Consider the following 66,407-nt stretch of genomic DNA (forward strand, 5'->3'; position numbering starts at 1 on the left):
GCTGCCTTATGTGTTCAGTTGTTATTTAAGGAATGTTCATCATCACTGTTTGTATACACAGGTTAGCGAATTTCTATTTCTTCAACCGGGCTGCAGCTACCCTTCCTCCCAGACAGAAAACTAGATACGCTGATAGGCTGCACACTGCACGTAATGTAATTAAAAATACCCAACCGCTGCTTACAAAAAATGGGTACGAATTTTGATATAAAGTATTTCAATGCAAAAAATCCTTCCACTTAAAAACAAAAACACCCACGGTTTAGGGGACTTCAACGAGGGCTAATACGATAGTAACCGAAGACACCAGCTCGAAGCCAGAAAGTTCGAACGGCGGGTCTCTTTTAGCAGTTGGGAGAAGGATGTAGCTAGTACTGAAAGGAACCAATAGGTGGCGCTAAGCGATTTCACTTCTCTATCGTATACGAAACGGAATAGCGGTACCGAAGGGCGACCAGTGGTTGGAACTAGATTCTTTCACTTCTGTACTGTACACAAAACGGAATACCAGCACACGTACCATACTCAAGTCAAAGGTCCACGGCAGGGAGCACTTTGCCTTACTTTTGCAAAATGAGCACGCCATGTTGAGCTCGATTTTCAGCAAGCCGGGGAAAGACTACGAACATTTTACAATTATAAGGGAAGGAAAACAAAAAAAACCAAGTAAATACCCAAATGAGGTATTCAGCGGACACTACTGACATGTTTCTCTACTAGAGAAAGCGTTTTTTGGATGTTTATTCACTATTCTTGGAGGATCATGTACAAACATGAAATTTAAAATGTATATATGCAAATATATCCCAAACATCATCTCGTGGGAACTGCATACAAGAGAAATCATAGTTCTGTAAAAATAACTGTTTGGTTGACATGTTACAAAGATTTTCTCCACAAGTCACACTCGGTGTTTCCAGAGTAGTCAATGAGGCTGTAGTTATTCGGCTGTATCCATAAGAAGTTCTGTTGCTTGGGAGAAAACTTCGGCCAGTCAAGCCCGTCAGGTGAAAGTGGCTTCCTGTTGAAGCAAGAATAACACAGCTATATACATAATCTGCCCCCTTAGAAAGGCAGAAATATAGCACCGCTACGAACGCACACGTTGTGTGAAAGCTTCCTACGTGAGATCTTGCTTCTTCTCGGGTGGTTTCTTTCGAATTTCTCTTTCTCTGCGTTATTTTTGTTCGTCTGCTGGTTTTGCCGTATGCGTGCAGAGGAGGCCGTGTCAAGTAATTTCTCGGTCTTGAATATAGTTTTGTGTAAAGTAACAATCTTTTTACGAACTATTTGATGGTTTGGCTGTAATATATTTTTTGCTTTCATTCCAGTTTGCAGTTTAGTGCCAAGCCAGTGGTTTTGGGTGCGTCATGGGTGAACTTTGGTGGGTGGTTGCGGAACACAGTGTGGATGAGTAAGCTTTGTACAACGTGATTTTTTTTGGTTACTACCTAAGAACTGATCAATTCATTTTCACTGCATATGCTGCAAATATGTTGGGAGCGTTTCGTTTTATTTGGTTTTCACCACCACTGCAAGAACTACAATGAGCGGAGGCAGAAATGAAGCGTTTGTTAAAATTAAACAAGAAATGTATTACTTTGGCTTTGTAAAGAATAAATTTTTGACTGTGTAAGGCACGATTAACACATCTACTTGGCACCCATGGAGATTGGTGTTCTATTAAGTTACCTTCTCTAAGTTGCTAACGTTGTAACTCTTTTGATCGCTTCATCCACTCAACCAGATTGTCGCTACTGTAACAATTAAAATAAAAAGTGAAGCCGTGGAGCCACCGCCGAAAGAAGCTGAGTGATTGCGCTTTCGGGTTTAAACGAGCTAGTGCTTGAAAACCAATACTTTTAAGCAAGAGTTTAGCTGTATATGGGCTTAAAATAAGCTATTATTCGTTGTCACGACGATATCCGGATCGAACAAAAACATGCCCAGGAAGTTACGAGGGCACGGAATCGTCGGGCATTCAAAACAAAAAATGCATTAGTATGCAACGTGACCGCCAAGCGTTTGCGCCCTTCTCTTTGCTGAACACTTAAAAACGCTGAGTCCTATTTCAATAAAGAAACGGCAGCTGCAACTTGTAGCACTGGTGTCATTTGCAGGGTTATGTGCGATAAAGTTCAGATTCCGGATTATATTGGGCACGCACAACCCTACCCGTCGACGAGATTGATTTTTTCTTTTAAGAAACCTGGTTTTTTGGTCCATTATCACTCAAAAATATGATTTGGCGATGTTCCGTATATTATGTGCAGGGGGTTTACCTACCACGAATAAGCTTTGTGGTTATATGTCAACAAGAAAACACTGAGTTTCACAAAGTGGCAATTCATTTGCGTTTAGTGTTGTACCATTTGCTGCTTGTTCAAGGGCCTGGCAAGCTGACACTTTTCACCATGCGAAAGAACAGGAAGGGGAAGCCTGATTTTGCGACACCCATACATGCCTGCTTACCCATTTCGAGCGAAGGACACCAGAACATTCATCGTGTAGGCACTCAGGTTTCTGTCCTCATCGGTATAGTTCCCAAAGTCGAGGAATGGGACGCCAAAAAAGTAAGGTATCTCTTCCATATGAGTAACCTTCACCCACTCCGGATACATTGACTTCTCAGACCGATGGCCAAAAATCATGCCATAAACGGCAGCACCTTTCTTCGAGTGGTTCTCGGCAAAGAATCTTGCGGGACAGACAAAATTTGTCAGTCCAAAGAAGTCAGCAGCTCTCTGCCGATACGCATACTTGTCGCTTGATGTCGCATTATTGAGGTAGCTGAGGGCCAAGGGAACATGTTTTTCTTTAACCAAATTTCGCAGGTGTTTTTCCACAGCGACTGTGAACTCATCCGCCGGGTAACTTGTTAGGTCATCGTCTAGAAGCGCTCTGTCAGGTTGCATGATAAAAGAAAACGCGCCCTCGTTTGCAACGACGGACAACATTGTGTCAACTCGGCGAACACGCTCCTTTTTGGTCGCAATAGAGGGAAGATACGGCACGTATTTGGTGTTGAACGTTGGCAGAAATGCCAGGACCTTCGGCATCGTCACATTTTCTGTCGCACTCGTTATATCTTCGGCGATCTGCTCACGGAGACAGCTGAGCACTTTATCCGGGTGCGTTGTAAGGTCTTGGAATGCGTCAGCACAGCCTAAATGCCAGGCAACCTTATTGCTGGTTCCGATGCTCTCGAACACGGAGTCGACGTTCACGTCACTGCTTTCAGTCCCACTCATGAGAAAGGCACGTCGGAACAGGCCAACGCTGTGCGGCGACATCATGTGAAGGTGAATTCCCATAGCTCCTGAACTCTCGCCGAACACGGTGACAAGCTTCGGATCCCCGCCGAATGCTGCAACATTGGCCTGCACCCAGTGCATGACCAACAGCTGGTCCCAAAGAGCCACATTCCCCGGAGCTCCTTTATTGTCGGCATCTAAAAAGCCGAACATGCCCGAACGGAAGTTTGGGGAGACGACAACGACATCATTAAGTGCGACCAACGCGGAAGGATTGTATCTCGTTTCATAGGCGGATCCTATCTTAAACGTTCCGCCATAGAACCAAAGAAGAACTGGTAATCGCGCCTTCTTTGATGCATTCGGCGTCCACACGTTCAGGTAAAGGCAGTCTTCTGAGAGATTTGTAGGGATGACGAAAACCAATGGAAGGCGCGGTTGCATGCAGGATGGCTTCTCGCTTGTGGCGTTGTAGGTGCCTTGCCATAGTCGGTGGGGTTTTGGTTTCAGGAATCGCAGGCTGCCCACAGGTGGGATGGCGTACGGGATTCCTAAAAATGTAGTGATTTCCCGATCCATAATGGTCTGCGATTCGCCCCGCACGAGTCCGGCTTTGGTTTGGACGACGGACGAGTGAACATTCAGTACTGGGGCGAAAGATAGCACCATGAAGATGATGCTCTTCCACTTGCTTCCAGTGGGCCGTCCACTGCACATGGTTATAAAGAAAATTTTGCAAAAATAAATTTAGGCGAAGTGCTTCCAAGAAGCCTCAAAAGCTACTGTCCCAAACTCGTCCTGTTGATTGTGTTCATTTTTTTTGGTAGCATTTGCATCACAAGGTAGCACTTTTGTCGCCGTAATCCTCAAAAAGGCACTGCAAACAAAACGCAATAATTACTGCGAAATAAAATACATATCGCCAGCACAGAAGTAAAGTATATGATTTTCTGTCTGCAGCAGGGACTCTATCCACCGTGTCGGCGACGTTCTTTATCACCTGCATGAGGGTTAAAGAGAAAAATGCAGCAATGCCTACAAGAGCAAGAGAATTTATTTCCACGTGAATTGTATAAGCCATTTTATCGAGAGAAGAAAATTAAAAAAATACAGGTTTGACAAAAGCATGTTTACCAGAGCATCAATTGTGTTATCAAAAATATTTCTTGGTAGCTCATCTCATTCACCAAAGGGACTGGAGAAAAAGAGCCGCTCTTAACATCAGTATAGCAGGATATTCTACAACCTTTCAATTCATGATCGCGTCGCTTAGGTACAGAGTGCGGGTTAGCAAGAAGGCGTTAGGATAAATGGCAGTGCTTTTTAAATAGATGCAGTAAAGTAATTAAAAATTCTGATGCAGCCCACATTAACTAGGTGGTTCTCAGCAGAAATGCTTTGTGTGGAGTCATGGTAGTGTTAAAACACTAATTTGTAATTACAAATCGGGTGGCGTGGCTCGGTCCGCGTTCAAACCGTGCCCATAAATTATCAAGGCTCTGGTTCCCTAAGACGCAGGCGTACTTTAAATACATGTTCCTTTGGTGAAGTATAAAGTGCTCTTATATTTATGGGCGCGCGACTCCAGTTGCGCTTGAAAAATTCATCTTGCAGCACGCCGAAAAGATATGTTTTACCTGTCGATTCCAGGTGTGGCTGTATTAAACATAGACGCTGACACTATACCAAAATGCGTGCTTCCCAGAGCGTATGTTGATAAGACAAAGCTGTGGCTACGTGTGAAGGAGACGTGCTGACATTTCGCAACATTTGAAGTCTTTTTCCATTTTCCGCACCACGCTTGAATATTGTTCTGATCACGTTGCATATGGCGCACGCCATCTAGTATCTTGATACCATGTTAAATGACACAGTCATCTATTCAAAGGAGCACAATGCAGGTCAGATCGCTATCAAAGTCGGATCGTTAAGAATAATAAATTTGAAAAGCACTACATTTTTACTCTGTATTTAGGAAATTTAGAAGCGTGTTGATGGTTTCGAAGCAATTTTGGGAAGTATGGGGAATTAGGCGATAAATTGTCACGTGGGCACAAAAAGTGCGGGCAGGCTGCCGAAAAGTGTCAGCAAGCAACAGCAAAGCATATGACCCCAAGGATATAGAAGCTTCACACTGACTTTAGATGTCTAGTATGAGCTGTGGTTAGCGTTATCCTTCCGCAGTGTTGTTCTCCCGCCAGAAGGCGGCGGCGTTATGTTTACTCAAAACGTTTACCGCATTCATTTACAGTTAATACACTTACAGTCGCTCACTGGAGGTCACATTATTTATTTCTTCTTGTACTACATCGTGGTTGCTACGTCGGGCTTTGCGCACTCCCAGAAGGCCCAATCCGTTCCTTCGCAATGCAAGTGTACCTGACATCTCCAGGCTATTATAATGGTACCCCCTGCTCAAGAAGAGGTGTACGGGAGTGCGAAATTAAAAGAAAAACGAGCACTTTTCATGTGTCCACTCGTTTAATGAGATGTGCAGAGCTCGAACACTGTACACCTTGCATCTCCGAAAAAATTCGCAATTTCGAAATCAGCCATTTTAATTGGTATATTGTGTAAATGTAGAATATAGCTTATAGGAAAAAGAAAACTCTACTAATAAAATCGATGAAATCCATCTTATTTAGCGCTCTCACTCTATTTAACAAAAAAAGGAAGAAAAGCGCGAACCAAGCAAAAATACTTACAAAAATGGTAAAGAGCACGAGCTGTGTATTGAACTACAAAAGCTAAAAAATGAAATGCCGAGAGCAACTGACTCTACTTCATTCAGCACCTTCACGGAAATACAAAAAAATAAATAAACCCCGAAAAACATCACCACAACGAGAAAACTAGTAAAGAGGTGTTTGCACGAAAAATACGTACTTACGTACTTGGAAAAGTAAAGAGACTTTACTTTGAACCAGCGTAAATGTAGGTTTTTCGTACGGAGAAAATTGAAAAATGACACATGAATTACCAAAATAAAAAACCTGTTCGTGCACCGTCCTCACGTGAATATTAGAAGTCCGACAACAACCAGAAACACCAGAAAAAAATACAAGAAAGCAATAAGCTTGCAATGCCCTGCAATGCACAAGAAAAATTTTTACCGCCGGAGCTGAGACTTTTGTGTGCTGTAATAATGAGAACGTGGGGTCTAACCGTGGATCATGGATAAATAAATAACAAGGACACAAAAATACATCAGGAAACCAAAAGTCGCGCATTTGATATAGGCATGATGAAGAAATAGCCTAATGCAGCACAGACATAGCCCCGTTTAGCTACTCATAGATGAATGTGGCACAAAAACAACCGGAGCAGTTCAGTCTTCGCCCTTGCTGCGTCTGAATACGAAAGCATTATCAAACGTGGAAAAGGTGGATCGGCTGTGAGCCCCTGACGACAGCTGTAATCTTCACTCGCCGATTTCCCCCCTTGAGTCGGCGTGTGACCAGTGGGGATTGTTACTACAAATTTTAGATGACGACGGCAATCAAAAACCCTTAACACACTAAATGGAATAACGGAATAAAGATATTGTATCTTATTAACCCCCGTAGTACAGCTATGAATGCGTCAATTGCGACAAATATGCGTTTTATGCAGGTACAAGGCGTTACACAGTCGGTGGTTTTTGCTACACGCTATAGAATGCTTAGACACTAAAATTTTACAGGAATTGCGAGCATTTTGTGATAGTGCTTACGCATTTCTGCGACTTTCCTTTGGTCTTTCATTATTGTTTAGCCAAAATCGTGCACATTTTGGCTATACGAGGCTACGTGGGAACTATATTCGTCGGTATTGGATGACTTTTTTGTTCGGTATTTTTATTCGGCATTTTTGGCAAACAAGTTTACATAGACTAAAGGGAAAATTTGCCATCACCTAACTTCAGGGGTGCTCGAATCTTTCACGCATAAAAAAAGAAAAAGAGAAAAGGAGAAACAGTAGTGTCACTGCTAAAGAAAAACGAGTCACAAAATAGGATGAAAGTGAATTTGTAGCACACGTTTTTAAGCAAATGGGGAAACAAAAAAACGGAGGTGTGTTGTAGCAGATACAGTCGGGGTCAATTTGAAGGTGACCACGGGAGCATCGATTGTCAGGCCTTCAAACCTACACAGCGGCGGTTCTTAGAACTGTGTATATACGGGTAGCAGTTCGTTTTTCCCCTCGCTGTCTCTTGCATGATAGATCCCTGATGATAACGATTGTAGGGTTTAACGCGCCGCCGCAACGCCGGCGATGAGGCGCGCCGTAGTGGAGGGCTCCGGATTAACTTTGACCACCTGAGGATCTTTAATGTGCGCCGAAATGTCGTACACGTGGGCGTTTTTGCTTTTCGCCTCCATCAGAAAAGCGGCCGCCGCGGCCGGGACTAGAACCCGCGACCTCGTGCTCAGCAGCGCAACGCCTTAGCCACTGAGCCACCACGGAGGGTGCATCCCTGATTCAACCCGTAACATTATGCTGCTGCTTGTTTATTTGCCCCCGAGCGATCACCTACCCATTTATCCCGACTGCACATAACCAAGGGTAATGCGTGGGTATGTATTTTATACAAAATGAACAGCATAAAAGCGGTAAAATGACATAGCCGGGAATGATTTGCGTCAAATGATTGCAGAAATAGGGCGAGTTTGTAAATATGTTGCAGAATTTTTCTCTGGCCAGTTTGTTTATTTTACAACAGCTGGGATTTTCAGTGTTTAGAAGCCATAATTCAGCCCCTCAAAGAAATAAAATAAAACCAAAGACCACAGCAAAACTTTTGCGCACGTTATTTTAAGCTCATTGCGCGATGCTAGACAGATAGGTTGAGAGCACAATAGCATGCGTCACGCCGCGAACATTTACGCGAACGTCCCTATAGGCCTGGTGCAGGGTTCGGGCTGAAGGTTAAGTGGGGCGGTCGGCCCTCGCAGTGTATATTGTTGGCGAGCCTGGGCCCGGGCCTCACGCGGCGTTTAAAATAGGCACGTGTAGTACCACAAGTAGGAGACGTCTGGTAATGGGTGGTCCTAAACTGTGTGTTTATACAAAGGGGTTACGTTACCATCACTATATTAAAAAACTCCTTCTGACTGGAGAAATGCCGTTCGATAATGTTTTAATAAATGCGTTGTACAAAATGTGCCGTTGTTTAAGCACTACTCAAATTATTGTTTGAGAGTGGCATGTTGTTTGGAGCTATTTGCCATAAGGACAATGCGAAATTTAGAACGGTGAGCATAGCTTCGGTTTAGAACAGAAATAACTCCGTGACAAAAGATTGGCCCTATAGAGATAAACTACAATCAAGTGGTTGCCAAATGCGTTAAAGGGTCTGCATTAAACACGCTTCGCTATCTACGTAGTCTATACATTTACAGGGGCCTTTCGTAATAAATGCCCATCTATACATTTACAGGGGCCTTTCGTGATAAATGCCCATTTCGCTCAGATTGCACTTAGGCGCTGATTAACAGCAATGCGAAGAAAAAAACTAAAAGGTCGAATCACAAGCCATAAAACAAATAAAAACAAAGGGAAAAACCCAACTTAAACTAAAACAGCACCTCCAGGCGCAGAAAAAGTGCTCATTGCTAAGTACTTACGGTTTGAGGAGAACCATGATTTTGAGATGGTTTAACAACTACCTCCTGTATATGCGCGCGCTGATTCTTGTCCCGAAAGCAGAGCAAATCTGGCGAGCCCACAGTTACAGTACTGACCTCGGGTAATGGGAGTGCGCAGGTGGTATAAAATTGTGCCCTCATTGTAGGAACAGCTGTTTTAAAACCTAAGTGTAAAATAAAATATATCAAGTGGCCATGACTTGTTTTTTGCAAAACTCCAAGCCGCGTTTCCGGTCTCAACGAACTGCAGACGTGTTTAAAAGAAACCAATAACGGGCGATGAGTCCCTTCAACGTCGTGGACGACATTTCAGGAAACTGGTGTACACGACTGTTGCAAATGACTGGTTGCACATGAAAACGCGAGAAACGTTGCAGAACACTTTGCAACAATTATCATTGCGATACTGGTCGGAAAACTCTACCAAATTCCTGTGGTGTTCAGTGGTCACGAATTGCGCGCGATGACTTCAGAAGTAACAAATCAAAAGGTGATTTTCTGTTAATCATATCATGTGCGCGCTTAACATGATATCTATACCGGATAATGCCTGCTTGCCCATATTTGTGCTCTTAGTTTTCACATTATCGTGGCTCTCATTGCTATGTCCCAAAAATTGTATGTTCTTTATGAAGTGCCGGTTTTATTTTATGTTTACGACTTTTATCCTCGCGTTTGGGAGCGCAACTTTTTTCTAGTTTATTATCCTCTTCAATACTGTCCCTGTTACTAGGGCTGCTGCCGACAAGAATGGCTCGTCAATCACTACCAATTGTCAGTGACTAGTGTGTGCCACTTTTACGCGTGGCCGCCGACCAGAAAAGCCCACTCACTCAACCGATCATCAGTGATGAGGTGGCGGCCGTCTGATGCACGCGTTTCGCCGGCAGCCGGGGAGACAGCGACGCAAAAGCTTCAACCTGAAAGCACTGAGCGAAATTTTAAAAGACTGAGTATTGTTCGAGCACAAAAACAAAAATATACGTTAGAGGCAGCGCAAAATAATCCAAATATGAACAGAAAAAGATGTCACGGAATAGTGCAAACAAGGAGAGGGAACAAAGGGTACTAAAAACTACACAAGGTCGCTAAAACAGCAACAATGTCGTACATACGGACGACGCTGAAGTCGTATAATAGTCTCTGATCGGGCCGATGACGCGCCGACTTGGGAGGCGAAAGTGGCCGCCTTCGAAGAGTTGCTTTTGCTGTATTTTGGCCGTCTGATGAAGAACACGGCGATTTAGGAACCCTCTAACACGTTGGAGTCTTCACGCTCGCGAGCTGCTGATGGCCACATCACGTACAGACAGAAAGCACCGAGGTAAAATAACAACATTTCAACGCGACTGCTCGGGCGCGGAATGGGTGAGCTTTTGCAGCCGCGCAAACCAAGAATAACCAAAACAACAACAACAAAAGTATCCGCCGCAGCCGTACTATCTCCTCATTTTCCCCTATCTGTAATCATTTTTAGCCTAACCACTGCTTTTGCTTTGTATTTGCAATGTGATGCCTTATTTATGACAGTGTAAGTCAACACTTTGTTGTTTCAACCATACAGCCTTTTACCCGCAACCATTTTTTGTTGTATTGACGGTACTGTATTCCTTTGCTTGTTTCACCCCCTACAATAATGCCCGTGAGGGCGATGTAGGTACCTGTATGAATAAATAAATAAATAAAAAATAGACACTGTAAAAGCTCTGCGGCCTCCGCGAATGCCGTAGACATAGTAGTCGTCCGGGTATCGCAAAACGGTGGGGTATCAAGACGGCGCTTCGCACATAAGTGTGCGGCGCTTCTTTTTCTATTTTGTTTCGTGAGGCAGGCCACCGAAACGCGAGTCAGAGGTGCTCCCAGTACGGCGGAAACCAGAATGTTCTAGGGGAGAAAGCCTGTAATAAATCAAGAGAATGTAAAATATTCATACGTGGTACGCGTGAGTCCGCGACTATCAGCTGCTAACCACTCTAGCTGTTCGCAAAGAATCCATATTCTATAAATTTTTGTCGCGTAAATAAAAATTATGTGCACCAAAAACAATTAAAGACACTTAAATATGCATCAAACCAGACTCGACCAACATCCCGTATGGCTAAAGGTTTGAGATGCAACACAGAGACCAAGTCAGCAATTTTTTGAAATGGTATCCATAAAATGTTTGATAACAATCTCTCGTTGCTTCGTTGCTTTGATTTCGGGGCGCTATGTCATTAGATATTTATAGAACTAAAACGGTGGCCAGCCGTAAACCTGTACAAGGCCATCAAATAAATTTTGAAGGAGGATGACAGCCAAATTGTTCTGTCCGGCCCGCAGTCATGATGGCGGACTGTACAAACAGCAAGACCGCTAAACTAATTCTTGCTTTATTCCCCTTAACCAAACCGGCGCACGAATTCTTTAGCAACTGAAGATTATTTTTGTACTGATGGTTATTGTGGTTGTTTTTATACGCAGCGGCCTAGTTTAATACTGCCGTTTGTGCTGCTATTTTTGTTACGGCAAGTTCTTTAATACAAGAGATTAAAAGGACTCCTTTGAGAATTTTCCCGAAAGGCCCAAGTTATTTCTCTGCTAGATGGCACACTATTTTATATTACGCAAGAATTAGTAGAGGATGAGTTTCGGGAGCATTTCAATCGAACTCATCCAGGAACTTTGATCACACAGGGAGACCTACCAATGTATTCCGAATTGCTCCTCCACTCGGGCTTCCAGTCGAGAAGATCCTTGAAACCAATTTTTTCACGTTAAAAAATTACAGTATTGCTCACTCAGTCGAGTCAAGAAAAGACGTGGAGTACAAGACATACTCCGAATACCGCAATAGCAGGACCGCGCATTTCCTCGACGTTTGGATAAAAAAAATTGGCCGCCTCGTACTCCCTTCGATGCAAATGCCGTCGAAGAACGACAATCCTGTGCAACCCTACCCCCTAAATGCCGTTCGTCTTTTTTCCCGCCCCTTATCATGCTCTTCGCAGCCCATCTCGATCCTTTCAGGGGAAATACGGTGGACTTCGGTATAAGTCACTTAAATTCTCTCGATTCGATTGATTGATTGATTGATTGATTGATTGATTGATTGATTGATTGATTGATTGATTGATTGATTGATTGATTGATTGATTGATTGTTAAGGATGTCGCCACTCTAACAGTGTGACGACGAGTCATCTCACCAAATTATCTACGACATCTATGTTCTACTACTGGTTTAATTCTAGCGCTACTCTTAGGACAGACCCAAAATACTTTTTTTCCATTACAGGTGGTAGCCGTCCTAGGCAATATTCCGCTCTGCTCTTCTTCTTCCACCACCATTCCAAGCGTGTTTAGGTCAACTCTACGGCTTTAAAGTTTACTGCCTCTGTGCTACGCTTAAATCCTAGAGCTTCGGAAAGCAGCATATTTTCTCAAATAGATTGGAAGGTATACACTCACCATCCAACACTATGTGCGGCATAGTTGCTGTTTCCTTTCCGTAGACCACACATACCCGATCATATTGTGCAAAACTCCATACGAAGCTCTTAGTTCTCAAACAACTTGCGCAAGCTTTAAAAGGCAAAGAACTGGCCTTGGAATTATCATAGAGATTTCCCTTTATGACGACCAATTTTTCGGCCGTTCACATCTCAAACAATGTTTTAGCTTCTGTTTGTCTCTCCATTTATTCGTTTCTATCTGAGTTGCTTATTTTTTGGTTACCTTGGCTGCCTTTGATTTTCCAATCCCCTATTCCGTCATTAACCTTGTAGTCTTCCGTAGCCACTGCCTGTCCACGTTTCCACGAATAGGTGCCTTATATGTTTAGCTGTCTACTTGCGGGGATCCGTTGCTCTCAACCTCATCTCAAAGCATATTTTAGTCGGAGTTTATCGAACTTCAAAGGAGTCCCAGCCCATATATACCCGCACTGCTTCGTTAGTTGTTCTACCATGTGCTCCTAAGGCCAAACGGCGTACCGTTTCTTGGTTCACTTCAAGGCGTGATAGATTGTCTGATTTTCAGCATAGTACAGCATTTGCAAGTGTGAGCCTCGGAACCATTACTCCTCTCAACATTCCTCTCACTACTGAGTATTTCTTATAAACCCACAGAGCTCTATGCTTCATTATAGCGGTGTTTCGCTTTCCTTTATTCTTAAGTTGTTCCTCCTAATTCCTGAAGTAATTTTACCCTTCATTTATCCACACTCTCAAATATTTATATTCCCTCACACCGAGTAATTCATCCATTCTAGATGGACACTGCGTCAGTCCTAGTGTCATTTAAAACCGTTATTCCCGCTTTCTCATTGCTAAAATTTGTCCCGAAATCATGGCTCCTTGGCCACTAATATTTACGAGCCGTTGCGTATCTCACTCGTTATCAGCTAGAAGAACAATGTCGTCTGCGTGTGACATTACCGGTTTATTTTCTAACGCTGCCATGTAAAGCTTAAACACTAATCTAAAATGACATTCCTGTTTCAGTCATTCATGGGTGTTGACCTGCGGTGTGCCATTTTTCCCTTGCCATGGAAGGTTCACGGTATTATCTTTAAAAACTGCTTCATGTTCCACGTTTCGGCGTTCCGCGTTTCGCATTACACTGTTGCGCGCCATTGTTATTGTTCGGCTTCTTTGAGCGCTGCTACAGATTGTAACCTCGAGCATGGATACTTGTATTTTGAGGTGAGAAAATTGGTTTTTTCGCGTATTTAGTATTTTCGTTCGCAAACATCAAGCACACAAGTACTTTCAATAAAACAAACAGTCCTTAGTACCAGTTATGTTTTGCCTCCAATGGGCCTAATGTTTTCTTTTTGCTGTACAATTTTTACAAGTTTGAAGGGTGTTTACAGATGTTGTGGTTTGTATAAGTTTTGTGGTTTGTATCAGTATAAACTTGCCGTCTAAGAATCATTTCATATTTCTCTGGGGTGGCTGATCAAGAAAAACATATACAGACAGAGATGGACATAGACCAAAAATTTTTATGCTCAAGTAGCCCAAGAAAAACTAAAGTTTTAAAAGGCAGCAAGCAGCTTCATCTGGTACTAAATTAAAACCGCCGCGTAGGCTACCTACAAATTCATTTGTACCGCCCGATTGCACGCGTCTTTAGTGTTTCGGGTTTTCTATGTAAGTCAAGAACTATGTGCGCAACAGAAAAAAAAACACATGAAATATTGTCAAGGCGGACTACAAACGTTTAGCTGAAGTTTGCAAATCAGCAAAACAAAAATCTGCAGAAATTCTGCGGATTGGATAATAATGCATAGCCTGTCATGCCGCTTGTCTGAAGTGTGAGTTCCTTACCGCCAATAATGGGTATGAGTAGCCAAATACATGGGATTATCTTATTCTTTTAAATTGTGGTTTGGCTTTTTTGCCAATGATGTAAATGTATACCAGCAGAGCCATGAAGTGTCTTTACTCAGCTAATTGTTTCGTTATCGAAATATGCAAGGCATACTGCAGAGCTGGCTCCTCTCAGTTAGTTTTTATTGGTATTTGCAACGTTCTTCTGCGGACCTTTTTCGTTTATTCTTCGGTTTTCGGGGGAGGTGTGTAAGACGCATATTGTTTATTGTGTCAGCTAATTTGCTCGAAACTGGTATTTTTATTTTCATTACTTTTGGTTTCTAAAAATTCTGTCTTACCTTTATTTTCAGTTATCGCTATTATAACGATTAAAAGTGTTACTTTCGCCAAATCTGCAGGTTTATAAAAATGCAGTGCGTTGCACGGTTCGCCATTTTCGCTATTCTTTATCCGTATTTTGATCGTTCTTTTGCGGAATTTTGTCGCCTATGCTTCGATTTTTGAAGGAGATATGTGAAATGCATATTTTCCATTTTGTCGGATCGTTTTTGCGAGTTTTCTGTTTCAATTTTTCGTAATCCTCGGTTTTCAAAATTTTGCCTTCATTTACACTATTACAACCATTAAATGTGTCCCTTCCACGAAATCTGCACTGTTGTGGAATTGCAGGGCGTTACACGGTCCTCGCTGGGGGGGTACTCGGAAAAAATGATACGCATTTAATATGTGCACATATTGACCCAAAATTTAAAAAAAAAACAGTGTCGTTTATACGTAAGGAAAAAATTATATGCGCCACAAATGGCCGCAGAAAGCCTGTCATTGTGGATTGTGATAATGAAGATACGTTTTATTATAGTTCAAAGAAGCACGGTAAAGGAGCGCGGAAATTCAAACGCGCAATGGAAAGCGTCTAGTGGGATACTACTAAAAAATTGTGCGTTTCACTTTATGAATGCAAATTTTTGACAAGCCTCTCCGTCTAGCTTAGCTCCTGAGCCCTGCACTACCATGGCTTCCTCAGCCGACGTTGTTCACTAGGTGTACAGCCGGCTGCACACTTTTCTAGGGCGTTGGGCAGCTCACTACCTACGCTTTCATGGGGTCGAGTAGGAACTGACGTCTCCAGATATTTTAGTGGGCGTCTCCCGGTAGGGCAGGGAAAGCCTATGTATGCCTGGCTTTTTGCGGTTGAACATGTGTTATATCGAGCCTCTTCGTACGTCTTGCGGGTTCCCTGCGTTCGCAGCGGTAAAGCAGGTTCCGGATTCGTTTGCGGCCTCGTAGAAACCGGTTTCCAGCCCGATCTTCAGGCGCTGGTTCCTCTCCCTCCCGACAGAGGAAGGTAGAGGTACGGAGCCTCCCGCTGCGGACATTTAGCTGCCGGTTCATTTTCGGGATCCGTAGGATTAGCGCGGTTACGGCACTGCTGTTTTCGGCCGAGCGCCGGTTGACGTTCCAGCCGAAACAAGAACGGAACACAAAATTCCCGTCAGCGCCAAGGAAACGAAGGTAAAGTGTACTGAGGTAAAAAGAAAATGAGGAAAACAATAAGACTCTATGAAAATTGAACGTTTGACCTCCGGAAAGTAGCCGGCAGTACTGACATCACTGTGCTTCACTGTTGTAGAACACCAGTGAGTTGTACCATTCAACTTAGAAAGTGTTGACAACCGGGACATGCACTTAGCGTGAAGATACTGAGATGCTGTTAGACATAGTAAAGCTCAACATTCGGAAGGCTGAATACAGGCACAACATAGCGTTCCAGGTATATTGATCACGCACAATTACAGCTGCTGCCACATCACAACTTTTGCTCCAATTCGCATTTTTCAGCGGGGTCAAAATACCCGCGCGCAACTGTCACATACCACTTCCGATGAATTCACCAGCGGTTCTGACAGCTGTCCAAGTAAGCTTACGGCCAAATATCCAATTCGAATGTTGCTGCGACGTAATTATCAGCAACCAAGTTTTTTGGTTCGCCCTACCTGGGGTTGATTAGTTTGCGCTGGCAACTATTGTGAAAGAATTAGGGCTGGTTTGCAAAGTTCTATTGTCTTCTACTTAGGGATACTACACGAACTAGCATTCAGAGGTGACTAACTGGACAACAAGACGTGATTTTGGAACCATAAGGGACTAGCTCTTCTCCGGAAGTTTTGGTTTTAGTTTTATTCAAAGTTTTTACCCAACCAGAGAGAGATATGTTGTTGGTGTTTACAATAAAGCAACTAAAAAAATTGCCGCAGCCTCCACCAGTGGTGCAAGGCTGGAGACTCCAAACACTCCCTTTGTCGGAGACCCGGCTGTTGCACCTGACTTGGGTTTACGAATTTGCCGATGAAAGCTCTCCATGACTGGCAGGCCCGGCTTGTTTTGTCCGCAGGTTCTCACACGTCTCCCAAAGTCGACCACTTTAGTACGCGCTAGAACCGGTAGGAATCGGCTTCGCCAACTCGGCGTCGGAGCACACGTATGCGTGCGCTCCGTACTTCTCTTGGCATTTTCGCGAACTGCTCACGTGGCGCAAGACCTTGCGCAAGCCTGAACGACCGCAGGTGCTCCTCACGAGGCGCAGGGTCGCGAGCGCTGCGTATTTATTCTTGGTATTTATGACGAACGCCACCGGACAAAGCTCAAGCTTAAACAGCTCTGCTGCGAAAATGGAACGAATATTATCTGTTTGTCCTCGTTATGAACACACTTTCGGGAACTAAGGAATTTCTGTAAAATATGCCAAAACTGCAAAACCTAGACTTTTAAAACCCTGTGGTAGCGACCGCTCTTCAATGTTTTCTTGTATTGACTGGCAGGTGCTGTCCATCTGCTACAAAATTTTCCCCCACCTTTCTCAATTACCGCATTGCTGTATTCTCATTTTCATTTTTGTCTGTTCTCAAAAGGAGAGGTAATTCTGACCTAATTATTTTTTGTTTGTGAATCGTTCTTCTCGGTGTCTCTCACATTTATGCCACTGCCCGGCCGACCAACCGCTCGGTGAGTCAGTCAGTAGGTCTCTCACGCGAAGGTGTTTTGATTGCCACAGGATATAGTTATCCGCTATTCAGGGCGTGCATGCTCGCAGTGTATAATAAGAAGCTGACATAGTTATAATTTCCAGAAGGCGATGGTGTGAAGTAAAGCCCGAAGAATACACGTGCTGAATTTAAAATTGTTGTGCACGACGTGTCCTTTGGGGGGTGACAGCATCCAGTCTGTGAGTAACACAGTTCATCCTCTTTCAATAATTCCTCAATGTTTTTAGGTTGGTTCGCCTCAATATATTTGCCTGTTACGTTTCATAACAAGGAAGCAAATGCCGCGAAAATGTATTTTCTGTTCGTTTCACGCTCGGTTATAAATTTGGTTTTGTCCTTCGATTCCTGGTTCTACGTTGCTGTTTGGCAGAGTGAACAAGCTTATTCTACGAAGTGCTTCAGTGGGAGCCTTTCGTAGTACACGTGGTTGCACTCCATCAAGCTACGGGCTGCAGCTGCTCTTGGAACCGTGACAGTGAATTCGTCTCTAGACCTCACAAACAGCTGATGGGCTCCTTTCCGTGTCATGGCCGTTATTATTCTATATTGCACCATTCAGGAAACGTGCCCGGTATTTTGGAGCAGAGATATATGACAGATGATTGCTAGGACATATAAAAACGTCCGATGCAGTCGTTTGTTGCACGTCGTTTTCAGCGCGCCCAACAGACATTACAGGTTCTATAACACCGCACGACCTAATAACTTCTGGCATTGCATAGCTAATACCTCCTTGCGTAGCCCTTCGTGTTTGGGTTCCTAAACCACGACGGACCGAAGTGACTCCGGGGAGTCTTAGCCACTTAGAATCTGTGATTTGCATCTGTTTTTGCCTGCCGTTTTGGCAGATCACGATTTATGTCTGGTTAAATAGCACTGGTTTGACCTTTAGTTTTTATTCTCTTAACGGGAAGATTTAGAACTTGTAATCCGGTGCGCCCGTAGTGACGCATGTGCCGCTGGAAGTCAGATTAAAAAGGTTCCCGTGGGTCGCGGTGGGTGATAATTGCTGTTAAGTTTGACTGGCGCCAAAGAAAGCAACCCGTCAGATCTACTAGAGTGACATCTGTTACTATGTGCACGGGGGTGTTTGCAGATATTTTTGTGATATTCGTCATTCTCTTCCTATCATTACTAGCCTGCTTCCCATTTACCGTATTCATAAGATGCATTTCCTAAAATTTATAGTTACTGTGCGCTTGTTATTTTTGCTTTCTACGCAGCTGTAAGAGTGAAGTTGTCAATGTCTGCAGGATACCTCAGTATTTCTTATGCTGTAGCAAACGCGAAAGCATTAGTGTGTAATTCAGAGCTCCTTCAAGAAACTTTAATAATAACCGATACAAAGACCCGCTGTGCTAAATACTACACGGGTCGCCTAAACCATACACACTGCATGTATCACTTCACTCACTACACCACTAACTACACACACAGTTCACTCCACAGTTCTCCATAGTTCACTAGTACACAGACTATAAAAAGCACAATTACTCTGAAAGATCACTGTAGATCACATCCTCGAAAGTTCACGACAATGCGTCAAGATCAATACAACAGTCAATAGGGTAGAATAGACACTTCTATTTGTTTCTTTACCACACGGATAAACCGAGTGGACCACCGCTTGAGGAACTGCTCTTCCGCCAGCGCGGAGAGCTCAGCCTCCAGGTGATCGAATAGACGCGAGCGCATTTTTCGAAGCATTGGAAACATGCACTTTTGCGGCCGCGCTCTGAGAGCCGCAAAGCCGCGCCTTTTTCAGATGATCTGGGCACCAACGCACAGTAAAACTTTTTGCGTGCGTCGAGTTTGTGTCCAAACATCCGAGCTAACAATTTATAGTAGGTCTTTGCAACCTGGCAATCGAACATCGCATGCTGCAGGGTTTAACGCAGCCCGCATTGTGGGCACCTGTTGGAGGGTGCCAAACCCTATGCTGAGATGCGGTCTGCCGTGGGCAGGACCCCCCAGCCGCGTTGCCAGCTGAAATCTCTGACGTCGGCCGGTAAAAATAAGGCCGTCGGTTGCTTCCACCTTACCGCCCTGCTCTTTCGGAGCTGGTCTTAAGTGAGCTGCGTCACTGCGAGGGTTTCGCAAATTTTACTCGGCGGTGTGTTGAGGAAGTCAATGTAAGGGAGTTGCGATCTCAAATTTCTGAACGACTTTATGACGTGCTTACAAAACGGAGGTGGCCGCTCGGCTGACGATCCTGCCCGCACACCATTGACAAACAATGCTCGGTCAGTGCCAAGGAAGAAGTCACAGAGCTTTCCCCCGGGTATTCCACATTACTCGCTAGGTTCAACAAGTTTCTTATTGCGAGGAGACTACTCATAGTTTCAAAACAGGGTACACTGAAACCGCCCATGCTGCTTGGAAGTCGCAAGCAAGTGCGGGCCACTTTTTCAGTTTTCCCTCCCCAGAAAAAAGAGCCGAGCATATAGTTCCCAGTTTCCTGAGTACATGCCGTGGTGGCCGCGCCACCCTCACTACGTAGTAGTAGGCTGCCGACACACAGGCTTTTAGAACATAGCTGCGCTCCTGCAAACAAAGGTCGAAGGATGCAGCTACCGCTAGCCGCGCCTCCGCCTTTCCTTTCAACTGCCTCCATGTCTCATTCGCAACTTCGCCCGACGCGTGAAAGACAGCCCCCAGCACTTTCGCTCGTGCAACCCATTCAATGCCGCCAGGCAGGTCCGACGCGAACGCGCCAAAGTGGAGGAGCGCCTTGCTTTTCCCCCTGTTCAGCTGGGCACCAGACAACTCGCTGTATTCCGTGAAAAACCGTAAAAACGCTGCGTAACTGTCTTCGTCTCTTAAGAGCAGGGAAACGTCGTCCGCGTACGCCGAGACTTTGACCTGGGCCTGGCCAGGCTACGGGAAGGCGCGTATCGCAGGGGAGTCAATTATTCGACGCAAAAGCGGATCAAGGCATAGGGCGAAGAGGAGGGGCGACAGCGGGCAACCCTGTCTTATTCCACGAGTGACGGGGAAGGGTTCAGTGAGCTGCCCGTTCACAAAAAGCTGCGATGTTACGTCCGTGTACAGTGCCCCCAACCTTGCCTCGCAGTTCCGAGGAAAGCCTAAGTTTTCCAGAACGGCGAGCAAGTACTGGTGCTCGACTCGATCGAAGGCTTTCGCCTGATCGACCGAGACAAAACAGCCGGAGATGCCCGTCCGCGTGGCGAAGGTGAAGAGGTCTCTAGTGGGTGTTAGCGCCGAGAATATAGTGCGTCCAGGGACGCTTCACGTCAGCGCTAAGCTAACTATTTCCGGGAGCGCCATGCCGATGCGTTTAACCAGCACCGACGCTACCAGCTTGTAGTCCGCATTCAGCAGAGTTATCGGCCGGTAGGCATGCGGTTCTGAAGGATCGCCGCCTGGCTTAGCTATTAGAACTAACCTCCCCGCGCAAACGAGTCGGGTTTCCTTCCTTCGGCCAAGAATGCCTTCACCATAATTAGCACCTGCTCTTTGAGGACCGGGAAAAACACTTTGTAAAACCCCGCCGGGATTCCGTCAGGACCAGGAGCGGAGGAGTCACGCATATCTTTCAGCACTTTCCATTGCTCCTTCGCCGTGACAGGGGCACAGAAACGCTCGTGCCAGTAGCTAAGGACGCTGGGCAGTGCCCCGCAAAAGTTCCGTACTTGATTTCTGAGGCTGTTCGTATCAAGGCAAGCCTTCTCTGAACTGAAAAATTCTTGGAAGTACTGGGCAAACGTCCTGACGATATCCTCATTATTCGTACTCCGTTCACCATTCGGTGACTGTACGTATGGAACTTGGACACGTGATCTGACGCCTGATCTACTGAGCCTGCTTTAACGTGCCTTAAGACAGACGGATCTGAAACTGGGCGCCCCAAAATGAACGCTTTGCTTGCCGCGCGTGACGATTGGCACAAAAGGCGCTCGTATCGTGCCTTTAGCAGATCCATGTAGTCTCGCATAGCAAACGTTACAGTATCCGCGCTCTTAACTATTCGTAACCTTCTGAGGGTTTCGTTTAGTTCACGCGTGATGGGAACCTTGCGCTCACGCCCTGCTTTGGTAAGAAGTGTGCGCCATACAGCTTTCAAGCAGTCCCAGTCGGTTTCCCCTTGATGCGTGTTCCTTTCCTCCAATCGAGACACCCAAGCTCCGGCCACGCTAACGGCATCAGTAAGCAAGCATTGATCCATTCGCCAAAAATTGGGGTTAGGATCACCTGTATGGGATTTTAGTTTCACCGAAACTGGCACGTGATTTGAAATTCTGGGTGCCTTTTCTGGGAAGGACAACACTTCGCAACTCTCTACCAAGCCACTTACCTCGGGCGGAAAAAGAAATTTGTCTAAACGACTGGCCGATCGACCCCCAGACCATGTCGCCACAAACACGTCTCCGTGTAGATAAACCGACGCATGACAAAGGCGAAACTGATCCATCAGGTCGCGCAACGCGCTCGCACCTCTATACGGCCTTCCTCGGCCTGGCCCTCTAACGTCTCGCTCGGGGTCAACAACACAGTTAAAATCGCCCACTAGAAAAGTTGGGTAGGCATCCAACAAAAATATGTCTAGCGAACGAAAAAAACTGGCGGAAAGATGGCGCGGTGCAGGCGCATACAAATTAACTGCCGTCACCCGGCGTGAGAACAGGTAAAAATCAATGGCAATTACCCGGCCGTCAAAGCCAAAAATTACATGTGGTTTGTCGCGAACGTAAGCACTCTAAAAGACGACACCAACGCCTGAGGCCATAGAGTCGTTTAGCGAAAAAAGGCGTGAACTGAAAAACGCTGTTTAAATAATTTAACATCATGCGGGTTGCGAAAAGTGCACTCTTGCAAAAAAATAATATCAACTTTCATTGCTAGCGCAAAATGTATGATCTCTCTCTGCTTGTCAAGGCTGCGGAAGTCTTGAGGACTTAAAGAAAGCAAATGCACTTGCAATAAAGGATATAGTAAAATTGGGGCCTTTTTTCCACTGTCAATCCCTTACTCCTCCACAACAATCAGCCACGCGGATCACGAGCTCAGCTGGCCTCGTTACACCTTTAAAGGGAGGCGAGGCATACGGCCACGTGAGGCACAGCCTCCTTGCGTCTCGCGTGCCCAACGCTAAACAAGCTCCTCGCGTGGGGCGAGCCCACGACATGCACGTGATGCCGGAATGGAGCAACCGAGGAAGCTGGCAGAGGCCGTGTGCAAAGAAGAACGCTGTCACATGATGTGCCTACTGATGAGGAAAGGCGACCAAAATGGCCGTCGAACCCAAAACAAGATCGATCATCAAAATGGCAATGAAAGGAGCATCAATGGGATTTCGTGCTGGCAATCGCTTCCAGCACTGCTTCCCATTTCGCCATCATACAACCCCGTGGGCAAGCAAGAATAACACGGCCATCTGACAATGAAGGTGGCTAGAGCAGCAACGAAATTCATTGATCCTACCTTCATTTACAAATCAGGACTAGCGTTGGAGGTGGGCAGACACAGTTTCTTACTGGGGTGTGCTGTGTCATGTGAGGGTGTTGACGTCGATAACAGCCGCTTGCTGTCCACTCGTGAGGCACCTAGCAAGTCCCACACCTGATTAATTGGGTTGACCAGATGCGGGTCCTTGCCTTGCGTTGAACAGTCCGGTTCGCTCAAGGTGCCTGGGTCGGTCGGCGGGGAGGCATCCTCGTAGAGTCTACAGGGGGGGGGGGTCGCCATGATGGTCAGCTGCTGTCACATCGCGATGGTAGGGTTTTGCCGCCTCATGAAGAATGGGCTTCACGTCGCCCTCCATGGATGGGGCACGGAGACCACGGCTGCGAGGTCCTCGGGGAAGCTTGGTCGCACGAACAGAATCTACTGACTTTAGTGGTGCGGGGGCTGTATGAAAGTCAGTAGAGCCACTTTCCTCTGTTTCGATATCCGAAGAGCTAGGCAGCGAAAGGGAATCATCAGAGGGTGATCTGCTCTCCGTCGCTGCACTGGGCTGGCTAGTGTGCTCCTGAGATGATGACGTGTCCTTGTCCGGATACGTGAAGGAGGGAGATTCATTCATCGGTGTCTCATCAACTGTAGCTTTGTCCTTAGACGTGTCGTCTTTGGAAGATTGCGCAGGGCTACAGGGGATATCGGCAGGTAGGGCCTGTAGGGGGGTCCAATTCGCCTGAGGAGTCTCGCTGGTATTTCGGGACAGTCCCTTACGAAAATGCCATATATGGCCCATATATAAATTATATGGGGCCATATATACTTATATATGTGTTCATGTATGGCTACCACTTGCCATATATGGTGGCAAATTGGGCCATATCTGGTGCGGTCAACCCATATATGGCGTCAAATATGGCTTTATATGGCCTCACATAGCGCCATATATGGCGAGTTCAACCCATATATGGCTCCAATTACAACAATATATGGCCCAGCCAACCCTTATATGGCGCCAAGTACAGCCGTATATGGACCAGCCAACCCATATATGGCGCTAGATGCTTCTTTATATGGTATGAACAACGCCTATATGACACCATCAGATTTCTGTATTACAGGAAATGCAGCCAGATATGCGTCCAGTTACTGATATATACAATTGATTCACGCAGTTCCAAGGCAATACACAGGGTGTCCCAGCTACCATGCACTAAGATTTGAAAAAAGAGCAAAGGTGTTACTTTAAGAAAACCTAGTGCATAATGTTTGCAGTACTGTGGAGAAGTGGACAGTATTTCTTTGTTAATGATGCTTAACTAACGAATTGTAATTAATTATCTAGCTCGAGAATAACTGTTCTAATCCCTGAAGTGCCAATGAGGCACTTGTAGGAACCCACGAAGGGAATCTAACCGCGGTATTTTCAGCAACGAACTAATTGCGTGCTCATTTATTGACTGATAACGAAAGCCCGCGAAATACAAAAAATATCCTGTGACGGCGTCTAAACGCGCAGTGTAAAGCAGCGTCCTCAAATAAGCTGATTGAAAGCAAATTCTTCACCTGTCACCCACCCGAAGAGACGGCGCATCACATTGATAATGGAATGCATGCAAGGAGCAGCAACAGGGAGATTCGCGTGGCGCGTGTGCAGATAAGGCACGAACGCGGTCGCGATTTCTTCTTTCTTTCTTGTGTTTATTTCATTCTGGCTAACTTAGAGGCAGCCTATTTGATGGCATTGGTTTACGATGCAAGTTCATGCGAGCGGAGGCGCCGCCACGTGGTATGTTTCATATTTCTCGATTTTTCTGTATCAGTCAGAATAAATGTGCACGCAATTAGTTCGTCGCTGAAAATACCTCATTTATATATCCCCCGTGAGTACTTACAAGTGCCTCATTGACACTTCAGTAATTAGGACAGTACTTCTCGAGTTAGATAATTAATTACAATTAATTAGTTAAGTCTCATAACTAAAAAATGCTGCCCGCTTCTTCACAGTACTGAAAGCATTATGCACTGGGTTTTCTGCGAGTTACACCTTTGCTCTTTTTTTAAATCTTGGTGCATGATAGCTGGGACACCCTGTATATGCAAATACTATATTTAATTAACAATCACAGGAATATGAATTCCCTTTCATTAAAAATTCTCTGAAAACACTTTCTCTTTATTTGCTAAGTTAGGGTGCTGATAGTTTTTTTTACTATACAGAGATCTTTGATCGCGTTCTTCAAAACTGCAATTATATTTAGTGCAGCTGCCTTAGTTCTTTGTCATATACAACAGCACAACAAATAGTTTTTAGTCTTTCTTTTCCAAGACAGCATTTATGTGGAGCATCGTCTAATAGCTCGTTATGCTTGCTGTGAAAAACATTTCGCATTTATCAGCCTTGATTAGTTACGAGAAAAAAAGATATTTTTAGTATAAAAATAAGTAGAGGTGGCATTTGAAAGTTTGAAACCTGTTTATTAATCGGAGTGCTCTCGCGAGTACGTTCAAAATTGCGTTCAGCAGACAAAGATAATCTTCACAAAACACACACTGGCCTTGAACTCTTCTGCTATTGTGATTTTTGTTGCCAGTTTAAGAAAGATATGTTTTCTTCGTACATGAAATCATTGCCTCTCAATAAATATCTCGTTTTAGTAGCGCTGTGTCATATTACGCTACTTAATCGCCATCGTGAAACCATTTATGAATCGCTTTCATAGCTAACGAGATGGCAATTGGGTAGAACCGCTCAGTTTGTCCTCCATTACTGGCCCGTGCCGGTGCGCACCTGCGCGGGCCACTACGCACCATGCCGCATTTGGGAACAATCCTGGTGCATGTTTACCAAGGACGCTATACAGTAACGCAAGTCGATCAGTTAGCGATAACTAGAGCACGTTGCCGAAGCGGCGCCGCCTGCTGCGCCTACTCAATGTCGCGGTATCTAAAGTACGACGTGCGTGCACGTGAATCATATCATTCAAACGACCCTGTAGCGCAGGGCATCTTGAAAGAAAATGGACCTTTTCCCAGCAGCAATCGGATCATACGCGGGCTGCCGGTCCGCAATTCTTGGAAGGCGTCTCCCGCAAAATAAACAAAGGGGCACCCCTCAGCTTTCCGTTCGGGGAGCGGCTATGCTGTCTAGCCTTGCACGTTTTTCTTTTTTCTCTTTCAGCAGCTCGCGGTGGGTTCCTATGCGTACACCGAATGGAATAGGAGAAATCCTCAGTTCTTCACCCTTTCCGCTCGCCCTCATGAGCCCCGCGGAGACGATCACCCCTTCGCGACTTCTCGGAATCACACGTCAAGCAGCAGGGTGCCCCGACTGTCCCGCCGATTCGGCATACCTCGGCGTGTCTTTTTCCACATGTATATTTCGCCGTCAAGTCGCTCGTTTTTGCCTGTTTCTGTGAGTATCGCCGCGTATGCAAATTTTGGCAATGTCAAAGGAAGTACGCTGAGATGCCGTGCAGGTGCTGTGTACGACAATGCCGGAGCGACTGCACCACGGACACGAAGGTACACGTGTTCAAGTTCCCTAGGGAAGAAAGACTGAGGAATGCATGGATACACGCGGTGCCACGAGAAAGCCTTACTGTCACCGAGAATTCCAGGATAAGCTTTGTTTTCTTATTTGGGTATAGAATTGCGCTCTCATTTAAAGAGGATACACATGCACGTGTAACTGGCTCTCAAGCCGCACTTTTGTATGTCAAGCACCAAAGGCATTGCTTATTGGAGGAAATATTTTTCTAGGTATGCGAACTTCACTTCGCGGATGCGGATATTACCCGTGGAGCCACGCATACAGATCAAGCCAGTGGCCTTCGCCCTCGCGGGTACAACAAGTGTACCCAAAGAACTGATGCCCGAGCCTCGATCGGTATAAACACGCCAGATCCAGTGGAACCGGCGTGTGGTTCGAGACCCGCTTAACCTGTGTGGCACGTCTGAAGCGTGCTATGAGTCGATGCTTTACGCTTCCGAATTCTCTCGAAAATTTGCCGCGGCAACCGTACCTGTTTTAATAGAAGCGCTGTTTGACAGCTCACCCTCTCCGGCCCCTTATCTGCTGAAGAAAATCATACAAACGTAAGGGCTCCTTGGTAATTTGTTGTTCGCGTACATACGTTTTGAGGTTGTAGCTAATGCATTTTCAAAAGTTGTAAGGGTGGTGACGGTTAGTTTTCTTTAGAGCTGTTCTGTGGACACTCAGTGTTTCCCTCTTTTACCTGCTTTTCCAGCATCTATTTTTCAAAAACTTAGTGCGAGCCACTAGTTGAGCGAAGGTACAGTTGAATGATTTGTGCCAGTAAACATGGGAGCGCGCGCCGCTCAGTGCATGCACAGGGCTTTGTAGGGAGGCTGACGCGGCCTCGCAGTCTATGCGCTTAGTGGGCGCTCTCCCTGAAACCGCTGTATCGCACGGCTGCCTGCTGCATTAGTTACGTCATGGATGATAACGCATTCTTTATCACTCAATCGGGCAGCGAAAGTAAACGTTTTAATGCGTTCGCTGGGTAATTTACCGCAACATGACAACGTGAAAAAACAACAGCATCGCTTGTTTGGCAAAACAGGTTTGCATTTGTATTTGAAGGGTGCGGTCTTTATCTGGTTGCTTTTCACAGCTCGGATTAGGATGAAGTTTTTCACAGTGTCCACGAACGGAAGGGCGTTTTCTACTTGTGCTGTGCTGGACGTCGGCAGTTTTTTCAAGTTGCTTCAAAATATTGTGTTATCTTAAAATTTTTTATTTTGCTTTTATATGCTAGCTCTAGCTTCCGAGTTTTGAGCCCTGTGCTAGCCAGATATTGCTTCATTACAGCCGATATAGCACACAGCTTAATATTTCAGTTTTGTGAAAAAAAGAATGTGCCACTGAATTGAAGCGTGACCAAAGTTTTTATTAAGTTCGCTACAGCTGATAATTCGCTATATTAGCGTTTGTTATAGCGTCGTTCATCTGTACTCCCCTGGGCACTTAAATATAGCTTACACATCTTAACAAAATAATATCCACGGGGCTTTCCCTTATAGTTGAAAGAAAAGTCGGTGAATATAAATGTATGCTAATGAAATCTTAGTAGCACTACCGCCATGTCAAATCTGCCCGAGAAATGTGCCCCTTGCATCAGCATGCTCTCCTGCTGAATTTTGTTGATGAATTTTCGGTCATTTCTGTTCGTTGTTTTCGGTGTTAGCACTGCAGTGGGGTGAATAATGAGGTGCTTTTTTGCCTCGTCACATTCTCCAGGAAGGGTATAAAGCCAAATGTTTGCACATTCCAGCCATGCAGCAGACACCTCTCCATGCTGGAATTGATACCATTTTGGGTCGCTTTTTTCTTCTTATCTACATAATCAGAAAAAAATGCTCTGTGGGGTGCAAATTGCATTTACATTAGACGAAGTGATTAGCTGGAGTGCATTTGTTTAAATCTCATGCTGAATAGCCCAAATTAGGAGTTATTGATTTAAACACAAAAAATTGATTTTATAAAAGTTGAATGATGGTTTTAACATAAACTATGGTGACAAAATCGCAAGGAATTACCTTCCAACATCATCAATAACAATTTTGCTCTGTATCCTGTTGTGAAGAGTGTAAGGGAGACTAAAAGTATTTCCAAGTGAAGAAATTGATTCAGGCCCTCTAATTTTTTGAGGTGGTTACAGTAATTTTTATGGAATTTATTTTCAGGATTAATGAAAAAAGAGCCTAAACTTTGGCTACTGATAATTCTATTTGTTTCATTTCATTTGCAGGGCTAAATACAAGAGGTAAATCTAACTAAATGCAGAGAGAAACTTGCGCTTCCATCAAAGGGGGTTAAGCTGGCCAAGAAGAATGCAGCCACTGACCCGTCGCCACAACAAAGCAATTTGCCCCCACCTTAAGTCGCCTGCACACGCAGCAGTTTTTGTAATGAAATGTGGAAGGTAAGTGATGAGGTGTTTGTCAGCGTTTGGGGTGCAGCAATAATTGCTGCTATTATATATGCTTCATTATATATTTTAGTTCATTATTATAGTTCATTATATATATTATAGTTCATTATATATGCCATCCACGTGGTCATAAGCTCAATCCATATATAGCGATATATAATATTAGGCCGCTATATATGGCTTACCAATGTATGGCAACATCGATAAATGGCCACGTCAGGAATTGGGCATATAAGGCCTTATATGGCCCTATATGGCCACATATTCCCAATTCCTGACGTGCCAATACATGGCAATTTTTATATATGGCCATATATCGCATTTCGTAAGGGGTTCGTGGAAGTCGCTTGCCGCCTGCGCGTAAGAATGTGTACGAAGACAGTCGGCAGTGGCGTGATCTCCCCGACAACGGCGACATCGGGCCGAGCACGAGCTGAACTCGTGGACGAATGTCTTGCACCGACGGAACCACGGTGTTTTACAGTTCGTGCCGTTGTGACCTTCAAGATCACAACGAGGGCAAACTCTCTTCACGCCCCTGTGCTCACACTGCACATTGTACCCACGCACCGACAGGAAGTTCGGGATGGACGACTTCATCTCGATGCGGACGAGGCGCATGCTGTACTCAAGCGCGGCCGACTATTGAAGTTCGGGTACTGAATGCTGAGCACCCGGCCGCAAGGCGCTAGGGCTGCCCCCAAGTCTTGGTTGTTCTTGTACCACTGAAAACGGTACACGGTTACGTACACAATCTGGGGTCTGATGCATGTAACTGGGCACGAAATTCAATTCACGACGATGGCAGACACTCATTCAAGGACTTCGCAGCAGCAGCGGACGTGGCCGCGACACAAAACTTCATGCCTCCTTGGTGTTGGAGACCCTTCAGGCCGTGGGGACCCACGACGTCTTCTATGGCATCGATGACGTCGTCAACAGAGGCGTCTTTCGGCACATCAAACTTGAAGCACTGTGACTTCGGAACTGGAGGCCAGTAGTGCACGGCTGCGGGCTGAGGAGAGGCCATCTTGGCCACAAGTCAAGGATGAGGCAAGTCCAGAAGGCAGCAGACGTCCAACAACGCGGAGGGCGGGTAGGAGGAGGAGCCACCCAACGCAAACTTAGGGGTGCCCCGCGAAAACACTGAGAAACGACGAAACCTGTGACGCCCTTCCGGATCAGTGCAACTCCGACACCAGGTAAGTCATGACCAGCGGAGCTCCGACAGCATTATGAACACCGAACGGCCCAGGACCAGGTAAGCCCTTACGAAATGCCATATATGGCCCATATATAAATTATATGTGGCCATATATAGCTATATATGTGTTCATATCAGGCTATAACTTGCCATATGTAGGGGCAAATAGGGCCATATATGGCGTGGTCAGCCCATATATGGCGCCAAATATGGCCACATATGGCCCCAAGTGGAGCCATATAAGGCGCGTTCATCCCATATATGGCTCCAATTACAGCCATATATGGCACCAAGTACAGCCGTATATCGCCTGGTCAACCCATATATGGCGTCTTCTACATCCATATATGGTGATACGTTCTTCGTTATACATTGTGTGGGACACAATGTATCGTGCACCAAGATTTAAAAAAAGAGCAATGGCGTTACTCAACGAATACCTAGTGCACAATGTTTGCAGTACCGTGGAGAAGCGGACAGTAATTTTTTTGTTAGTGATACTTAACTAATTAATTGCAATTAATTATCTAACTCGAAAATTACTATCCTAATCACTGAAGTGTAAATGAGGAACTTGTGGGTACCCATGAGGGGTATCTAACTGTGGTATTTTTAGCGACGAACTAATTGCCTACTTATTTTTATGACTGACAAAGAAAACCCGCGAAATATGAAAAATACCAGGTGATGGACTTCCGCGCGCATTGTAAAGCAGCATCTCTATATAAGCTGATTGAAAGACTGCTTCCCCTGTCACCTGCCCGAAGAGACAGCGCATCACCTTGATAATGGCACACACGGAAGGAGCAGCAACAGCAAGATTTGCGGTGCGCGTGTGCAGATAAGGCACAAACTCGGTCGCGATTTCTTCTCTCTTTCTTTTGTTTATTTCATTCTGGCTAACTCAGAGGCCGCCTGTTTGAGGGCATTGTTTTACGATGCGCGTGGAGGCGCCGTCACGTGGTATGCTTCATATTTCGCGGGTGTTCTTTATCAGCAGAGGCTTCGTAAAGATGCCCGCTAGTCCCTTGATTCAATATTCCATCCAGAACTGAAGAGGATACCCGAACAAGAGGTTCATATAGGCAGAACCAATCCAAACTTTTCAACCCGCGGTTTGATGACATCCAATGGGTAAAATTGGCTTTCGTACAGTGCGTTGTGTTGCGACAGGAAACGCTATCATCGAGGCATAGTTTAATAAAGGGTTCTCGCGTGGAGATTTAAGGCTGCCGCAGGTAACTAAACAATCGTAATTTACCTGTAGGATTTACTTTGGGCTTTGAGGGGCATGTCATAGTATATTTAATTAATTTTCGTTAGTCTTATCCTTCTATAGAAGTGGCGGTTTGATTCACTTGTTTGTTTCTTTAATTCTCACAGGTGGCGCAACCTTGCTTGGCTGTAGACTGAAACACTTTATTTTTGTTTACTCATCTAAATAAAAGTGCGACCGTCTAAAAGCACGTAGAAAAGAGGGATATGCACACGAACCTGTCAAGAACAACCTTATGTACTGCTATCGCTCCGACAGTAAACACAAATGCAAGATGACAGACCTTACGAGGGACATCAAAAATGCGTTTTCTTACAGGTTCTCTAACACTCCTCAGGTTGCTTTTTCCATCGTAATTTGAAGGGTAAGTGACTGAAACGAATAAACATGAACTGAGGTTAGTCCTAATCACTGCTACGGCAATTAAATGATGTGATGTCAGGGGGCTAATAATTAACGCGTTTTCGTTGGCGGGGAGCCATTACACCGGAGTGTTAAAACAACGCAGGTATAGACTGCGAGACAAATTGTGCAGCCCGGCACCAAGCCCACCTGGATAAGGAAAAGTTCCTTCACAAGGTAAATAACATAGGTGTCTTAAAATGAACACGTCTGAACTAAACGTCAATTAAAGTGGGCGCTGAACACTTAGCTTACGCAGGTGCATGTTAAAGCTGTGAAGGAGCGCTGGTCAATAAAGGTCCATTTCTTGAACTTATTAAACTTAACAGTCAAGGAGACAGATTTCAACAGCGTAGGAAGTGCATTGACGATTAATATACTCCTTAATGCGAAATTTGTGCCCAGCGTGAGCTGCTGTCTCCTCAATCACGCAGCTGCGTCTCAGGAAGTATTCGCGCAATCAGCGAACGCTCTGCGCGCGTTGCTGTACTGTTATCTCGCTATACGTCGCCGCCTCTTGCGGCCCCCTTGTGTTGCAAATCGTCTTTCAACCTACCACGCAAATGCCCGTGGTGCGGTTTGGCCACACGCGGATGTGCCTAGCGAAAGTATGAGAGACAGGCAGAGAAACAGAGATGGCGCCTTAGCAGCGCGTGCCGCCCTCGCCCTGAAGATTTCGCCCGCCGCTCCGACGAGCGTCTCGTGCAGGCTCAGCATGCTGCCATCCTCCGTACACTTCCCCACATTATCTTCCGACGCGCTGCTCTGGCTCAGTGGCTAAGGCGTTGTGCTGCTGAGCACAAGGACTTGGGTTCTATTCCCGGCCGCGGCGTCCGCTCTTTTGATGGAGGCGAAAAGCAAAAACGCCCGTGTGTACGAGATTTCGGTGCACGTTAAAGATCCCCGGGTGGTCAAATTTAATCCGGAGCCCTCCGCTACGGTGCCCCTCATTGCCAGCGTTGCGTAGGCGCGTTGAAATGAATGAATGAATAAATAAATAAATAAATAAATAAATAAATAAATAAATAAATAAATAAATAAATAAATAAATAAATAAATAAATAAACAAAGGAATAAATGAATAAATAAACTAATAAATCGATAAATCAAAATATCAAAAGATAAATAATTGAATAAAAAATAGAAATAAATAAATAAGTAAATAAATGAATAAATCACATTTTCCTCCGCGGTTTTCTTCCTGCCTTCGTCCCCTCGTTTACGACGCCGACGCCATGGCCGATGCCATCGCCGCCGCCTAACCCCAGGAGGGGCCGCCAAAGGGCTTCCACAATAAAAGCGCCAGAATGTTTTTACATTAAAAAGAACTTTCACGGGGAAAACAGAAAACGCTATGTATAGTAGTGAAACGAGGCCGAGAAAAAGCCTCATTGCGAAGCACTCAATGTTTGAGGTGGATCATCTTGTGGCAGTTTCATAAAACCTCGCCGTTTTCTCTGTGTATGCCAGACCAAGAGCACGAAATGGCACGCTAAAAGAATGAGAGTCGGGAAACGCGAGCGCACAAATAGCAGAAAATTGGCACAGGATTGATGGAACACCTGTTTCCGAACCGAGGGTCAAAACAGCAATAAATCCTGCGGCAATGACCTGGTTAGTTCCCACAGTTGTGCACGAGCAGTGCGTACTGTACACAGGCCCCTGTGAGCGCACTGCTGTTTGTAATAAATCTGGCGGCAGCGTAAGCTAGTGCTTCAATAGAGACATGGGAATACTTTGGCCGGCAATTCACGTAGTGCCTAACGCCCCCAGCCAAGGTATCGCGCGGCTCGTATCGCTTCAGATGACAAGCAGAGAGAAAAAATGCCCGCAATAATCGCCTCGGTGTTTCCTTTGATACGTTTATCTAAAATCTGATCCCCGGACCACAAGATCCACCCCTCACTTCTTTCAAGCTTTGGCACCTAACCAAGCCATTATTTTTGCAGATTTTTTTGTCCCGTCTTAACGCTGCTTTTTCTGTGGCGGTCGGTTCCATGGCGCGTAATAATAAGTGGCTGTTGGCTGTGATTAGTCTGTAAATTGGATTTTAAGAACATGATTGTTGTGATGTACTAATACTGAACTGTTACACACACAGGCGCAAAAACCTAACACTGTCTTCTCTAAATTTTGTATAATGTTGTGCGTGGAAATGTTTGTTTGTATACATGTATTATGTTGACCGTTGTAATGTTTTGCCCTTCCTGCAATAATCCCTCATGGAATTGGCACTTTGAATAAATAATTAAAAGAAATAAATAAGTAGCGATCACCTCCCGTTTGCCCGAAAAAAAAACATTACCGCCACTCAAAATTTCCATGACGCGTGAAATGGAGTTGCTACAGAGGCTACGGAGGCGTTAAAGGTTTCTCCCAACTGAATTCTTGTTTGAAGTAAAAAAAACGTGAAAAGTCTATCGCTGTAACGTTGTAAATCAAACATGATTAATTAACCCGCTGACGACAAACTGCGACAGAGGAGTCGAGAAATGTGGAAGGCCTTTACTCAATTTTCTATGTCACTGCGGTGCTACTCACAAAGCCTTAAGGCAGCTATGAAGAGAAAGTACAAGTTCGTTTTATTCGAAAGATGTGTTTTATCGTGTCCCCAGCGCTTGCGCGGCAGCCAAATGATGCCGTATTCACTGATAAATGAATCAATTTGGGTTAAAATTTTGATTCTCCCGCCATATCTTGTGTTTTGGTGACGTCTGAAATGAAGTCATAACGGCACGTATACATACGAAATTCCACTGCGCCATTCGGCTCTGCAGCCTTGCTTGCCGTCAAAACTCGCAGGTGGCACTAGCATACTCACCACTCCGCCGTTGCTTTGTTTTTGACCGTAATTAAACCTGGCTTGTTCTTGTTGCGGTATAAAGTAATCGCTTCATCAAACATGGGGCATGCTTGACAAACAGGGTCACGTAAGGCTGCATCGCTTACACCACTCGGCCAGCGCCGTATAAGACATCTCCAAAGCGACGGACTGCTGTGCAGCTAAAACAAGCATAGTGCGCCCAGTACGAACACCAGTGCGCATCGGTACTTCTATGTTTACGGGTATTTTCCTAACTTTTGTTGTTTGCCGTTGTAAAATGGATATGCATTACATTTAGGCGCAAAAAGCTCTGTCGGTAAGCTTTAAGCTCTGCCTAATTTGCGTTTGCTTTTGCCCGCCTCCGCCAATCGCAGAGCACGCTGCTGTGACATCATAGGTTCTGTTGCTGGGAATGAGCTAGTGGGTCTCATGGCTATTCCCTTTTTTTCCCTAATTATATAGCTTATTTGAGCGAAATTCACGTTAAAAGTCGTGTCAGTATGATTCTAACGAGGTAATCTTTTGAATGAACCAAACATGTGTCCAGTCTTCATGGCTCCTTTAATACACCCGGAAAATTCTATTGGCCATAGTGTGCGGTAAGGAAAAGGAAACACACAAGGATTAAGAAGCAAATTTATTTTTGTGTGTCATTTGTACCGCAATGATTAACTGCCGACAATGCCGATATCCACAGGTGAGTTATGATATCGCCATGATATCTACGATATCATGGCGACGTGTCGTTACGTGCGTATCCAAGTTCTAAAGTAGCGTTTTATTTTATATTTAGTATCTTGTATGTTGAGCGGGACGTACTGCTCCAATACAAATGACCGCGAGATAAGTTTGAGAAATTCCACTGGGCCTTGTGAAAAATTAAAGCCGTTCCACTCAATGTGAAAGGTGTCGGAAGTGCAGAGCAGTGATTCGCTATATTGCGTGGTGGCGCCGTTATCCGCTCACTGCTACCACCAATCAAGCTCTTCGCCGGCCTCTCTCATGCCTCTCTCCATGAATATGAAATTCGATTGATTGATTAATTGATTGATTGTAGGGTTTAACGCGCCGACGCAACGCAGGCGATGAGGCGTGCCGTAGTGGATGACTCCGGATTAATTTTGACCACCTGGGGATATTTATCGTGCGCCGAAATCGTGATCGCACGGGCGTTTTTGCATTTCGCCTACAAAAGAAAAGCGGCCGCCGAGGCCGGGAATCGAACCCGCGACCTCGTGCTGCGCAGCCCAGCGCCTTGGCCACTGAGCCACCGCGGCGGCTTGATGAATATGAAATTCGAAATTCCCGCCTTCGCATTGCTCGTGCCCCCTGACTGAAACTGCGCCAGAGGGAGTTCTGTTCTTTTTGTGCTTGCTTTAATTTCGTATGCTGGAGCGGTTTTCCTTCATTTCAAACTTGCAATTTTTTGCTTGCGCGGCTGTAGTTTTTCCGCGCCATTTCGAACCCGCCATATTTTTTTGCGGGGCCGCATTCCTCGCTTACTATCGTAAAAACCAAAGCAACGAGCGTTCCTCACTAAATGAAAACGGGGCTGCCGGTTATATGGACAAATTTGCCTGAAATATACATGCAGTTTTCTTTGCGCTAAACAAGGGGAGATGTATGACAAGCGTCAGCGGTTCACGAGGTTCTAACGGTTATGACTATTTAAACCGCGTGGTTTTCGAAGCGTCAGCGTGACTCCCTGACGACGCTACACCAGGCTCTACTTCGGTACGTTATCTCGCTGCGCCGCCTGATTCCGGCAGTCGCTTGACGTCGACCGTTAGCGAAATACGACCACAACGCGACCCCATAAAGTTCTCTGCAGTTAAAAACTTAGCGGGCACGATGGCCAATGCTTGAAATTTCATTGGCTGGCGTGATGCTGGGAGTCAGTAGGAATTGACAGCCGAAGGTTAGGTTGGAAGGGGGGCTATACCTGACAATGCTGGGTTAATGTGGAGCAGTTAATGAAGGCCCTGCTGGACGAAGTGAGCGCCGATATGCGTGCAGCAAATCGTTAGGTTGCGTAAACTTCAGGGGTGTGCATGACGCGTTCATTGCTGACAAACGTTCATTGGCAAACGCAACTTCGCCAGCATGCGGCCGCATACAATAAAGAACTGAGGACATTTTAATCGGTAAAATCAATAACAAAACAATAAAGGAGACAGGACAACCTCTTGTCCTGACTCTCTAGCCTGTTGGTCTATTTTAGCACTGCAACCATGTCGTCAAGTAATCACGAAGTCACGTAGCAACAAGTTCTAAATAAAGGCCACGATTAGTTTTTGAAAACAGTTGTCATTACTGCTATAGCACTCCAAGTACGCATATCGTTGCCGCAACGCATTGCTACTTACGCATTTCAGCGTTTGAGAGGTCTGGTAGAGGCAGCTACAGGACTTCGTTGCGTGCGGAAAATCGTCTTACTCCCAAGTTGAACCTATCACCGTTTCGCTTGCAGTAGACGTCCAGCCTAGCGTCACTGAAGAAGCCCCAGACGCACCCTGGCGCGCATGCTGCGAACACTGTGAGTATGGTCACGAGCTCCAACGCCTTGGTGTATGAACTGCACAGCGGCTCGGAGATTATCCGGATTATCCTGCAGCACGGACCTCATGCGTAGCCTCGTCGTCGCGTGATACTTTCACGGCGTTAATCCATTCTGTACCCGCCACATTGCAACGATTCACCGCTGTATGCGACCACATTAGCGCTATAATCCATCTTCATAGGGAAAACTGTTTCGCCTGGGCACATGTCGAATTTGCTAGACGCTAATATGATAGCGAAGCATTCACTTTTCGGCCCCAAAATATAATGTTGCTTCACTGGTATGTCCATATAACTGGCGACATCGACTGGGCGCAGCTAGCTCCTAACCTAAACAGCTCCAAAACCGTAACCAGTGGAGTATAAAATCGCAATAAGTACAAAACAATCAGCTTGTTTACTCCAGGAGGGCTCAAACTAGCCGCGTCTACCATTGCGCAATCGAAAGAAACGAAGGAATCCTTTTTTACCCCTAAGCCCACTTAATCTGTTTAAGGCCTGTAGAGAGGCCTTCCAAGTTTCATAGACTCCGGCATGAACTGCCCGTAGAAAACATCTAGACGTCGGCAGCTCTGCAGCGCTTCACGTTTACTGGTCAAGGGTAGCTAGGAATGGCCCGCAGCTTCTCGTTTAGTCTTAAAGTTCTACTGTTAACCAAGAACCCAAGTTGTTCTGCGCAGTCGTCCAACCGGCTTTCGTTATTTATTATAACACGAAGGTTAAAGTATCAAGGTTCCCATCAAAGCTCTCGAAATATATCGATCACCATATAATCCAGTATGCCATCGCATCGTTCTACGTCGTATCCCTTGAGACAAACACAACTAGAGTCGAATAAACTTGAGAAGACTTCGGTAGGAGGTTTCTGCGGTCGTTTTCTTGCTATCAGGCATCCATAGCAGAAACCATCTGCTTCCGTTCACAACTGTAAAGAAGCAAGCATCACTCCACGGCACTGTCACAGACTGAATATTTGTGGAAGGGCGCTCATTTCTTTCAGTCATCCCGTTCAGCTTATTGTAGTATATACGCAGTCGTACTGAGCGTTCGTTTTTCAGCGCCAAAGCCACAAGTGATGACCGACGATTTCATGATGGCCAGATCACACCGCTATCGATCACATCATCGAGGGCATGGCTAAGCTGCCTTCTTGCATGGGGACTTGATGACCTACGCTTAAACCAAAAGGGTCAAACATCGCGCTGCTTCCAGCTGTCAGCGAGTGCTTGAGCGGAAAATTCCCAGTAACGCTTAACACGACAGCGCTCTGTTATACGTCTATTACCTCTTACGACGTGAGTACGACTCGGAGTGAGTTTGGGAAGTCGGGGAGAGTGATTAGCACGCCATCTTCTTGGTTGGTCAGGATATGGTAGGTGAAATGATCCGTACCGGGAACATTTTTCTTTTGTTAGTCGCCGAGAGCTCGCTGCAGCTCGATGAGTTCGATATCCTAATCAAGCTTCAGATTAGGGGAGACTGAGTAAGCCCTATGGAAAGAGGGAACGTTGGTTTGTAGGCACTTGGCTACGAAGCAGATTCAAATTTTTACCTGTGGTGATTGTGACTCGCACGCTTTCGAAAAGTTGAAGCAAGTGCTCCTTGCCAAGTGATTGGGAATAATCTGCCGCACGTTGCGCAAAAACGGCCATTCTTTGTTGGAGTTTGGAATTATGGCCCTGCAATTGTTTGTGCGAGTGAGGTGAGATCCCGCAGATTCTCGCAAATCGAGAAGATTTGCACCAGCACACGGGGTCTGATAGGTATTTGATAAGCTGCACTAATAACCTCATTTTTCCACAAATAGCCTGGCTATTTCGGATATGAGGTGTAGGTATATAATCATAGACGTGTTGATGCCCCAAAACGCCGCATATGTAAATCAATTTTTGGCAAAGAAAGGATACTTTATTAAAAAATATGATTCGGGAAATCTAAAAATATGCCGCGCATAGTTAAGCAATCTCGGTCCTACAACACGAGTAATGTTAGCCTAGGGATTCGTCTGTGCTAGTTCGAGCAAAAGCGAGTTTGTGTAGTGCAGGTTTCCGGAACGGTGCAAGAACCAAATGTCCGCGCACATAGAAGGTTACTGTTATAGCACCTGCAAATCTCACATGCGCCACTACATCACAGGTAATTGATGTACGGGCTCTTCCAAGTCAATACAAGACGCAGGTGATTATGCGTACACTGCTGATACACCGATTGTGCATAATCGACAGGCTTGTTCGCGCAACGTGCGGGTATTTGTATGTAAACAGAGCGCAACAAAGTCTTCATATATTATAGGTATACTGTTCAAAATATTAATTAGGTTTTGACTAAATGAACTGTTCATATATGTTGAACAATTTGCAGAGCAACATTTCTTTCTAACTAGGACCTCAAACTTCACATGATCTTTAAACTCAGAAGTTTAGAGGCAATATACAACGTATTTAAATACGCGCTTCGGTAAGAGCACCGAGAGAAAAACTAGTCGCCCTCTAGTGTTCGAGGCACTGTCTTCGCACACGCGTCCGAGAGGCAGCGCCTTTGAAAAAAGGAGACTTCTATGAAACGGCGGCTCCACTACCTGGCTACAGATTGGGCAGCCATCCGCAAAACCGCTAAACTGGTTGACCTTTTGGTTATTTTTGTTACTGTTACTCGTTCTTTTCTGCAATCAGATCTGTGTTGAAATTTTCAATCATGTGCCAGCAGCGCCTATAGGGTTCGAAAGAGAACAAAACTTCCCTAGGGACGTGTCTTCTGGTGCTTTCGCGCTCAGTTAGGTATTTTGCTGTTTTGGTAGGACCCTCAAGAAGAAGCGATGTTCACAGAAGTTTTCAATGAGTATGTATACAGCAGCGAATGTGCACCTGAGCTTCTCACTGCGTGGCAAAAGTACTTGTGTAATCCTCTCGCAAATCGGGTCCGATTTTTACGCTTGTTTTTCAACCTGGAAATTTTAAGAGCACCGGGAATATGGCTTATAGCACGGATCGACCTGTCCTCCTATCGGGAGACACAATGCCGCGCAATAAACCTATTCAAACTGGAGCCTTCCTGATTCAAATGGTGACAACATGATGCAATACGCTATAGACAGAGAATGGCGTTCCAGAAACGGTGCGAGTACACATACACTTGGAACCCTACTGCTTCTAATGCGGAGGGCTCTTGATGTTTCGTTAGATGCACTTTCGTATTGGTGCGGGGCGCTCCACATGCCGTTGTGGGTATCGCGGCTCATGACCGGTTGTAAGCATTGTGAGAAGATGCTAAAGAGACTCTGCAACCCTTCTGATAAATGCTTTCACTCTTTCCTTCGCGTTTGGAGCACTGCGAACGCTATAGAGATGGCTAGCACAGAGCCGCACTGCGTGATGGGCATGTAGCAGCTATTGAATGCGCTCATTGCTGAGACAGAAGTACAGTCGGCTAATAGCTGCCTCACCACTCTAATGACGTAATTCCAATGGTCTAAACAGGCCAGGCGTGGGAAAGAGAGAAAAAAATCTTTTGATCAAGTCGATATATCTGATTGGCATAACGCATTAATGTATGGCTGAGGTACTTTGCGACCCCCTAATCTCAGTACTGAATTTGCTATCACTACGTTCTGCAAGCAGTTAAGATTTAGAAAAAGCTGTAACAAAATGTCGCAGGGTCCTTTTAACCCCGAAAAGAGTCAGCGTAGTGCATCGAATTGCCGCGTAACAAATTGCGCCTGTCAGAATTCTTTCGTAATCTAACAACCGCCATAGATTCGAGCTGGGTGGTAACTTTCCATTCCGTCTACAGCAGCATAGATTCCCTGCGTTCAAACCGCAAAGCATGAATCAGAGCCGTGATGGGATGCACATTGCCCGTCACAATCTACAACTTACTGCACCATATATTAATTTAGGGCGTCTTCGCGCATACATTTCTCGTTTCTACAAAGAAAACAGGTAAGCCGCCTCAAACCCAGGAAGGCACAGTAGAAAATTAAACTTCTATGTCAAAGAGGACGATCGAACGGCAGACCCTCGGCACATTGTTGTGTCGTCGTACAGCCGCCAACAGAGCCCCGCCGCTGCAGCTACGCTACTAGTCGGGTGCCATTGCCGCACATACATTGGATACGAATGGTCACAACACACTATTTCTGGTGCCGGTCGTGAGAGCCAAGCGCAAGCAGAACAGGGTCTATATTCCACTCCATTTTATATCCCTATACGCCGTTGTATATGTATCTATATGTGGCTGAAGGTTTCATCTAGATGCTCATCAATATATGTTTCATTTCTTCTGCTGTCAGCTGCATTTAAGGAAGATTCACGGTTACTGTAGCTTCCCTAAAAAATTACCTTTAAATAATGGCACGAAAAGTCGTATGGTTTGCTGCCTTTCCACCAATTGTGACGCTCGTCTTACATGAAAACATAGTTTTGACTTTGTAATTCTACACCACTGAGAGCAGGCCATAGGGATGTTGGCACATCATTGGAAAAAGAAGCGTCACGGACAAAGCCTCTTAAGGGGATACCTACACATGGTGCTGTGCGTATTCCTCTTCGCAATATTGGCAACAATGATCGCAGCCGTATGTGTTCAGTTGTTATTTAAAGAATGCTCATAATCACTGCTTGTATACACTGGGTAGCGAATTTCTATTTCTTAAACAGCGCTGCAGCTACCCTTCCTCCAAACCGGAAAACAATCGATACGCTGGTAGGCTGCACACTGCACGTAATGGAATTAAAATGACCCAACCGCTGCTTACAAAAGTAGGGTACGAATTTTGATTTAAAGCATTTCAACGCAAAAAATCCCTCCACTTGACAAAAACTCCTACGATTTAGTGGACTTTCAGCAAGCTGGGGGAAGACTGCCAACATTTTCCAATTATAACGGAAGAAAAACAAATGTAACGGAAGGAAAACAAACAAAACAAGTCAATACATAAATGAGGCTTTCAAAGAACACTACTGACCGACATGTTTCTCTTCTGCACAAAGCGTTTTTTGGATGTTTTTGTTCACTGTTCTTGGAGGATCATGAACAAACATGGAATTGAAAATGTATAAAAGCAGATATAAAAGCAAATCCCGAACATCAGCTCGTGAGAACTGCATACAAAGAAATCTTAGTTCAGAAAAAGTAACTGTTTGCTTGACACACTACATATAGTTTCTCCACAAGTCACACTCGGTGTTTTCAGAGTAGTCAATGAGGCTGTAGTTATTCGGCTGTATCCATAAGAAGTTCTGCTGCTTGGAAGAAAACTTCGGCCAGTCAAGCCCGTCAGGTGAAAGTGGTTTCCTGTTGAGGGAAGAATAACACAGCTATATACATAATCTGCTCCCATAGAAAGGCAGAAATATATCACCGCTACGAACGCACACATTGTGGGAAAGCTTTCTACGTGAGATCTTGCTTTTTGTCGGGTGGTTTCTTTCGTAGTTCTCTTTCTGTGCGTTATTTCTGTTTTCGTCTGCTGGTTTTGCCGTATGCGTGCAGAGGAGGCCCGGTGAAGTCGTTTGTCGGTCTTGAATGTAGTTTTGCGTAAAGTATTAATCTTTTTACGAACCATTTGATTGTTTGCCAGTAATATATTTTTTTGCTTTCATCCCAGTTTGCAGTTTATTGCCAAGCCACTGGTTTTGGATGCGTCATGGGTGATCTTTGGTAGGGGGTTGCGGATCACAGTGTAAATGAGTGCGCTTTGTTTAATGTGAATTTTTTTCGTTACGACCTAAAAACTGATCAAGTGATTTTTACTGCACATGCTGCAAATATGGTGCGAACGTTTCGTTTTTTTTTGTTTTCATCGCCAGTGCAAGAACTACAATGAGCACAGGCAGAAACGAAGCGTTTGTTAAAATAAACAAGAAATGTATTATTTGGCTTTGTAAACAACTGATTTTTGACTGTGTAAGGTACGAATAACACATCTACTTGGCACCCACCCAAATCGGTGTACTATTAACTTACCATATCTAAGTTGCTAAAGTTGCAACACTTTTGATCGCTTCATCTACTCAACGAGATTGACACTACTGTAGCGGTTAAATGAAACAGTGAAGCCATAGAGCACCGGCGAAAGAAGCTGAGTGATTGCGCTTTCGGGTTTAAATGAGCTAGTGCTTGAAAATTAATATTTTTACGCTAGAGTGTAGCTGTATATGTGCTAACATTTGCTATTATTCGTTGTCACGACGATATCCGGATCGCACAAAAGTATGCCCAGGAAGTTACGAGGGCACGGAATGCTCGGGCATTCAAAACAAAACATGCAGTAGTACAGAACGTGACCACCAAACGTTTGCGCCCTTCTCTTTGCTGAAAACTTAGAAACGCCGAGTCCTTTTTAAATAAATAAACCGCAGCTGCAACCTGTAGCACTGGTATCATTTGTAGAGTTATGTGCGATAATGTTCAGATTCCGGATTATATTGGGCAAACACGAAATTCCGCCACTAAGCCTCGACGAGATTGATTTCTTCTATTCAGAAACCTGCTTTATTGGTTGGTTATCACACAAAACGTAGGGTGCTGAAGTTTCTTATTTATGTGCAGGGGGTTTACTTACCACGAATAAGCTTTCCGGGTTGATGTCAAAGAAAAAAAAACTGAATTTCACAAAGTGGCACTTCATTTGCGTTTAGTGTAGTACCATTTGCTGCTTGTTCAAGGGCCTGACAAGCTGACACTTCTCACCATACTAAAGAACAGGAAGGGGAAGCCTGATTTGCGACAGCCGTACATGCTTGCTTACCCATTTCGAGCGAAGGACACCAGGACATTCATCGTGTAGGCACTGAGGTTTCTGTCCTCATCGGTGTAGTTCCCAATGTCGAGGAATGGGACGCCAAAAAAGTAAGGGATCTCTTCCATATGAGTAACCTTCACCCACTCCGGATACATTGACTTCTCAGACCGATGGCCAAAAATCATGCCATAAACGGTAGCACGTTTCTTCGAGTGGTTCTCGGCAAAAAATCTTGTGGGACAGACAAAATTTGTCAGACCAAAGAAGTCAGCTGCTCTCTGCCGAAACGCATACTTGTCGCTTGACGTCGCATTATTCAGGTAGCTGATGCCCAAGGAAACAAGTTTTTCTTTAACCCAATTGCGCAGGTTATTTTCGACAGCGACTGTGAACTCATCCGCCGGATAACTTGTTAGGTCATCTTCTAGAAGCGCTCTATCAGGTTGCATGATGAAAGAAAACGCGCCCTCGTTTGCAACGACGGACAACATTGTGTCAACTCGGCGAACAAGCCCCTTTTTGGTCGCAATAGAGGGAAGGTACGGCACGTATTTGGTGTTGAACGTTGGCAGAAAAGCCAGGACCCTCGGCATTGTCACGTTCTCTGTCGCACTCGTTATATCTTCAGCGAGCTGCTCACGGAGACAGCTGAGCACTTTATCCGGGTGCGTTGTAAGGTCTTGGAATGCGTCAGCACAGCCTAAATGCCAGGCAACCTTATTGCCTGTTCCGATGCTCTCGAACACGGAGTCGACGTTCACGTCACTGCTTTCAGTCCCACTCATGAGGAAGGCACGTCGGAACAGGCCAACGCTGTGCGGTGACATCATGTGAAGGTGAATGTCCATAGCTCCGGAACTCTCGCCGAACACGGTGACAAGCATCGGATTTCCGCCGAAGGCAGCAATATTCGACTGCACCCAGCGCATGACCAACAGCTGGTCCCAGAGAGCCACGTTCCCCGGAGCTCCTTTATTGTCGGCATCTAAAGAGCCGAACATGGCCGAACGGAAGTTTGGAGAGACGACAACGACGTCATTAAGTGCGACCAACGCGGAAGGATTGTATCTGGTTTCATAGGCGGATCCTAGCTTAAACGTTCCACCGTAAAACCAAAGAAGAACTGGTAATCGCGCTTTCTTTGATGCATTCGGCGTCCACACGTTCAGGTAAAGGCAATCTTCTGAGAGATTTGTAGGGATGACGAAAACCCATGGAACGCGCGGTTGCATGCAGGATGGCTTCTCGCTGGTTGCGTTGTACGTTCCTTGCCATGGTGGCTGGGGTTTTGGTTTCAGGAAGCGCAGGCTGCCCACAGGTGGGATGGCGTACGGGATTCCTAAAAATGTTGTGATTTCCCGATCCATGATAGTATGTGATTCGCCCCGCACGAGTCCGGCTTTGGTTTGGACGACGGACGAGTGAACATTCAGTACTGGTGCGAAAGATAGCACCATGAAGATGATGCTCTTCCACTTGGCTCCAGTGGGCCGTCCACTGCACAACAATGTAAACAAGATTTTGCAAAAATAAATTTCGGCAAAGTGCTTCCCAGAAGCCTCAAGGGTTACTGTCCAAAACTGGGCTGTTGATTGTGTTCATTAAAATGTGGTAGCCTCTGCATCACAGGGTGGTAATTTTGTCGCCTTAACTCTTGAAAGGGCACCGCAAGTAAAACGCTATAATCACTGCGGAAACAATATATATCGCCAGAACAGAAGTAAACTACATGATGTTCGGTCTGCAGCACATGCACACTATCCACTGTGTCCGCGACGTTCTTTACGCACCTGCATCAGGGTTAAAGAGCAAAATAACCAATACCTGCAACAGCAGGAGAATTCAATACCACGTAAATTGTATAAGCTATTTCATCGAGAGAAGAAAATTCTAAAAATTACAGGTTTGACAAAAGCATGTGGACCAGAACATCAATAGCGTAATCAAAAATATTGCTTGGTAGGGACGGGGGAAAAGAGCCACTGTTACCATTGGTATAGCAGGCAATTTGACGACCATTGAATTCATGATCGCGTCGCTTAGATACAAAGTGCGGGGGTAGTAAGAAAGCGTTAGGGGAAATGCCAGTACTTTTTAAATAGCTGTGGTAAAGTAATTCGAGTTTGTGATGCAGCTGACCTTAACTAGGTGGTTCCCAGCAGAAATGCTTTGTGTGAAGGGATGCTAGTGTTAAAACAGTAATTTTTAATCAGAAATCGCGCGGCGCGGCTCTGTACGCGTTCTAACAGTGCCCATAATTTATCAAGTTGCAGGCTTTCAACGACGCAGGCGTACTTTAAAATACATGTTCCGGTGGTGAAGTATAAAGTGCCCTAATTATTAGGGGCGCGTGACTAAAGTTACAGTACAAAAATTCATCTTGCAGCAGGCCGAAAAGGTAACATGGTCAACCTGTCGACTCTAGGTGTGGCTTTATTAAAATAGACGCCGATTCCTTATCAAGACACGTGCTTCTCAGAGTGTGTGTTGATAAGACACGGGTGTGGCTACGCGTGGAGGAGACGTGCTGACATTTCGCACCATTTGAAGTCATTTTCTGTTTTGCGTCCCACGTTTGAATACCATGTTGTATGACACGGTCATCTCTTCAAAGGGGCACCATGCCGGTCAGATCGCCATGACTAGGAAATTTGAAAGGCACCACATGTTTACTCAGAATTGATGAAATTTAGAAGCACGTTGAGGGTTTCGAAGCCGTTTTGGGAAGTATGGGTAATTAGGTGATAAATTGTCACGTGGGCACAAAAAGTTCTGGCAGGCTGCCGAAAAGTGTAAGCAAGAGACAGCAAAGCATATGACCCCAATAATATAGAAGCATGACACCGACTTAAGCCGTCTACTATGAGCTGTCTTTACCGTTGTCATTCTCCAACCAAAAGTCTGTGGCGTTCTCATTACTCAAAAAGCATACCGAATTAATGTATAGCTAATACACTTAAGGTCACTGCGTTGCGGTCACATTATTTATTTCACCTTGTATGGTTGCTACGTCGGGCTTTGCACGCTCACCGAAGGCCGAATGCGTCCCTTCGCATTGCAAGTGTACCTGACATCTTCAGGCTATTATAATGGTATGCCCTGCTCAAAAAGAGGTGTACGGGAGTGCGAAATTAAAAGAAAAGCGGGCACTTTTCATGTGCCAACTCCTTTAATGAAACGCTCAGAGCTCGAACACAATACACCTTGCATCTCCGAAAAAATTTGCAATTTCGAAAATAGCCATTTTAATTGGTATAGTTGTGTAAATGGGGAATATATTTAATAGAAAAGAAGGAAACACAAATAACGAAACTGAAGAAATTTGTCTGCTCATGCGTTCTCACGCTAGTTAACAAAAAATAGGAAGAACAGTGCGAAACAAGCGGAAACACGTACAAAAATGGTATAGAGCACGAGATGGGTAGTGAACGACAAAAACTTAAAATTAAATGCCAAAAGCAACTTACTCTACTTCATTCAGCACCTTCACGTAAATACAAAAATAAATAAGCCCCGAAAAACATGAAAACAACGAGAAAAGGAGTAAACAGGTGTTTGCACGAAAAATACGTACTTGCGTATTTGGAGAAGTAAAGTGACTTTGCAGTGAACCAGCGTAAATGTACGTTTTTCGTACGGAGAAAAATTGAAAAATGAAACATGATCTACCAAAATAAAAAAAAAACTGTTTGTGCACCGTCCTCACATGAATATTAGATGTCTGAAAATAAAAGTAAACATCAGAACAAAATATAAGAAACCAATGAACTTGTAATGCTCTATAATGCACAACAAAAATTTTAATCGCCGGAGTTGAGGCTTTTGTGTGCTATAATAATGTGAACGGGGGTCTAAGCGAGGATCATGGGTAAATAAATAACAAGGACACAAAAATACAACAGGAAATCTAAAGTCGCGCAGTTGATTCAGGTATGATGAATGAGTAGCCTAATGCAGCACAGGCGTAGCCCAATTAAGCTACTCATAGTTGAATCTGGCACAAAAACTACCAGAGCACTTTAGTCATCTTGTTTGCTGTTTCTGAATGCGAAAGCATTATCATACATGGAAATGGTGGATCGGCTGTGAGCCTCTGACGGCAGCTGTAATCTTCACTCACCGATTTCGCCCCTTGAGTGGGAGTGTGACCAGTGGGTATTGTTACTATAAATTTTAGACGAGACGGCAAATAAAAACCCCCAACCCCAAAACACTAAATGGAATAACGGAATAAAGATACTGTATCTTGTTAACCCTTGTAGTGCAGCTTGTTAACCCTCGTAGTGCAGCCATGAATGCGTAAACTACGACAAATATGCGTTTTATGCAGATACAAGGCGTTGCACAGTTGATTATTTTTCCAACACGCTATACAATGCTTTGAGACTGAAATTTAACAGAAATTCCGAGCAATTTGTGATAGTGCTTAAGAATTTCTGAGACTTTCCTTTAAGCTTTCATTATTTTTTTGCCAAAATTTTGTACATTTTGGCTATACTAGGCTGCATGTGAACTATATCGGGCGGTATTGGGTGACTTTTTTTGTTCGGTATTTGTATTCGGTATTTTTGGCAAACAAGTTTACGGAAGACTATAGGGAAAATTTGCCATCACTTAACTTAACGGGTGCTACAATCTTTCACGCATAAAAAAGAAAAAAAGGAGAAACAGCAGTATCACTGCTAAAAAAAAGAGACACAGAATGAGGTAAAAAAAATATTTTGTAGCATACCTTTTTAAGCAAACAGGGAAACACAAAATGGAGGTGTGTGCAGCAGAGGTACAGTCGGGGTCAATTCGAAGGTGATCACGGGAGCATGGATTGTCAAGCCTTCCAACTACACAGCAGCCGTTTTTAGTACTTTGGAGATACGGGTAGCAGTGCGTTTTTCCCCTCGATGTCTCTTGCATTATACATCCCTGATTCAACCAGTAACATGACGCTGCAGTTTTTTTTTTTTTTTGCGCCAGAGCGATCACCTTCCCATTTATCCCGTCTGTACATAAGCAAACGTAATGCGTAGGTGTGTATGAACAGCTTAAAATGAACAGCGTAAAAGTGGTAACATGACATGGCCGTGAATGTCTTGCGTCAAATGCCTCCAGAAATGGCGCGAGTTTGTAAATGTGTTACATGTTTTTTTTCTCTGACCAGTTTCTGCTTATTTTGCAACAGCTAGAGTTTTCAGTTTTTAGAAGCCCTAATTCGCCCCCTTCAAGAAATAAAATAACACCGAAGACCACAGAAAATTTTTCATGACTGTTATTCTAAGCTCACGGCGTGATTGTTGAGATTACACATTGGTTGAGATGACAATAGCACGCGTCACGCAGCTAACATTTACGCGAACATCACTATCCGCCTTCAGCAGGGCTCGGGCCGAAGGTCGGTGCGGCGGTCGGGCCTCGCAGTGTATATTGTTGGCGGGCCTGATCCTGGGCCTCATCCTAGGTGTAAAATAGACCCGTGTGGTACTCTATGTAGGAGAAGTCCGGTAAAGGTTGAACTTAAACTGTCTGTCTGTACAAAGGGGTCACGTTACCGTCAACTATATAAAAAGAACTCCTTTTGACGGGACAGTTTCCCCGCGAGAATGTTCTAATTAATGCGTTGTACAAAATCTGCCGTCACTTAGGCAGCACTCAAATTATTGTTTGCGACCGGCATGTTGATCGCAGCTATTCGCCATAAGGAGGACCATGCGAAATTTAGAACGGTGAGCATAGCTTCGGTTTAGAATAGAAATTACTCCGTGACAAAAGATTGGGCACTACAGAGCTAAACTACAATCAAGTGGTTGCCAAACGCGTTAAAAGGGTATGTATCAAACATACTTAGATATCTACGTAGTCTATATGTTTACAGGGGCCTTCAGCAATAAATTCCCCTTTCGCTCATATTCAACTTAGGCGCTGAAAAGCAGCAATTCGAAGAAAGAAAATGAAACGGGTAATCACAAGCCACAAAACAAACAAAAACGAAGGTAAAACCCCAACTCCAACTAAAACAGTATTCACAGGCGCAAAAAAATTATTATTGCTAAGCACTTACGGTTTGAGGAGACGCATGATTTTGGGAGGCTTTGGCTACAACCTCCTGTATGTGCGCGCGCTGAGTTTTGTTCGGAAAGCAGAACAAAACTGGCGAACCCACAGTTACAGTACTGACCTCGGGTAATGGGAGTGCGCAGGCGGCATAAAATTGTGCCCGCATTGTAGGAACAGCTGTTTTAAAACCGAAGTGTAAAACAAAATATATCAAGTGGCCATGACTTGTTTTTTACAACACTCCACAGCCGTGTTTCCGTTTTCAACGAAGAGAACACGTGTTTAAAAGAAAATAATAACGGGCGAACAGTCCCTTCAACGTCATGAACGACAATTCAGGAAACTGTTGCACACGACTGTTGCAAATGACAGGTTGCACATGAAAACCCGAGAAATGTTGCAGAACTATTTGCAACAATTATGATTGCGACACTGCTCGGAAAGCTCTACCAAATTTCTGTGGATCTCAGTGGTCACTAATTGCGCGCGGAGACTTCAGAATTAATAAATCGTAAGCTGGTTTTCTGTTAATCATATCATGCGAGCGCTTAACATGATGTCTATGCCGAATAATGCGGGTTAGCCCGTATTTGTGCTGTTAGTTTTCACATTATCGTGGCTCTCTTTGCTATGTCCCAAAAATTGCATGTTCTTTGTGAAGTGCCGGTTTTATTTTATCGTTACGCCTCTGGCGTTTGGGAGTGCAACTTTTTTGTAGTTCATTATTCTCTCCGCTACTCTCCCGGTTAGGGGGCTGCTGCCGAGAGGAATAGGTTGTCAATCACTGCCAATTGCCAGTGACTAGTATGTGTCAGCTTACGGGTGGACGCCGACAAGAAAAACCCATTCACTCAACCGATCACCAGTGATGAGGTGGCGGCCGTCTGATGCACGAGTTTCGCCGGCAGCCGGGGAGACAGGGACGCAAGAGCTTGAAGCTGAAAACAGCGAGTGAAATTTTAAAAGACTTAGTATTGTGCGAGCGCGAAAACAAATATATACGGAAAAGGAAGCGCAAAAGAATGCAAATATGAACAAGGAAAATGTCGCGGAATTGTACAAACAAGGGGAGTGAACAAAGGGTACTAAAAACTAGAGAAGTTCGTTAAAACAGCAACAATTTCATACATACGCAGGATGCTGAATTCGTATAATAGTCTTAGATCGAGCCGATGTCGCGCCGATACCTCGGAGGCGAAAGTGGCCGCCTTCGAAGAATTGCTTCCGCAGTAGCTTGGCTGTTTCGTGAAGAAAACGGCGATTCAGGAACCCTTGAACACGCTTAAGTCTTCACGGTCGCGGGCCGCTGATGGCGACATCACGTACAACAAAAAAGCACCGGGGTAGATTAACAACATTTCAGCGCGACTGCTCGGGCTCGGGAGGGACGAGCTTTTACAGCCGCGCGAACCAGGAATAACCTAAACAACAACAACAACAACAAAAGTATCCGCTGCAGTCTTCCTCATTTTCTCCTTTCTCGAATCATTTTTAGCCTAACCAAGGCTTGACATTGCAAAAGCTATGCGGCCTACGCAAACGCCGTAGACATAGTAGTCCTCCAGTATCGCAAAACGGTGGGGTAGCAAGGCGGCGGTTCGCCAGTAAGTATGCGGGGCTTCTTTTTGTATTTTGCATCGTGAGGCAGGCCACCGTAACGTGAGTCACAGGAGCTCCCAGAACGGGCGAAACCAGAATGTTCTAGCGGAGAAAGCTTGTAATAAATGAAGCGACTGTAAAATAATAAAACGTTGTACGCATGAGTTTGTCACAAATACGAATAAACTAGCAGCTGCTAACCATTCTAGCTATTTGCGAGCAATGGATATTTTATAAATTTTCGCTACGTAAATAAAAATTATAGGCAATAGAAACATGTAAAGACTATTAAATCTGCATAAAACCAGTCTCGACCGAAATGCTGTATGGCTAAAGGTTTGAGATGCAACACAGATACAAAGTGAGCAATTTTTTGAAATGGCATCAAAACAATGTTTGATTTTAATCTCCCGTTGCTTCGTTACTTTGATATCGGGGCGTTATGCCATTAGACATTTATAGAACTAAAACGGTGGCCAGCCGTGAACCTGCACATGTCAATCAAATAACATTTGAAGGAGGATGACAGCTGTTCTGCTTGCATTCATCGACGCGCAGCGAGGCGCCACAAACTCTGAACTCCGAGCCAGCCGGTGTCCCTCGGAGGATGAAACAAGTGTGTTTTGTGTTTGTTCTTGTGCTTGTGTGTGCGCGCTTCTCCTTCCCTTTCCGAGTCGGGGACGGCGGGAAAAGGAATTTAGCCCATTTCTCCCGCTGTCCTGCAGCTCCGGCGAGGTTCTGAGTTACGTTACGCAGAACCGTGCCGCGCCTGGGACCGGAGACGCCACAACCACCAGTCGGCCGTTCCCAGCCCTCAATAGAGCACCATTTTTTTACGGAGTTAACCAGAGGAAGGCACCCTTGTTTTTTGAACTCTCAACTTTTTCTGTTTTTTATCCACACTTCATTAAAGTTTGCCCTTTATGCCTTCCAATGTTTACACGTCATCTTTATTGATAGCGGACGCACCGACCTCGTCGAACATGGTATCGCGAGGCCAGAATAACAGCCAAATTATTTTCTCCGGCCCGCAGCCATGCTTGCAGACTGTGCAATCAGAAAGACCGCTAAACTAGTTCTTGCTGTTTTCCTCTTAATCCAACCCGCGCACAATTTCTCTAGCGACTCGAACTTAATTTTTTACTCATGATTGTTCTGGGTATTTTTATACGCAACAGCCTACTTGCAAAGTACTATATGTGCTGCTATTTTTGTTACGACAAGTTTTATAATGAAAGAGATTAGAAGGCCTGCCTTTGATAATTTTTCCAAAAGACCCAACTTGTTTTTTTGCTAGATGACAGACTATTGTATATCACGCAGCACGAATTGGTAGAGGATGATTTTCGGGACCATATAAATTGAACTGTTCCAGCAATTTCGATACCCGAAGGGGGACCTTCCCATGTAGTCTGAATTCCTCCTCCACTCGAGCTACAGTCTAGGAGATCCCGGAAATCAATTTGTTCATGTAAAACAATTACGCTATTCCTCACTCAGTCCTGCCAAGAAAGCACGTAGGATGCAGGAGATACTCCGAATACCGCAATAACAAGACCTCGCCATTCATCGACGTTCAGATAAAAATATTGGCCGCGTATCTGCTCCTTTCGTTGCAAACATCGTCAAAAGACGATAGTCTTCGTAGACATTTGCAAAGGAAATGCCCCCCTTTGCTTTCCCGTTCACCTCTCATGCTGTTCCTGTACCGTCGCGTTAATTCCACGGTAAACACACTAAAGGTTTGCGCAAGGCGATTTGAATTTCCTGCGTTCCACTTCTACAGGCCGGGTTCCTCGATGCCAGCGCTGCAGTACGGCGGAGACGCGCGTAAATGGAGGCGGCTGACTACAAGGTTTATACAACCGCGTTGCCGTGCTCCACGTGCGTTCCAAGCAGAACGTGGAACCTAGCTAGTGGAACCTTTCGTTGCTGTTGCGGCGTGATTTTTCATATGCCGCCAGGAGGCGGCGGTTTTCTGAAGTAGATGTAGAATATCATTTGTTATCGAAATACCAAGCATCCATTAATTTTTTAATAAAGGATCACTGTAAATATCCCTTGTGTACTAATTTCCTGTCTTATATTTGCGTAATGTCTTGTTCTTGTTCAACAATGTTGACAAGTATGAACATATGAACCTGGCTTACACGTTTACATTTGGCTGTGATTATATAAGACTATTGCGCAGCATCCATTTTACTTTGGCCGGGTGGCTGAATCGAGTCACAGACAGACAGACCGACAGCAGACATACAGACAGACCAAAATGTCTGTGTTTAAGTAGCCCAAGGAAGACTATCGTCTTTAAAAGATTGACCGCGTCATGTCTGCTCACTTAGATGAAAATGTCGTCGAAAGACGACAGTCCCGTGGAACCCTTCCCCGTAAATGCCGCTCTTCTTTTTCCCGCTCACCTGTCATGCTGTTCCCGCCCCATCTCGCTCCTCTCGGGATGAAACGGGGGACGTCGGTATAAGTTAGTTAAATTCTCCCTATTTGATTGATTGATTGATTGATTGACGGACTGATTGAATGACTGATTGTTAATGATTGTTAAGTGTAACAGCGTGACGACGGGTAATCTTACGAAATAATCTACGACATCTATGTTGTACTACTGGTTTAATTGTAGCGCTACTCTTAGACAGACCCAAAATATTTTCTTTTTTCCATTACAGGTGGTAGCTGCCCTAGGCGATATTCCCCTCTGCTCTTCTTCCTGCACCACCATTCCAAGCATGTTTAAGTAATCTCTACAGCTGTTAAGTTTACTCCCCCTGTGCTACCCTTAAATCCTAGAGCTTCGGGAAGCAGCATATTTTCTCAAATAGATTGGAAGGTATACACTCACCATCCAACACTATGTGCGGCATAGTTGCTGTTTCCTTTCCGTCGACCACGGACACCCGATCATCTTGTGCAGAATGCCCTACGAAGCTTAGTTCTCAAGCAACTTGCGCTAGCCTCAAAAGGCAAAGCACTGCCCTTGGAATTATCACAGAGATTTCCGTTTACGATGCCCAATGTTTTGACCCTGCGCATCTTAAACGATGTTATAGCTTCTATTTTTTCTCTGCACTTAGTTGTTTCTATCTTACTTGCTTCTTTTTTGGTTACCTTAGCTGTCTTTGATTTTCCACTCCCCTATTTCATCGTTAGCCTTGTAGTATTCCGTAGCCACTGCGTGTCTACGCTCTCCACGAATAGGTGCCTAAACTCTTTAGCTGCCCACTTGCGGTGATCCATTGGTCTTAACCTCCTCTCAAAGCATTTTTTACTCTGAGCTTCTCGAACTTCAAACGAGGCCCAGGCCATTACTCCGTGCACGCTTCCTTAATTGTTTTTCCATGCGCGCCTATGGCCAAACGGCGTACCGTTCCCTGGTTCACTTCAAGGCATGATAGATTATCTGATTTTCAGCATAGTACATCATGTGCAATTAGAAGGCTCGAAACCATTACTCCTTTCAAAATTCCTCTCACTACTGATTATTTGTTATACACCCACAGAGCTCTATGCTTCATTATAGCCGTGTTTCGCTTTCCTGTATCCTTACGTTGTTCCTCGTCATTCCTTAAGTAATGTTCCCCTTCGTTTATCCACACTGCCCAATTGCGTCAGTGCTAGTGTAATCGTGTAATACAAAACCGTTATTCCCGCTGTCTCATTGCTAAAATTTGGGCTGAAATATGTGGCTCCTTGGCCACTAATATTTACGAGCCATCGCATATCTATCTGGTTTTCAGCTAAAAGAACAATGCCGTCTGCGCGTAACATTACCGAAAAACACTGTTCTACCACTTCGTCTTGCCACATTTGCCTTGGGTTGAACCCTAATTGACTCTCTTCCAGTTTATTTTCTAACCCTGCGATGTAAAGCTTAAACACTACTGGGTTCAAACGGCATTCCTGTTACAGTCCTTCATGGGTGTTGACCTGCTGTGTTCCTTTTTGCCCTTGTAATGCCAGGTGCGCTCTATTATATTAAGAAAATGTTTCATGTTCGACTTTTCAGCATTCCACGTTTCGCATTGCACTGCTTTCGCGCCACCTACTGAGACCTTTTGTTATTGTTGGACTTCTTGGAACTACAGAGTAACCTCGGGCAGAAACACTTGTATATCGAGGTGAGAAAATTGGTTTCTTCCCGTATTTGGTGTTTTCGGTCACATACATCAAGCACACATATATTTTAAAATAAACAAACCGTCCATAGTGCCAGTTATGTTTTGCCTCAAATGGGCCGAGTGTTTTATGTTTGCTGAACAATGAAGACAAGTATAAAGTGTGTTTCCAGATTTTGTGGTTTGTATAACTTTTGGCTGTATAAAACTTGCCGTCTAGGAATCATGTAAAGTTTCTCCCGGGTGGCTGATCAAGGAAAAGATATGCAGACAGAGATGTACTAGACCACAATTTTCATGCTCAAGTAGCCAACGAAAAACTAACGTTTTTTAAAAGACATCAGCTAGCTTCACCAGGTACAAAATTACATCCGCGTCTTACGCTACCCACAAGTTCATTTGTACCGGCCGTTCGCACGCGTCCTTAGCAGTTTCGGATTTTCTACGCAAGTCAAAAACTATGTGCGCCACAAAAGACCGCACGAAAGCCTGTCAATGCTGATTACTGTTTTTTTAGCTGAAATTTAAATCAACAAAACAAAAATCTGCAGAAATTCTGCGCATTGGCTAATAATGCATAGCCTTTCATGCCGCTTGTCTGCAGTGCGAGTTACTTACAGCCAATAATGAGTAGGAGTAGCCAAAGACGTGGGATTATCTTATTCTTTTAATGTGTGGTTTGGCTCTTTTTGCCAATGATGTAAATTTATACCATCAGAGCCATGAAGCGGCTCTATTTTTTTCTCTCCATTTATTTGTTTCTATTTACTTGGATAATTGTTTATTTTTCCGAATATGCAAAACATACTGTTCCGAATATGCAAAACATACTGGGGTTCCTCCCAGCTATTTTATTGGTATTTCCAACGTTCTTCTGCGTACGTTTTAACACGAAAGTGTTTTATGCCGGGATCCACCAAGATCTGACTCACGTGATATCCGTCACGGAAATGACATTGCCAGAATAATGCGGCTGCGCCAAGATTCAAGCCGGGTGCTCCGTCGCCGTAACGGGAGATGCCAGGCGATTTACTGACTCCGCTACGAGCTGAAGCGCAGACATCTGTATGAACGCGCCATATATCTTCCCTCTATTTCGATGGTGCTGCCGTCTAAAAGAGGTAAAGCGAAGTAGTGCACCATGGTGCTAATGACCGCCGGCAGTTGGCGTCAGCTGAGCTCGTCGAAACGGACCATACTGCCGAACACTCCACGGAGCAGGGACGCAGGTGGTCGCACATTTGCAGCGACGCGCCAGCAGGTTGTCGCTCGCGAAGCACACACACAAGGCAGCCCCGAAAGCCATGCTATTTCGCTGCAGCGTGAGTTCAGGAAACGATTCGCTGGTTCTGTTTCCTTCGCATGGTTTGCGAGCGCGTGTGGTATCATTCGGTGCAATCCAGTGTGTAATGTTGATGCGTCTAACGCAAGGAGGTTGTAAGAACTTCTGGAGTGGAGACGGCTCTCGAGAACTGACACCGATGGCCGCCATCTTGCCTTGGGCAAAAAACTCACTCCGTCGCAGCAGCCGCACCACATCGGTCGCGTTCTGCCGGCTCCCTGCTGAAAGTCTTGCGGTGTTACACGCTCGCATGATTGCATTTATGGCTTAGTTTGTCGTGACTATTCTTCGGACGCTACAAAGCTGTAGAAATCAGCGATGCTGGGCTCGTGCGTCGCATTCGGCTGCGCTAATCGCGCGAAGAAGGCGCCGGGGATAACCTTGGGCTTAGTTCGTTTTGTGTCTAACGAGTACTACAGCGTTATAAGTGTACACTTTCCCACTATTTGTGCAGTATGGTGCCGATCCACATACCTGTATACGCTATTGTTCATGGAGATATGCAAATGTTTTCACTCGTAGTTGCGGTGGTCAGTAGTCGCACGACTGCGCGAGGTGACATGTTTGTTTAATACTCTAAACAAACATATGACATACTGACATACTATTAAACAATGGCAGTAGTGCGGAAGCAGAAATTGCAGCACACATGATGTGTCCCGCAATTTCTGCTTGCGCACTAATTTATATGCAGAATGTTTGCTAAGATATATATATATAGAGGGGGATCAAAATTAAGTCAACAGGTGTTTTTTTTAAACAAGGCGCGTAGGTTTACGGGACGACCACCTCTACGGTGAAGTTGTGCGCCCTGGGGGACATTTTATTAAGTGCTAATTATTGATGTCGGTGGCTTAATTACCTAACATTGTTTAATTAATTTTTAGTGGCTGCAGTAAGCAGGCACGTTTGTATTGCAAAGTTAGACGCAATCGTGTTTCTGCGCAGTTTCATTCTGCAGAATTCTTCTACCGCATCGGAACTGCGAAGTTTAATTGCCTTCGCATGATTACGCATGCTAGACCACGATGACCGGCGCAGAGCTCCGCCCCTTTGTTCTGTGTTTCAATAGCGATTCCGAGTATTGCAGATTGCGATAACGCCAGCCAAGACGGAAAGGGCGCCAGTTATCACTTTTCTCTATGCCTCCACCCCGTAGTAAACCTAAAAACCATTCACGGCAGGCACGTGACAAAAGTGTGTGGGATGGGCAGGTGGGGCTTTGTGCTGGTCCTCACTGTCTTGCATACGTAAACATGCGAACGGCAATTAAACTTCGCAGTTCAATATCTCGGAGTAAAGATGCGCTTAAAGATTTCTGCTAAATGATACTGCGGAGAAACACGATTGCGCCTAAATTTGCAATACAAACATACGTGTTTACTGCAGCCATTAAAAGATAATTAATGATTATTAGTTAGGCCACCGACATCAATAGTTACCACTTCCTTTGTTTTTTCCTGGGTGCATAACATCGCTGTAGAGGTGATATTTACGGACATTTAAGCGTGTAGTTATAATAAAACCTGTTGACTTAAAATTGACCACCCTGTGTATAACCAAGGCAGTGGCGTCGAATATTTGATTTGCGCTCAGCCCCCTTACGCGAGTACTCGCAGGGTTTTGATTTGAGTTTAATTGAAAAGGCGAGGTTAGCCGAGCCATTTCGCTTAGCTTTGTACAATTCATTGATGCAATGCTCTCCCGCGTTCTTCGTCTCTGTGTTAATTAACAGCAGGTGCTACTCGCGTGCAAACGTACACGGTTAGCGAGGCTGTGAACGCCAACAGTAACCTCCTGCGCGCAGTTTTCTGTTCAATAGCGGGTTGATCGCGTGCGAATGTGCGTGGTTAACGAAGTTGAGAATGTAATTAAGTAACCTCCTGAAAAAGAGAAAAAAAAACAGCGCGAGGGAGACACCGAATGTGCATCAATCGTATAGACTGTGTACCCTGAATAAAGAAACAGCTGTGACCAGCTTTAGGGTACTACATATACATTTTGTAAAATACAAGGAAAAGCTAGAAATGATAGCGATAAACGGAAACAGAGAATTCTAAAGTGTGGGCCGCGTAGTAACTCAGCATGCTACTTAATTTGGCCTTGTGCATGTGCCATCAATGGGGATGTCGTATGAACCAAAAAACCTGCATGTTGCAGCACTGTTTAAAAACAAGCCGTCTCGATGCACAGTTCCGACAAAGCTTCTTTGGGTGTGAGAGTTGCGTGATCAACATTAATGAATTCCGGCACTGCTGCTAGAAGAAGCAAGCGCCCCCTAATCACGCTAGAATAGAGGGATACAGCACTTTCCAGCCTGAAATGCGGGAATTAGTAGCCGTTTTCAGGTGGCACCTCTTGCCATGGTGTGCAACATGTAATTTTAATACTTAAGGGGCGGCCTATAAGCTTACAGACACCAAAGAAACGTTTATTCAAATGAAAGATTGATTGATTATGACGTTTTAATGCGCCGACGCAACGCAGACGATGAGGCTCGTCGTAGTGGAGGGCTCCGGAATAATTCTGACCACCTGGGCATCTTTAACGTGCGCCGAAATCTAGAACACACGGGTGTTTTTGCTTTTCGCCTCCATCAGAAAAGCGGCCGCCGCAGCCCAAAACCGAACTCGCGTCTTTGTGCTCAGAAGCACAACGCTTCAGTCACTGAGCCAGCGCGGCGGATTTTATTGAAATCAAAGCAATAGTGGTGTTTCTAACACAGAACTAGCACAGAACTAGGCTCTTCACCACGGCTCCTCACCACTTAAAGAGATGCAAACACTAATTCGCTGCTCGAATCACGTCAATAGTTTATGCGAAAGGCGAAATAAAGGCTTCCGTCAAATAACCTAATCGAACAATGCAACTTAGCTATCGGTATCTCCCGTGTAAACCCAAAGGAACACGCAAGCCACTAAGCTTCCCTACCACCTAAGCGCCCTTTCTACCCACGGCAATATGGCCGCCGACCGGTTTCCCCGGCTTCACCTCCCCGCGTTGCCGGCTATGGGAGCCCTCCACTCCAGAAGTTTTATACAACCTCCTTGGTCTGACGTTGTCATACCGACGTAAAAATAAATAGCGATGGGGAACTTCATATGGATGCAGGGCGTTACACGGTTCGCCATTTTCGCTATTCTTTATTCGTATTTTGAACACTATTTTGCGGAATTTTGTCCTATGCTTCCATTTTTGGAGGAGATATATGAGATGCATATTTGCTCGCTCATTATGACAAAAACGCCGAAACGGAAATGCACACGGATGCCAGAGATATAAGTTTGGGTTCCGTCCTCGTGCAAAAGCAAGGCGGTTGCGAAAAGGTAATCGCCTATGCAAGCCGTGGTCTGTCGAAGAAGAAAAAATTACGCCCACCTCCCCTCGCGGGAACCCTGGTGTGATGCGATGCTGAGGGGGGCTCAAGCGCAAGCGGAGAGCAACCGTCGACCGAAAGGACGCCGGAGAGAGGCACACCGGTTATATGCGCAGCGCGCCCGAAGGAGAGGAGACCGCGGAGAGAGAGAGTACTGTACATGCGCAGCACCGCGTGCAGCGCCGCCCACCGGCGGAGTGAGAGCACGCTGGGCCGCACAGCCGCTGATTCGAGAGTGTGTGTTCGCTCTCACCTGGGCACGCGCCGGCGCCAGTGCGTCTGCCGCGGCTATGACGCAACACAATCCAACACAATCCACTTTTATCCAATCCAATTCAAATCCAATCCAAGTCAAGCCAAGCCAATCCAATCCAATCCAATGCCCCTCGCGAGAGAGTCGAAAGGCAGCGGACAACAACGGACGCACGCTGGAAGGACGGACAACAACGGACGCACGCAGGAAGGACGGACAACAACGGACGCACGCAGGAAGGACAGGGCCGCCGACAAGAGATGCTCTTAGCGTCGCACCTAAAAGGACGGGTGAACGGGAACGTTCACGTTCGTCGTTGCGGTGTTAAGGCTCGGAGACAATTCAGTAGTAGCCTCCCCAAGCAACATTCCGAAAGCAGGGGAGTGCATTCGCGTACTTCCAGCCCCCTCTGCGGATGATCCAGACACTGTAGCGTTGCAATGTCAACGCAAGTCTCGACAATTTAGCCCCATGAGGCGCACACAACTTCGGGGAAGACGGAGTGGTGTCGCAAAAATGCGACTTCGCTTCCTGTCCAATAGGCCAAGTGGCCATGCCTCTCCAATGCCCCAACGTAGGGCAGTGCTGCGCGCTGGCAGGGTGAGCGCAGGGTTGATGCTGGAGAGGAATGGCGGTCCGCGAACGCGACGACATTCTTGAGATCATTCTTTCCGTTACGCACAGAATGCCCCACAACAACTACCTCACAAGCACCAGTCATTACAAGAAACCGCTCGTGCACACTAGGTGCATTCTGAGCAGCGGCCGGACCGAGACAGTTTTTTAGCTGCCCCGGCATGCACTCGTCCTGGCACAACTCAGAACTCGGGCCTGTGACACACGGCCAGGTCGCCGAACGTAGTGCGTCAACCCTTCCAGCACGCCTCCCGACTAAATCTCGGTAATGGCCGCAACCAACACTAAAGCTACGAAGCTCTATCTAAGACACCGGTTTCGCGAGATCACCGATTGCGTCTCGTTCCTCTGTTTCAACTGTAGCTGCCTCCTGACATGGTTTTTTCCCTCTCCTTCGCAACCTACTCGGGAGTTCTCATTCTTGGTTTCGCAGTCTCCACGCGTGCGTTTTCGTGTTCTCCATCGGCCTCCTCGGTTACACTCTCACCATCAAGACTACTAAACCCACGCGACATCTCCGTATCGTTCCCACCCTCTTCAAACGTTCTGAGCTCCCCATCCTCCGTCGTCTCGCGTTCTCTCTCACTTCCTCTTCCATCTCCTACATGTTCAACCCAGTCTACCTTCTCAGCTCCCTTATCCGCCTTTAACTTCTGCTTTTCATCAGCCTGATCGTCAACTCCGTTTCTTTTTTGCTCCGTCTCGTCACATGCTTTCTCGTCTTCTATCTCTTTTCTCTTCTGCGCGAGCTCCTGAACGCCCGACACGGAGTTCGCTTTCTTGTGCAAATCTCGAGCGTAATTGGGAGCGTGGCGGGCCGCAAGACTTTCCCGCGCGACTCCAGTCTCCTCCGGTCCACCGATTAGAATTTGGGTACTGCCTGTGCCAGCAAGTTCAGCATGCATTACCGCAGTGTCCGGTGCAAAAGCAGCTGGCGGCTCTACACCCGCGACAACGGGGCTACCTCTTGACTCTGCTCCCATACCGGACGCGCTCGCTGGGATGCTCCGTGAGCTCGCTTCCCTTTCCGTGCAGCTATTCTCGGCCGAGCCGCTCGCCACCTGTGCGCAGCCACGGCCGCTTATCTCGTCCTCGCGCGGCTTTAAGTTGAACAACAGGCTGCCCCCATTCAACTTTGCTGTCAGTGCATTACTGGGCCTGTTCGAAGGGTTCTGTCTCATGTGCTGCAGCTCCATCCGCAAATTTCGCCCGCGAGGCTGCTCTTCATGTTCGCGCATCGCTTCATTACGCCGCTCTACGGTATCACCGGACGCGCTTACCTCGTCGCTCCTCATCCCAACGTCCGTCTCCACCCGTTCGCCACCGGCGGGAATGCTAGCCTCGTGTACGCAGTCACGGCTGCTTACTTTGTCATTGCAATGTTCAATTTCCAAACACTGGCCGGAACCATTCAACTTCGGTGTCGCTATACGACTTGCTGGGTCCGTGCCCCATTGCTTCCGCTCGCGGGTGTCCGAGCGTAAGGGCGTCGGCCTTTTCCGCTCCAGCTCCAACTCATACCTTCGGAACCACTCTTCAGATTCAAGCTTCAGTTTTTGCATGCGATCCTTTGATTCTCGCGCCTCTCTTCTCTCCCGCTCCGCCGCTTCGCGTGCTCTTTCCTCCGCTTCGCGTGCTTCTTTTCTCTCTCACTCTGCCGCTTCGCGCGCTTCTTTTCTTTCTCGCTACGTCGCCTCTCGCGCTCTTTCCTCCGCTTCGCGCGCTGCTTTTCTCTCCCGTTCCTGAAACTCCAGTTCCATTCGTCTAATAATTATTGTTTCAGACTCCGCTTGGACCACCCCTCCTGCCGCTGCTCCTCCTTGAGGTGGCCCCTCAAGCGTCTCACCATTTCCGTCTCCTTCCGCCATGTTCGCCAGCATGCTCCGCATGACTACCATGCAACCCCAGACTCAGCCTACACCGCCACAACAAAGCGCAAGAAATCCCACTCACCCGCACCTTCGGTGGTCGGCTGCCGCATCATTGGCCCCGTGCGCTGGCTTGGCTCTGCCGCTCCACTCCGCGCGGAGTTCGGCTGCCGCCGATGAAGGTAGGCTTGCGTCCACTTGCTGCCCCTGGTTGTGGCCTGGTGATTTCTTCTGCCAAATCCTGTCGGCTGAGCCAGTAAAGATGGTTGTGGTTCGTTTCCCCGAAGTCCGGTGTCGATCAGGAACCCAATCACCCGGGCTCCGGTTGATTTGGCAGGAGGCTTGCAGGGCGTTGGTGTTGAAGTTCTTGGAGATGGCGGTCGAATTGACGAACTCTAGGCGTTGAGGTTGATTAAATGAAACGAAGAGTTTGTATACAGCTATTTACAGTAGGAAAACTGGGTACATGAGTAGAACAAGGAAAGACTTCAAACTTCAGCTAGACGCTAGCTCCGAGTGCGCACAAATCACTCGAGCTCCTCAACTTCGTCAAGCTCTCCTATTCTCGGAGCGTACACAAACCGCTCGAGAAACTGCGGCCGAGACTCTGTCTCACCGCAAGATCCGTCTAGTTGCCCGGTACGGCGCTGTACCCTAAACCTCCGACGCGATCTTAACCTCGACTAAGGGGCTCACAACTCCCAACCATGCTTTAACGGTCGAGACTCCTTGTCCGGCCGGGAACTGCCCAGCTCAGCGCTCAGACAAGAACGATTTCTAACTGCCAAGTTTGGTCTTATAACACCTCGAGATCACCCTCTCTCGGGAACGCCCCTGTAGCGTTCGTACACGCATAAGGGAGTGCCCAAATTCACGTAGGCAGCTGTCACTCAGCACGCCACGCAATATTAAATCAGGCGCCGCCATCTTTGGGTCAACGGCACGCTCGCAGACGAGCAGGTGTGTGCGACCCCGCGGGGTGAGAGCGAAGGGCGGCGACAGTGCACTGGGCCGGCCAGGGCGCGTTAACAATGGTGTCTCGCGCGGCGCGCGCTTCGACGCCGGTAATCCCACCACCTCCGTGCGTCACGCAGACGGTTCCCGAAATCAGGCGGCAACGTCTGCTTTCTCAATAGGGGATTATCCCTGTGGTATGCGGTGGGCCAGACAATCCGTCTCCCGTGCGCGCTGTGACGAATTGGCGACGGCTGCAGCGTAGAGTCTACAGTGCTGGGCCACCAGACAGAGCGGCGGGTTCTCACGCGCAGCCCGGGCGCCTGGCTGCTAATCTCATAAGTGGACCTTACAGTAGGGATACAGGGTCACAACTTGGCCTAACTAGATATATTCGACCGGTTCCACTGCCTCGCCAGCTATCTCAAACTGCTCTGCTCTCAAAAGGTATTGGTCATTACTTTAGTTTTCTGCATATTAATATTCAGACCAACGGTTCTACTCTGTCCAGTGCAGTAAGCATGCTTTAATATTCATCCCCCTAGTTACTTAGCAAGGCAACGCCGTCTCCAAATCTGAGCTTTCTGAGGTACTGACCATTAACCCTTACTCCCACCTGTTCCCAATCCATCGTTCTGACTACGTCTTGTAAAGATGCTGTGAATAACATTGGAGAGATTGTCTCTTTGCCTGACGCCCTTTTTTATAGGTATTTTACTGCCCTCTCTATGGAGGATGATGGTAGCTGTGGACCCATTGTAGATACCTTCTAATATTCTTACATACTGGCCGCATACACCCTGGTTCCGTAATGCCTGAATGACTGCTTTGACCGAGTCAAATGCTTTCTCATCATCTATGGCGGCTATGTTGAATATACTCCGCGCACCTCTCTATCCCCTGATTGATCGTGTGAATATGGTCCATTGTTAAATTGCCTTTACGAAACCCTGCCTGTTCTTTAGGCTGACTGAAATCTAAGGGGGCAGAAATACTGTTAGCGATTACCTTGGTAAGTACTTTGTAGACGACTGACAGTAAGCTGATCGGCATGTAATTTTTCAAGTCCTTCATGTGACCTAACCTATGGATTAGAAGAAATGTTCGCGTTCTTCCTAGATTCCGGTACACTCGCGGTCATTAGGAATTGCATGTAAAGGTTTGCCAGTTTTACTAGTACAATTTGCCCGCCTTCCTTCAAGAGGTCTGCTGTTATCATATTCACGAGGTGCTTTCCCGCTTGCATTTCTTTCAAAACCTTCCTTAGTTCTTCTGTCGTTACTGGTGGGATGTCTATCTCCTCTGAACTACTTTTGCGTTCGGCATTATCCTGGATGTTCCGGCTACCGTACAGATCACTATAGAACTTCTCGGCTACTATGAATATTTCATCCCTATTTGTTATGATACTGCCTTGCTTCACTTAAAATGCATACATCTGATTTTTCCCCATGCCTAGGCGCCTCTTTCAAGCTAACTTTGAAACTGCTTTCAAGCTAACTTTACTCTTTACAGCATGCTCGATCCTCTCCATATTTAACTTCCGTATGTCAGCTGTTTTACGCTTATTAACTTCGAAAGCTCTGCTACATTTATTTTGTCAGCTGAGGTAGAGATTGTCATGCTTTGCCCTTTTCTAAATAAATATTTCGTCTCCTTGGAAAGTTCAGCAGGATCCTGTCTAGCCGTCGTGCCCCCGACTTCTACTTCACACTCCGTGATAATTCGTGTGAGATTGTTGCTCACTTCCTGTGTCGTAAACTCTGCTTCGTTGTTAAGAGCTGAATATCGGTTCTGCAGCGCGATCCTGAATTCTTCAACTTTACGTCTTACGGTTAACTCATTGATCGGCTTCTTTTGTACTAGCTTGTTACGGTACTTCCTCAAATCTAGCTTAATTCGAGATCTCACCATACGGTGGTCACTACACCTTACCCTTCCGAGCACTTCAACATCCTGCACGACCCCACGCTTATCGCATAGTATGAAGTCTATTTCATTTTTAGCTCCACGTACGGGCTAATACAGGTGCACTTCCAGCTTTACCGTTTGCAGAAGAAGGTATTCATGATGTGTAGATTATTCCTTTCTGCGAACTCGACTAGTAGGTTGCCCCTATTATTTCTACAGCCTAGACAATAGGTTCCAACTGCCTTGTCTCCAGCCTGCTTTTTACCTATTTTAGCATCGAAGACTTCCATAAGTACAGTATACTGTGTTTTTACTTTAGCCATTCCCGATTCGACATCTTCATAGAAGCGTTCAACTAGCTTGTCGCCGTGGCTGGATGTAGGGGCGTAGCCCTGTCCCACCTTAAGTTTGTACCTCTTCGTAAGGCTAATTACAAGACCGGCTACCCTTTCGTTAATGCTATAGTATTCGCCCACGTTGCAAGCTATGCTTTTATTGACTAGAAATCCCACTCCCAATTCTCTTCTCTCTACGAGACCACGGCAACATAGAATGTGTCCATTTTTAAGCAGCGTAAAAGCTTCACATGTCCTCGTAACCTCACTAAGCCCTATGGCACCCCATTTAAAGCCCTCTGATTCCTCGAACAGCACCTCTAGACTCGCCTTGCTA

General features: G+C 45.7%; 1 protein-coding gene across 2 annotated transcripts; it reads right to left on the reverse strand.

Moving 5' to 3' along the window:
* Nucleotides 1-783: 783 nt before the first annotated feature.
* LOC144179405 (acetylcholinesterase-like) lies at nucleotides 784-49,790 on the reverse strand. 2 transcript variants are annotated; one of them, XM_077707751.1, is made up of 3 exons: nucleotides 49,674-49,790; nucleotides 43,628-45,118; nucleotides 784-1,021 (listed from the first exon to the last, which is right to left on the reverse strand). In XM_077707751.1, the coding sequence occupies exons 1-3, from the start codon at nucleotides 49,688-49,690 to the stop codon at nucleotides 880-882; spliced, it is 1,650 nt and encodes a 549-aa protein (XP_077563877.1). In that variant the 5' UTR covers nucleotides 49,691-49,790; the 3' UTR covers nucleotides 784-879. The 2 variants fall into 2 exon arrangements, with proteins under 2 accessions (XP_077563877.1, XP_077563876.1); XM_077707750.1 differs by lacking the exon at nucleotides 784-1,021 and adding an exon at nucleotides 38,813-42,171.
* Nucleotides 49,791-66,407: the final 16,617 nt, after the last annotated feature.

Source organism: Haemaphysalis longicornis, unplaced genomic scaffold (assembly GCF_048455015.1).
Source record: "Haemaphysalis longicornis isolate Haplotype H1 unplaced genomic scaffold, Haemaphysalis longicornis Haplotype H1 scaffold_4, whole genome shotgun sequence".
Lineage (NCBI taxonomy): Eukaryota > Metazoa > Arthropoda > Arachnida > Ixodida > Ixodidae > Haemaphysalis > Haemaphysalis longicornis.

Excerpts from the sequence above, each read along its gene's own strand:
- LOC144179405 (XM_077707751.1), bottom strand. Across the intron at positions 1,022-43,627 it reads GTGTCCTTCGCTCGAAATGG|GAAGCCACTTTCACCTGACG; the intron begins GTAAGCAAGCAT and ends TTGCTTCAACAG.